The 69,283-nt window shown below is 46.9% G+C and overlaps 4 protein-coding genes and 2 non-coding genes across 16 annotated transcripts in view; 3 read left to right on the top strand and 3 right to left on the bottom strand.

The window, feature by feature from the left end:
• Positions 1-5,554, top strand: part of LOC117711952 (L-amino-acid oxidase-like) — an 8,134-nt gene extending 2,580 nt beyond the window's left edge. Inside the window, exons 4-6 of the mRNA XM_034507906.2 lie at positions 1,243-1,311; positions 3,068-3,204; positions 4,546-5,554. Of these exons, the coding sequence (XP_034363797.2) occupies positions 1,243-1,311; positions 3,068-3,204; positions 4,546-5,377 (1,038 nt within the window). The 3' untranslated portion in view covers positions 5,378-5,554. The remainder of the gene's footprint in view (positions 1-1,242; positions 1,312-3,067; positions 3,205-4,545) is intronic.
• A 4,931-nt stretch (positions 5,555-10,485) lies between these two features.
• On the bottom strand, positions 10,486-10,557 carry Trnae-cuc (transfer RNA glutamic acid (anticodon CUC)). Its single transcript has one exon. It is a non-coding gene; the product is annotated as a tRNA-Glu (tRNA).
• A 231-nt stretch (positions 10,558-10,788) lies between these two features.
• On the bottom strand, positions 10,789-10,895 carry Trnal-caa (transfer RNA leucine (anticodon CAA)). Its single transcript has 2 exons — positions 10,858-10,895; positions 10,789-10,834 (listed from the first exon to the last, which is right to left on the bottom strand). It is a non-coding gene; the product is annotated as a tRNA-Leu (tRNA).
• Positions 10,896-13,866: 2,971 nt separating this feature from the next.
• Znf692 (zinc finger protein 692) lies at positions 13,867-22,731 on the top strand. Of its 6 annotated transcripts, none has more exons than XM_076937676.1 (12): positions 14,485-14,684; positions 14,948-15,194; positions 15,418-15,449; positions 16,259-16,522; positions 16,911-16,959; positions 17,047-17,178; positions 17,476-17,691; positions 17,775-17,852; positions 17,937-18,015; positions 19,017-19,131; positions 21,550-21,649; positions 21,761-22,731. In XM_076937676.1, exons 2-12 carry the CDS (start codon positions 15,019-15,021, stop codon positions 22,098-22,100), a joined length of 1,581 nt encoding a protein of 526 aa, XP_076793791.1. In that variant the 5' UTR covers positions 14,485-14,684; positions 14,948-15,018; the 3' UTR covers positions 22,101-22,731. The 6 variants fall into 6 exon arrangements, 5 of the variants coding, with proteins under 5 accessions (XP_076793794.1, XP_076793792.1, XP_076793791.1 ...); XM_034505923.2 differs by having other exon boundaries at positions 14,487-14,684; positions 17,473-17,691; XM_076937678.1 differs by having other exon boundaries at positions 14,540-14,684; positions 15,007-15,194; positions 17,473-17,691.
• Positions 22,694-38,933, bottom strand: Znf672 (zinc finger protein 672). Of its 5 annotated transcripts, none has more exons than XM_076937691.1 (3): positions 38,469-38,933; positions 27,095-27,358; positions 22,694-25,342 (listed from the first exon to the last, which is right to left on the bottom strand). In XM_076937691.1, exon 3 carries the CDS (start codon positions 25,122-25,124, stop codon positions 23,718-23,720), a length of 1,407 nt encoding a protein of 468 aa, XP_076793806.1. In that variant the 5' UTR covers positions 25,125-25,342; positions 27,095-27,358; positions 38,469-38,933; the 3' UTR covers positions 22,694-23,717. The 5 variants fall into 5 exon arrangements, with proteins under 5 accessions (XP_076793806.1, XP_034361816.1, XP_076793808.1 ...); XM_034505925.2 differs by lacking the exon at positions 38,469-38,933 and adding an exon at positions 30,983-31,129; XM_076937693.1 differs by lacking the exon at positions 38,469-38,933 and adding an exon at positions 30,983-31,129 and having other exon boundaries at positions 22,694-25,165.
• Positions 38,934-39,225: 292 nt separating this feature from the next.
• Sh3bp5l (SH3 binding domain protein 5 like) lies at positions 39,226-53,418 on the top strand. Of its 2 annotated transcripts, none has more exons than XM_034506301.2 (7): positions 39,226-39,365; positions 39,838-40,447; positions 45,766-45,828; positions 45,970-46,098; positions 49,679-49,840; positions 50,968-51,141; positions 51,620-53,418. In XM_034506301.2, the coding sequence occupies exons 2-7, from the start codon at positions 40,265-40,267 to the stop codon at positions 52,085-52,087; spliced, it is 1,179 nt and encodes a 392-aa protein (XP_034362192.1). In that variant the 5' UTR covers positions 39,226-39,365; positions 39,838-40,264; the 3' UTR covers positions 52,088-53,418. The 2 variants fall into 2 exon arrangements, with proteins under 2 accessions (XP_034362192.1, XP_034362193.1); XM_034506302.2 differs by having other exon boundaries at positions 39,271-39,375.
• Positions 53,419-69,283: the final 15,865 nt, after the last annotated feature.

The raw sequence follows: 69,283 nt of genomic DNA, 5'->3' as shown, positions 1-69,283 counted from the left end.
GTGTCCTTTAGTGCTGGTTTGCTCACTCAGGATCAGTGTGCCGGCCTCTCTCTGCAGTTCTGTGGGGCCAGGCCCTCTGGCTCCTACATGCTTCACAGTTGCTTAGAAGTCCTTAGAAAGTCAATGCAGGACAAGGAGGTAGACTCCCCATATGTAGGTGAGGTGGGGAGCCTTAAGGCTGACAGATGAGCCTGGACACCTACCTTTGTATGCCTGGTGTCTATTCAAGGAGAGGTAAGAGTCCCACCATGCCAGTTTTAGGACATGGTTCTTATATTGATCCTAGGATTCATATAAAATGACACACACACACACACACACATCACACACCACACACAACCACACACACACACACACACACACACACCACAACACACACATATACACACTATACACACATACCACACACAAACCTCACATATACACCTCACACACTCACACACACACCACACACGCAACACCACACACACCACACACACCACACACAAACCTCACACACACACCACACACCACACACACACACACCACACACACCTCACACACACACACTTCACACATACACCACACACACCACACACACCATACACACATACCACACACACCACACACACCACACACACACACACAACACACACACCACACATCTCACACACACACACTTCACACATACACCACACACACCACACACACCATACACACATACCACACACACCACACACACCATACACACACACAACACACACACACCACACATCTCACACACACACACTTCACACATACACCACACACACCACACACAACATACACACATACCACACACACCACACACACCATACACACACACACAACACACACACACACCACACATCTCACACACACACACTTCACACATACACCACACACACCACACACACCATACACACATACCACACACACCACACACACCATACACACACACACACCACACATCTCACACACACACACTTCACACATACACCACACACACCATACACACATACCACACACACCACACATCTCACACACACCATACACACACACACACACCACACACACACCACACATCTCACACACACACACTTCACACATACACCACCACCACCACCCCTCCCCCCCCCCACACACTGTTGAACAAGCATGGTGCAGATGCATGGATGGGGCACGGTTAACAGTCTATGCAGGCTGACCCTTAGCACATGTCTGCCATGTCTTCTTCCCTCTTAGATTGTGGAAGAGCTGAAGAACAGCAGCTGCCAGGAAGTCCTGGAGAAGTATGACTCCTTCTCCACCAAGGTCAGTCCTGAGACTTTATGTTCCACTGTGCCCTGAAACGCTGCAGAGGGACTGTCACCTGGGGCTGATTGAGCTTCATGTTATTAGTCTTCCCTGTCCACCCTGAGAGAATGCAAGCTCCAGCAGGAAAGGAAGGGAGAAAAAGGGAGAGAGCGGGAAGGAAGGATGGATGGAAGGAACTCAACAGAAAGCACTCCGAGGAGGGCAGTCCAGGCTACTTTTCCAGAGCTTGTTGTATCAAAGGAATCCTCCACAACACCTGCGGAATCAAAGGCAGACAGATGTGGGAAGCCTTGTATAGATAGGTGTGAGTTGCTTAATGTTTCAAAATGTATCTTTAGATGTTTACATAGTTCTGCAAAAGTCACAATGCTTAGTTGCTTGTTGCGTATCACTTGGCTACATACTCCCTGGGAACCACTCTTGTAAGTGTGGAGGCCACCACTGATGAAAACATCTTTTGTAACACATGACCACAATGAAAAGCAGGAAAGGCTGGGGGCATGGGTTATAGCGCACTGGTAGAAGAGCTGATCCACCATGTGTGAGGCCCTGGGTTCAATCTCCTGCACTACAGATCCAAAAACACAAGGAGAGTTCCTGATGTAGCCCTGACTGGAGGCTGTTGGCTCATGGATCCTGGAGCCAGCTCACCCATGGGTCTGGCAAGGGGAGGATAATAAATATTCTCTGTCTGATGCTGAGATAGAAGCTGATAGTCACTCTCAGGTCCTGACCATTTGAAGTAGGCTGTGGTTTGCCTCTGTGGGCTGCTTGTTTAAGATGTTGGGTGGATCAAAGCCTATTGTCACATGTAGTCTGACCACTGCATACTCAGGGTTTGGTGTGAAGAAGAGAAAGAAGGAGGAGAGAGAATAAATACAATTCAGAGATGGACAAATCCACATCCACTGTAACATACACCCAGACTTGGGGCACAGAGAACCTTTCTGAGCCTTGATATTGATGGTCCTAAAAGGTCTGGCTTGTCTTCAGGCGCCCTGTTGTTGCTGCTCCTAGGATGTCATGGCCCTACAGTTTTACTCTGGTTTAAATGAAAGTATGCTGAATAGAGGCATTTCCCCCCAACCAGTGGTACCCAAACATTTTAGCAGGTTTTTTCAGTGCCTGGCCTTTAGCCCTGCCTATACTTGTGACAGGGACCAACTCAGCCCTGGGGCACACTGGATGGTCATCCACTCTAACTAGTGAAGCCATTCCAGCCAGGTTTGTCATGTTCACAATGGCTTTATCTGAGACAATGAACAGAGACAAAGCACAGGGCACAATCAGGGCAGCAGGTGCACCAGGAGCCAGCACTGAGGTCACTTGCTGATGGGATGACTGGTCAGCAGGTGATGGGGCAGGTGTGGGAGGTTAGGGCAGGATGGGATGTTTCTGCTACTTGGAGTCTTCTGAGAAGCCAGGCTGGTTCCACATGGATGGACATGGAGACTGTGTCAGCTTTTCCATCTAACAAAGCAGGACTCCTTGCCGTTATATGAGAGGATTGTAGAAGTTAAAGGCTGAGAGTCTGTAGGCTGAGAACTATACCTACTATAGCTAATTTCCCAGTAGACCAAGGGGATCATGTCTGAACACATATGCCAGGTAGCCTTGGGGCCCAGAGGGTGCATGCCTGTCCTACCCTGTCCAGGTCTGTTCCTTACTGTCCCTGGAGAGAAAGCAAGCGCTCACACGTCATCTCTGTGTACATCCTCACCTGCTTGCCTTATTTCCTCACGCATGAAAACAGGAGTACCTGATCAAGGTGGGGAACCTGAGCCGAGGGGCCGTGCAGATGATCGGTGACTTGCTGAACACAGACTCCGGTTACTATGAGGCCTTTACAGAGACCCTGCGTGGCATCATCTCCTTTTTCCAAGAGCCCCGGTGAGATGGGGTCACTAGTTACTGATGAGGATAGTAGTGATAAGTAGTGATAGTTGTGGGGCAGAACTAAGAAACCAGAAGAAAGTCCTCCCCACTCCCAGAATGGGAAGGCAGGTAATCTCATTCAGGAGGCAGAGGCAAGTGAATCTCTCCGAATTTAAGGCTAGGCTCCAAAAAAGGCAGAAGGAAGGAGTAATCAGAGACGCAGGCTCCAAGAAATCTGAGTCACTCACTGGAGTGGATGGGGGGCAGGGGGATGCGTTAAACACCTAGGGTAGAACTCAGAGCCAAGCCTTCTGATACGCTGCCTACCTTGGGACCCCAGTCTGAGAACCTCTGATTAAGGGTCTACCAAAAGTGTGTTACTGAAATCCTCATCTGTTCTGTGACAGGGACTGTGACCTCAGCCCTGCTTCAAAGGACACTAGTCATCTTCCAGCACGGGAAAACTGGGCTGCAGGGATGTAAACCCAAGTCTCCAGTCACCACTGGTCATGGACCATGTGATCTGTGGCTATAAAGATAAAAGGGTGCCAGGCAAGGTGGTACGCACCTGTAATGCCAGCACTCAAGGGGTGTGGGCAGGAGGACCTGAAGCTCCAGGGCCAGCTTATCTCAAAACAACAACAACACAAAGATAAAGATGAATTGGTTTTGTGGAAAAAGAAAAAAATTAAAAAACACAAACAAACAAACAAAACAAAAACAACAACAACAACAACAACAACAACAACAACAACAACAACAACAAAACCAGGCCACAGGGCAGCTGAACTGAAGCCTGCGGCATCGATTTATCTAGACATACTGGGGTTTTTTTGGCATAGACCCCTACCCTTCTTATCAACTTAAATCTGAGCTAAGAACTTCCTTTAGAAAGCATAGAAGGGGAGGGCGTTTCAAGACAGACTAAATAAAATAGCGTTGTAGTGTTTAGGCTCCTTGCCTTGAGTAGTCTCTGAGGACATTATGAAGGGGTTGTAAGAACCCTGGGCCAGGGCCGGGGATCTGGCTTAATTGCTAGACAGTTTATCAAGCATGCTTGAAGCCCTAGCTTCCATCCCTAGCACCACATGAAACTGGGAGGGGCAGCAAAAGCCTATATCTTGCGAGCTCAGAGCAAATGTACTCTTCTGATTGGTCACCGCAGAGCAGATGCACTCTTCCGATTGGTCACCTCCAAGCAGTGCCTTTCTTTTGTTCCCTGAGCTAACAGACACTCTGGCCTTATTTGGGACTTGTCTGAGAAGGGACTAAGTCGTTGTCCAGTTCCAGCAGCCTGTCCTCCAGAGAGCCTGTCCAACAACCCACTCATCTCCCCTTCTGCTGGTTCATTCTCAGGTTTGATGAAATCGTTGGAGGCTTTGACCAACTCCCCCAGGCCCTGCACAATTCTCTCCTCCCTGGGACTGTCTGGTTCTACTCACCAGCAGAGGAAGTGGAGATGTCTGGAGACTGTGTTCACGTCACCTACAGGACACCTGACCCTCTGCAGCCCAGGGTGCGGCTGACTGCGGATTTTGTGGTGGTGGCCACCACTGCTAAGGCTGCCCGCCTCCTTCGGTTCCGGCCACCGCTCTCTCTCAACAAGCAGGATGCTCTGCGCTCCGTCCACTACAATAGTGCCACCAAAGTGATCCTGGCCTGCAAACAGCGTTTCTGGGAAAGAGACGGCATTTTCAGCGGCAAATCTAGCACCGACCGGCCTTCCCGTTTCATCTACTATCCCAACCACATCTTCCCCAATGGTGCAGGGGTCGTCCTGGCATCTTACACCCTGGATGATGACTCTGTGTTCTTCACAGCTCTGGACCACACTCGGGTAGTAGATATTGTTCTGGATGACCTAGCTGCTATTCACAATTTCCCCAAAGAAGAACTCCGTGCTCTCTGTCCTTACTCTGCAATCAAGAACTGGAGTCAAGACCCTTATTCCATGGGTGGCTTTGCCTTCTTCACCCCTTACCAATATGTGGACTATGCCCAGGAACTCAGCCAGCCGGAAGGGCCGGTCTTCTTCGCAGGTGAGCACACAGATCTGCCCCATGGCTGGATTGACACTGCTATCAAAACAGGACTCAGGGTGGCAAAGAACATTCAGAAATCTGTGGACTTGGCTTTGACAAGGAACCCCAGAAATACAAAAGAATACTTCTCCAAAAGTGAACTGTAAACAACCATATGCCCCCAGGAACTTGGGAGATTCCAAACAAGTCTGTTCGTCAGGAGACAATGCAAAACTTACTCTCACCCATCTTTGCCTTCGCTCAGAGACTTGACCTGAGGCCTATGACTGGAGCCCCAAGGTAACAGACTGCCTGTGACCTTGGATTTATGATGGGAGCTCAGCAAGAACTTGTGGCATAAAGATTATAAACAATAAAGTTGAATTCAACTATCACTGTTTCATTTTACTTACAATTTTTTAAAAATTAAATTTTATTTATTCAGTGTGTGTGTGTACAAATATGCAAATGCCATGGTTTGAGGTATAGAGGTCATTCTTCCACTATGTGCAACCCAGGGACTGAGCTCAGACACCACTGGCTTGGCCTCAGGCATCTTTATCCTCTGAGCCATATGACCAGCCCAAGTGTTTCATGACAGTCTAGTGTCCTCTAAATAATTTTAGAGTAGAGCCCTGAGGGCAGGTGAGAACCTTGCCTTTCTTGGGCCTCTTCTTTTATTTCTTTATCTGAGTCTGGTCCTAGATCTCCGTCTTACATTTGTATTGCTACGAAGACACTATGACCAAGGAAGCTTACAGAAAAAAGAGTTTATTGTTGGCGTACAGTTTCAGAGGGTCTGCAGCTGGCAAAACCATACCTCTGCTAGAGCATGAGGCAAATCATAGTCTGCTGCTGTCCAAAGCAGCCCTATATCCCCATTTAATCCCCATGGGATTAAAATGAAAACAGATTCTTATAATATTTCTGTGTTGTTTAAAGAAACCAAAATTCCAGAATTCTCATTACACAGGCAGGCATGGCACTGGAGCCATAGCTGAGAGCTTACATCTTTATCTGAAAGTAGAAGGGAGAGGGAAGGCTAACTAAAAATAGCACGGGCTTTTGAAACCTCAGAGCCCACCCCAGTGACACCTCTTCTCCTACAATGCCACACCTCCTAGTCCTTCTCAAACAGTTCCATCAGCCAGGGATCAAGAGTTCAAACGTGTGAACCTATGGGGATTGCTCTCATTCAAACCACCACCCTCCTCCTTTTTCTCCACTTCTCTGCCTTCCATGACTGAATTTTAAGAGGAGTTGAGATGTAGGTTACTTGAGGCAACTGTGGCTAGCAACTTACTCCATGCTTTTCTGTGTTGTTCCAACAGTCTCAGTGGACAAATTCTAATAATACTATTTCTGGGATTTTTCAGGGCCAAAACTTGGGCCCTGGAAGCCTCAATAAGTTAAGCTTGTTCACCATCCTTAATATACCAATTAGAAAGCAAATAATACGGCCAGCAAGATGCTTCAAGAGGTAAAGGTGCTTACCATAAAGCATGATGACTTGAGTTCAATTACCAGGTCCCAAGTGGTTGGGAAAAACTGACTCACAAGTTGTCCTCTGACCTCTGCACATGACCCTGGAACATGCATCACACACACACACACACACACACACACACACACACACACACACACACCTCTCTAGGTTCAGAGGATCCAATCCACTCTTTTGATTTCCTCAGGCCTTACATGCATATATTGCTTGTGCATACATACATACAGGAAAATATTCAAATACATTAATAATATCTTTAAAAAGAGAGTAAGCCAGGTATGGTAGTGCATAGCTTTAATCCCATCACTCAGGAAGCAGAGACAGAGGAAGCTGTGAGTTTGGAGCCAGCCTGGTCTACATAGAGAGAGTTCCAGGCCTGTCAAGGCTACATAGTGAGACCTTGTCTGGGGAGTGGATAATACTAGTTTAAAGTAGAAAGAGGAGATGTATTCAGTGTGGTCACACTTTGGAGAATAGTCAGTTCATCTTCAGGATTCTGACAGACGCTTAAATAGAAGGCACCAGGTTTTGGTGGCTAAGCAATCTTGGTCAAGGTAAGGTCTTGCCCACATTGATCCATCAATGTCCCCATTCCAGTCCCTTCTGTAAGGTGCCTGAAAGTTGTGGGAACCAAGTGAAATCCCTTCTTGAGAGACAAACCACCTCTCCTCCTGGCACCAGGCTTTAGCTTTTCCTTCTCCCAGTCAGAGACTTCTGGAAGAATTCCAATTCCCTGGGGACCATTGTCTCAATTGTCTAATGACCAAAGGGAGGACCCAAGGGTCTCTCTGCAAAAATACTTTCATTCTTGTTAGGATTGTGTAGCTGTCACCCCCGATCCTTCCTTGTACTCACACAATATCTAGTGATTCACATTGGAGACCTGTCACAGTTGGTGGGTTCAGTGTTTGATGAAGATAATGTCTCAGAAGGCGCAGGGCTGTATCCTGATTTCTGTGCCTTACCCCTCCCTGTCCCTAGAACTAAGTGTCCTGGCAGACCCAAGAGGAGTACAGAGATGGCAGAGTTGATGCTGATGGTGTCTTTTAATCAAAGAGATAGGAAGATGAAGGGCGCAGAGATGGATGGGTCCTAGGGAAGCCCATCATTTGGCAGTGACTTGGCCTGAATTTTGTCCTGAAGGGAACTCTTAGGGTTGTGAGTCACTCTGAGGGTCACAGGAAGAGACTGAGTGGCTACACAGTGAGGTGACAGCTCAAAATCAAAGGCAACTAGGCACTGTCAAGAATCAGCTGAGATAAGGTTGGGTGTCTGTGGCCTACACCTTTATTCCCAGTGCTTGGGAAGCAAAGGCAAGTAGATCTCTTGAGATTGAGGCCAGGATTGTGAATTCCACAGTATAGTTTTCCTCAGAGATTAAGTCAGGGAGAGACAGACAGACAGACAGACAGACACACACACACACACACACCAGAGAGAGAGAGAGAGAGAGAGAGAGAGAGAGAGAGAGAGAGAGCCATAAACAAGCATGCTAGCTGTTCATGTGGGCAAGGTAGGCATTATTTTATCCCTTGGGGCTGTTCACCAAACCACAACCCTGACAAGCAGCCCCAGACAAAACAGTCAAGACCTCACCTCCACATACCCGGAAGGCCTTTGTGCAGACACTTGGGCCACAGATTGTTTCTCCCATGGCCGACTCATTCACCCACATATTCTCTCTCCCCACAGAGAGCAGAGAACTGTGTTCTCCCACCTCAGAAGTTGGGTCGAAAGCAGCTTAGGAAAGAAGGAGTGTACTTTAGCTCACAAGCCCATGTTACAGTCCATCTCGTCAGAGGAGTCTAGGCGGGAACTTCAGCAGCTGGTCACAGTCAAAAGCAGAGACGTGACCAGGAGAGATGGCTCAGTGGTTAAGAGCACTTACTGCTTAGTCATGAGAACCAGAGTTTGCTAGTCAGGAACCACAAACACCTGTAACTCTAGCTCCGAGGGTCAGTGCTCTTTTGGCTTCTTTGGGTACCTGCACATATATGTGTATACACACACACACACACACACACACACACACACACACAGGCTCTTGCAGAGGAACCATGTTCTGTTCTCAGCACACACATGGTGGCACACTCAGGGGTTCTTCACCGGCTTTTTACTGCTAACACCCAGGGGTCAGAGCTCAACCTTGCAAGCCCATACAACTGGATAACTTAAAGCAGTGCTGTTGGCGAGCAATCTGCAACCTTGAACACAGAGTGCTGTTCATTTCAGGACAAAGCTGACTTGGGAGACTTTTGGGCAAATGATATTTTTTCCATTTTTTTTTAAATGATGTTTCTGGGGCTGGAAAGATGGCTGAGAGGTTGTAGCATTAGTTTGTTAGCACGGTACCCATAATAGCTCCAGGGGCTCTTGCACTCACACATGCATACCTATATGTGAGCATGCATATACACATAGTTAAAGATTATTTTTAAAAATCTAATGTGTTTCCCTTGTCTTATTTAACCCTGGTAGAAAAGACAGCCCAGTTCTTTCATAGTTCCTACAGTCTTGGGCACACAGAGTAGACACAATGCAGACCTGGAGAGCTAGAAAAGGTGCCTAGGGAGAAATGAATACTTCAGCTGAAAGCAACGGAAGTTACTCAAACAGACTCACAATCCATTGACGAGGTTGGAGATGTTAAGGACCTAACTAACACAGGAAACCTGCAGATGTAGCAACTCGCTGAGAAGCACGTACCTACTACACAGGAGGCTTTTGGATTGAGCTTCAGCGCTAAGGGGAGAAAAGGGGCCTGTAATTTAGAACATATACACCATTTAAATACTTCCATTTGTTCTCCATTATTTTCCACAGGCGATGGAAATTCCTAGAATGAACAGCATGAGCCGCTGTGGAGGGCACTGTAGACACAGCCAGGAGGAGTTTTGATTGAAGTTTTGCACTAAAATGGCAACCGTGGAGGATATGCTGATGCCCCTGTTCTTAGATGTCAGTGTGAAGTGACAGTAGGCAACTTTCAAATGGTAGGACGGGGAGATAGACACCTGAGAATATCCATCTATCCATCTCTCATCTACCTATCACTTTGCCTTCTAATCTCCTGTTTATCATTTAGTAACTATCTATCAATCTGTTTGTTACCTGTCAATTGCCTGTCACTCATTTATCATTCGTATCCTAATCACCTATCCATGGATCTGTTCATCTATCCTCTGTTTGTCTATCAATATCTTTCATGTGTCCACCTATTATTATTTGTCTATCATCCGTTTGTCTACCTCTGATCAATTATCTATTTTCAGAGAGACAAAGAATGTGACAAAATAGTGACCAGGATTGACTCTAGGTAAAGAAACCATTAGCCTTCCCAGCGCTGTTTGAATTATTTCTACGTGTTTTCCAATTAGAAAGGCCGGCAGAGGGAGCAACTCCCTTCCTCAGGAGCTACTGTGAGGCCCCCAAGGGGGGGGGGGGGTAGCTTTGGGAACCGTTGGTTCTGAGGGCGAGCCAGGGCGCGGTGCGACTTTGAGTGCTTCTGAAGACACAGTATTTCAGCGTCAAAGCCTGGATGGCTACATGATGGTGTTCACTAGTGCAATATGACTCTGTTAAAACAGAAAGTTACCAAATTCGATCTCACTTGTATTTCTTAAAGATTTAGTCTGATCGTTCGTAAATAATGAAACTTGGAAAATCAGAAAACAAATCAAATTCGATCTCACTTGTATTTCTTAAAGATTTAGTTTGATCTTTTGTAAATAATAAAACTTGAAAAATAAGGAAACAAAGCAAAAGAGATACTTCCCTGACCGGGAATCGAACCCGGGCCGCGGCGGTGAGAGCGCCGAATCCTAACCACTAGACCACCAGGGAAGAGATAGTTACCGTGCTCTCCCGGCACTAGACTAAGTGATGACAATGGTGACGAGCCACTGCAGTTTCGCTTGTGAACCAGCGACTAGGCAACCAGGCAACCAGCCGCCGGGGAGAACGCGACAGCGCCGGCAGCAGCGAGAAATCTTGCAGGAGAGGGTGAGTTCCTGAGTGAAGGAAAATAAAAATCACACTTAAAAAAAGGTTTAAAAAAAGCAACAAAAAGGTATGTGTCAGAAGTGGGATTCGAACCCACGCCTCCATTCGGAGACCAGAATACCCGTAGGTAAGGCTTGCCACCTTGAGTCTGGCGCCTTAGACCACTCGGCCATCCTGACACCCGTACAAACCCCTCGCTTCAGTCCTCCTAGAGCCTGTGCTGCAGCCGGCACTGGTCCTGATCTCAGGCGTCGGAATTACAGGCTTCTTCCCCTTGCTGGGAGAAGATTCGAGGCCAGCGCTGGACAGTGAGCTCTATGCAGTCGCTGCCTGTGAACCCAGAATGCGTTTCTGGGAGAGACGATTGCGGCATCGAGGCCATGGAGAACAGCCGAGCACCGCACCGTAATTGTGGCTCCCCTGCAAACGCACCCAGCATTTGGGGGACTGCCGGAGGCCGGGCTGGGGGCTCCGTGTTTACCGCTCTGAGGGACCTGGGTTAGGTGATTGTCGCTCCAGCAGTGGCCATGCGACCCTGAAGGCTTTAGCTTGCAAAGGGAAAGCTACGCACTGCCCTGCAGAACAGTCCTGGACCGGCTTGCGAATGGCCGAGTGCTTTCTGAAACCACCCATTTTTCTCTCCCCCATAACTTCTTTCTTCATCTTTCTCTCCCTTCTTCCTTCACTTAACCCCAACCTTCCCTATGCCCTCGTGGGCCGATGGAGATAATAAATACAGCTATGCAAACAGCAACAAAACAAAACGAAAACAAAACAAAACGAAACAGAAAGCTATGAAAGGTAGAAGCTTCAGAACTGCTGAAGAGGGCAATTTTCTTTTGATAAAACATTTCCCCAAAACTAATATATACAGGCGCGAGGTGGAGACACTGGGATTGGTTCAATGTTATCCTTAGCTGCACAGTGAGTTCTGGAAACACGAGAACTCGTCTCAAAACCGAAATGAAGCAAAACAATAGCACGTGACCTATCCAATCATGACTTTTATATATCTTGAGATTTTATTCAGTTAATGAATGAAGCTAAGGAAAAATATCCTGTTCTTGTTCAAATGGTTCAGACTATTCTATTCAGACTACTGCGGAAGCAGAGAGAGACAGACTGTATAGATCTAGCAAAGACTGCGGGGGGGGGGGGGGGGGGGGGATTTGTAGCCAAGGAAACGGTGGCCAGAGTGGGTGGAAAGTTCTAAAGAGCAGATGTCAAGGGCGCTAAACAGACCCCACAGAATTCTTCCAAAACCAAGTCAAAGACATAAACATCAAAGGTGAGGGATGACGGACTTGATGTGCGACATAAGGCTATCTCTCAGTGCAGTTGAGGGAGTTCTCCATGGACTAATTCAGGAGGATGGCTAATCTAAGAGACAGGTAGGGGCCAAGGTTCAGGCCTAGTCAAAGAAAGGGCCCAGAGGAGCTTAACTAAAAGTTGGTTAACAATGGATTTGTAGGATGTTAAAACCACACAGAGGAGAGTTTGAAGACAGGCTATTTTTTTTAAAAATAGCCCATATAATCAAAAAAGAAGAATGGATAAATAAATATATGGTGTGCAGAGACTGCCAATAAATGCGGGTGAGTTCAGGTCCCCAGTGTAATAAACTGTGATGCTTGACATATGGCTTCTTATTTGAAGCTTTTTTTTTTTTTTTCTCGGACAGAGAATAAATTATTTTTTCTTTTCATTTCTCTTTTCTTTTCTTTCTGTCTGTCTTTTCTTTTCTGTGTGATGGATCTCTACATAGCCCTAGATGTCCTGGAACTCACGTTGTAGAGGAGGCTGGCCTTGAACTCACAGAGATCTTCCTGCCTACGCCTGAGTGCTGGGATTAAAGGTGTGCACCACCATATCTGGTGACCATGCCTACCTGCATTAAACAAAATTCTTAATTAAAAAAAATTATGTGGGGTGTGTCTGTGTGGGCGTTTGTGGACACAACTGCAGGTACCCTCAGAGTCCAGAAAAGGGTGTTGGGTCCCCTAAAGCTGGAGTCACAAGTGGCTGTGATCTGTCTGATGTGAGGTCTGGGGTTGTCCACAAGAGCAATAAGCACTCTTAACTATGAATCCATGAAGATAAGTCTTCTTAATTGTTTTGTCGTCGTTGTTTTGGAGTCAGGGTCTCACTCTATAGCCCTGGCCAGCTTAGAACTTGATATATAGATCAGGTTGGCTTAGAGCTCGCATAGACCCATTTACCTCTGCCTCTTAGATGCTGGAATTAAGGGGTATACCATATGTGGTGATCATCTTTAAAAATACAAATTATCTTGTGTGAGCATGTGTGCCATGCCTCATGTTTGTGGAGACCAGAGGACAACTTTGTGGAGGCCATTCTCCCCTCCCACCCTTATGGCGGGTTCTAGGGATTAAACTGAGACCCCAGACTTGCTCAGCAAGCACCTTTCTCTGATGAGATACCTCAACAGCCTATAATGATTGAATCATATGCTGAAACATAGTTTCCCTAGACATCCATATTCTAACTACCAGAATAAGTTGCTTTTTTGTAGCAAGCGTTTTGCAGATATAATTGTTTGAGCTGTTGAAATGGGATTACCCAAGTGGACTATGTGTTTGAAAGAGGAAGAGGAAGGCTTGCACCAGAACGAGGCCCATGTGACCATAGAGTCAGAAGCTGATGTGATGTGGCCAGAAGTCAGAATGCTAGTCACCACTGGAAGATAGAAAAGGCAAGGAGAAAATTCTCTTAAGAGCTCTCGCTTGATATGTAGCCCTGCACTTTGGTGCTGACCTTTTGACCTCCAAAACTGTAAAGGAGTAAATTTCTGCTGTTTTGAGTTTGTAGTGTTTTGCTACAGAAAACAATCAATAGAACAAGTGGCTTGGGGTGAGGTTTGAGCCTCCAGGCTGTTCATTGTCGACATCCTTGTGCCAGACACTGCATTCTTTATATGCATGGAGTATATTAACCGACTTAACAATGGAGAGTCAACTGGGCAGTCAAAGGCGTCTGGAATACAGAAAGGATAGCCAGAAACATCCATCAGTGAGTGATCTAATTACATCACCCCCAAAGAACATATCTAAAAGAGAGGCTTGCTAGGGACCTGAGCCTAGTACATTCCATCTTTTTTGGTAATATAGAAGGGTCTAAGAGAGAAGAGGAGACAGCCAAGAGGGAGGAAACCAGGAGTAGACAAAGTCTGAGACTGAAGCTGAGAAGAAAGTGAGATGAATGTGTGGTAGTGGAGGAGAGAGAACTCTTCTTCATTCTAGGGCAGGGAGGCAGCAGAATTGGTCACTTCATTTATCAACACAGAGAGGTGCAGGCCTGTAATCCCAGTACTTCAAATGTGGAGGCAGGAGTTCAAGGTTATCTTGGTTACATAGTGAGTTGGAGACCAGCCTTGAATTACGAGAGACCTTGTCTCAGGCAAAACAAAAACCAAAAAGGTGCCGTAGACAAGCGCCTTGATGGAAATAACTTTCCCTCGCTTGATGGAAATAACTCCATCAGAGCCATTTGTAGATGATATGAAATCAGAGTCTGCACAAAGTCTAGGCATCTTCTCGTGTGAATGGTAGCAGGTTATGGGCTGCAGCTGGAGGGTGGTCTAGCGGTTCAGAAAGGGCTCTCATTGGCTTCAGCTGGCGGATGCTGCAGCTTGCGTTTGTTTGATGGGAATTGAGAGGCAGAGATGCTAATTGTGATGACCATAATCCCAGACAGTCATTCAGGACCAGGGCTAACTACAATTCCCGGCAGGCTTTGCACGGGGCTCCCGGCGCGCAGGCGCAGGCAGCTGTCTTCCCTCTGCAAGTTCAGGTCGCAGCCTCCCGACGCCAAGGGGAACGGTTTCTTCTTAAAGGAGAAACAGCGGCGGCGCGCGCGGTGGGCCCCAGCCCTTCTGTGGCTTTCGGAGCGAGCACGCGGGTCCGGGAGGCGCAGGCGCAGTCTGGGCAAAGGCGGGTTGGGGCGTGCAGGTAAGACCCCACGAGGGTTGGCCCGGTGCCCCGGCAGTGCTGGGTGGGCTTCCCCTGCATGAGAGGCAATGAGAAGGCCGAGGCGCGGCTGCACGCAGACCTGGCTGCCTCCAGAAAAGAAGAGCAAGTTTCCAGTCGAGGTCTTTCCCCTGCCTGCGACCCTCCGTGCTCCAAGTGTCCACCCTGGCTCTAAGAAGGGGTGGCTGGATCCGAGAGCCGCCAACGCCGCGGAGGCACTATGGTCTGGTCCCCATTCATTGCAGACGGAGCGGGAGCTGTGTCTGTCCGGATCGCCCCGACGACAGCACGTTCCCCCCCGCAGGCCCGGGCGCCTATGGCCTCTCCAGTGGCAGACGCATCCCGCCGGCGGCGGGAGAAGCGCAGGCAGCTGGACGCGCGCCGCAGCAAGTGCCGCATCCGCCTGGGCGGCCACATGGAACAGTGGTGTCTCCTCAAGGAGCGGCTGGGGTTCTCCCTGCACTCACAGCTCGCCAAGTTCCTGTTGGACAGGTTAGGGGCCGGGAGGGACTGGGGCGGGCACCCAGGCACAGCCCCAAGCCGGTTCCTACAGAAGGCCTTGGGTTTCTTGTTTGGACAGGGTGGGACTGTTCCTCCCCTCGCAGCCCCAGCGAATGGGAGGTCTGTTGGGTTGGCCCCTTAAGTGTATGAGTGTGGGCACTGAGGGTGGTTGGTTTCCTAGGCTCTGAGCTGACACCAAGCTCTTCTCTGGCAGGTACACTTCGTCAGGCTGTGTCCTCTGTGCAGGTAGGTAGTGGCGGCTCCCAGAAACTTATGCCCCAGGAGAACTGGATCAGAAGCTCTTACTAGGTTTGGGAAGAGGACAAGCCCGAAATAAGCCTGCAGTAGTGCAGTAGCCTGAGCTTTGTCTCGGGACCTTGGGGTGTGTTTGTCTGGCTCTAAACAAAAACAAAACAACAAACAATTGTGCATCTAGGCTGAAATCAAAAACAAAACTCCAAACTCCTCAGGGAGGGGCTGAAGCAGTGGCTGGGTGGTGTGCTGCTCTTGCAGAGGACCCACATTCCTTTCCTTCCGAGCACTCGTGGCAGGGGGCTTGACTGTGTGCAACTCCAGCTGCGGGAGATCCAACAGCCCTGGCCTCCAGGAGCACCCGCACTCATGTGCACACACCCACCTACAGTTACATAAAACTAATAAAATACTTTTAAAAGAATGCTTAACAAAAAATAAAAAAACAAAACAAAACAAAAAAAACCCAAAAAACCCTGATGCCGGGGCTAGAAAGATAGCTCAGTGGTTAAGAGCGCTGACTGTTCTTCCAGAGGTCCTGAGTTCAGTTCTCAGCAACCACATGATGGCTCACAACCATTTGTAATGGGATCTGATGCCCTCTTCTGGTGAGTCTGAAGACAGCTACAGTGTATACACATAAATAAATAAATCTTTAAAAAAAATTGATTAGAAAAAACAAAACAAAACAAAACAAACTAATGTCATATGTGGCCTGAGGTTGCCCATGGGTTTAGATGGCCTGAGTGGTTTTCTGGATGAAGGGTTTCCATCCTTGCATGACTGCCTCATCTTACCTCCAGGTCCGGAGCCCGTGCCTCAGAAAGGTCTGCAGTACCTGGTGCTCCTGTCTCATACACACAGCCGGGAATGCAGCCTAGTGCCTGGGCTCCGGGGGCCTGCAGGTGGAGACAGGGGGCTTGTGTGGGAGTGCTCAGCAGGCCACACGTTCTCCTGGGAACCTTCTTTGGTTCCTACACCTTCTGATATACCTAAGCAGGCCCCTCCCACATACACTACGGAGAGAACCTGGTGCTCAGAGGCCAGGAGGAAGCAGGAAGCCGAAGGTGAGTGAGGAAAGAAGTGCTGTAGAGAAAGAAACACTTGCCAATCTTCTCTGGCTCAGACTGGTTCATCCAAATGATCTTTTAATCTGTTAAGTTTTGGGCTGAGATAGGGTTCTCATGTAGCCAGGTCCTGCCTCCACCTCCCAAGAGCTGGAGTAAGGATCTCTTTATGATAGCAAGGAAATATATCCTCACATGCATTGCTAGGTATGGGAATCAAAAGTGTAGAGTGATGGTGTGCTACCTTTGACAGGAACTGGAAATAAGTTTTAAAAGAGAATTCTCTTGTAAAAAGCACTACCAAGCAAACCAGGATGCCTTTGGGAAGAAACTGTCCTCAGTGTTTGAGAATAGGCCTCCTTCTCTTATGACCTGCTTGTGCCAACAGGCTTGGAATGTGAGCAGCAAGAGAGGACTCAAGAAACCAGGCTGTCCAGGTGAGGGAAGTGAGGGACAAGACAGACCTGCACAGGGAGTAGGGGTGAGGTGACAATTTCTCAGGCTTGTCTTTCTTGAGTTTGCAGGAAAGTAGACTCTCCATTGGAGACCGACCCACCCCTGGGAGAGGATCAGGATGTGGACGAGGAGGAGGAGGAGGAGGAAGAAGAGCTGCTCAGTGATGCCAGCCCATGGACCTACAGCTCCTCCCCAGATGAGCCAGTTGGGATTGAGGGAGGATGCGGAACAGATTGGGAGAGGGGGCGGCAGCTGGCTATATAATTGAGAGATGTGCCAGCTGGAGAGATGGTCTTATTGCAGGGTGGGCAGGGCAGATGCTGGAGAAAGTGAACTTTAGCCTTTGAATTGGGGATGTGGGAAGGGATGAAGTAAGGCTCTGAGGGAGGCTGAGAGCAGGAGAGTGGGCGGTGGGAGTTGGGATTTTTCTCCTTAGGGGTTAGAGGTGACTGATGCCCAGAGGGATAATGCCCTCCTCTTGCTTCTCTTTCCAGCAGTGAACCAGATGTCCCTAGGCCACCCCCACCCCCTGTTACCCACACACCTAAGGAGGGAGAGAGCCCGCCAGACCCTGCAACTCTGCCCACTCCCTGTCCTGCTCTTGCCTCTCTGGGTTCTCCAGCTGCTCTGACGTCAGATACTGAGGTGCGGTTGGAATTCAGCAGGACCCCTCAGGTGTCTGCAGAGCTGCAAATGACTGAGTCTCTGGACAGGTAACCTGATTGCTGAAACAGGGCAGGGGTGTCCTGGGATGTGTCACCCTTGAGGCCCTTGGCTCCTTCTTTGCTACCCATAGCCCTGGGAGTCGGGCCCAGTCTGCTCCGAATCCGACTTGGGATGAGGATACTGCCCAGATTGGGCTCAGGAGAACTAGGTAGGACTGGGGAGATGGGACTCTGGGGAGGGTCAGGAGTGAGGCAGAGGAGGCAGGAATCCTGCTCCCATTCTCCTCCCCCAGGAAAGCTGCCAAAAGAGAGCTGATGCCCTGCGACTTCCCTGGCTGTGGAAGGATCTTCTCCAACCGGCAGTATTTGAATGTGAGGGACACAGGTTGAGGCCTGTGTGGCCACTGGGGTTGGGGTGGAAGCTGAGGGAAAGAAACCTTGGGCTGAGGTGTAAATACAGCTCAGTTATAGTGCAATTGAACAGCAGGTACAAGGCAACACATCAGCCTTTGTAGAGGGATAGGCCCATGTTTCACAGTTATTAAAGGCTTCTGACTTCAAGTGTAAGGAGGGCCAGAGGGATGGTAAAGTGTAGGTGGTCAGGGGAGACCTAAGAAGAGCATCACAGGTCAGATTTGAGCCTTGTATATAGAGACTGCAGCAGCTGTGGAAACAGGATTAGATCTTGTACCACCCATAATCCATGATGTGACCAGATCACATAAAAAGGACTTAGTCATTGGGAAGTTCAGGTAGAAGCACTAGCTGCCAGGTAGTGTAGCTCAGTGGTCGAGCACTTGTCTGTCCTATGCTGGGTCCTGGATGAGAACCCTAAACTGAAAAAAGAAAATAGAAAAACAAACAAGAAATCCCAAAAGAACCCCTTTCCCTCAACAGTGCTCTGCTTTGAGAGCCTATGAGGCCTGTGTATGTCCAAAGCAGATTTAGGAGAAAACCTCACATTGGTATGTATTAATAGCAGTAGCAAGGACTGTAGCACATATTAATGTGGTTATCATGCTCACATACACTATATTCTGTCCCCGACAGACAAGTTTGGATAACTGACGAGTGTTACACTTGAAGTGGCATTTTGTACAGGGAACTCTGCAGACATTGCAGTGATGGTGTGCAAGGAAGTGAGTGGGTGGGCATCCAGAGGGGACAGGTGAGGGCAGTTATGGTCAGGGTAGTAGGATAGCTGTGCTTCTCAGGGCTTAGGAGAGGATGAGGCCAGAATGGTGGCCCAGACGATGATAGAACTGTGGTGGGGAAACACAGGTGGATGAGGAACTCGCCTGCTCACCCAGCTCCCATTTGTCTTCCTGGGAAGGCAGCCATCCTTTTGCCTCTTCTTTCTTGTCACTCCCTAGCACCACAAGAAGTACCAGCATATCCACCAGAAGTCGTTCTGCTGCCCTGAGCCAGCCTGTGGGAAGTCCTTCAACTTCAAAAAGCACCTGAAGGAGCATGTGAAACTACACAGTGGTGAGTGGTGGGACCCCCCCCACCCCCTTCAGCTGTCCTGGGGAGGACTCAAATCCCTTGTTCCCTGTGCTCCTTATAAGCCCTTGCCTGCTTGAGATTGTTACTAGGTTGTTGGTAGCCTGACCCTAGTGAAATGTCTACTCTAGTCATGCAGGGCCATGAAGAGATGGGAAAGCAGGGGAGGGTGGAGGGTAGGAAGCACAAGTTGCTTATGTGCAAGCAAGACCTGAGTGAAATGAGGAATAGAGGGCTGCACATGTGAGAGGCATCTCCATGATCCACAAATGGGGAGGAAGCCTCCAAGTAAGGATGATGTGGTTTCTACTTTGAGATGAGCCCATTGTGAGGTCTTCTAAGGTGGATAGATAGCTGCCTTTCAGAGATGGCTGTAGCAGCTATATGGAGAGTCAGGGACTGTAGATGTGTAGAGATGGGTATGTATGTATACTGATGTGAGGACTTGGGCTTGCTGGTCACAGTTGGTGAGCAGTGGTTGAGGCTCTTGGCGACTTAAAAGGGCTGTGTGAAAAGGATGGATGAGCCACAGGTGAGGCTGCCAGAGAGAGAGAGAGAGAGAGAGAGAGAGAGAGAGAGAGAGAGAGAGAGAGACTGAGAGAGACTGACTCAGAAGATTCCAGCCTGGGCAGCTGGGTAAAAGGTGATGAGTCCCTGAAAGCAAGGAAGGGGTCACTGGGTAGGAGTTTGGGTTAATACATGTTAGTTAGATGTCAAGAGTCAAGTATGGGATTTATAGAGTGAACAGAAATCTGTCATTAGCATGTGGGTTGTGTTTGGAGCCACGGGGCTGGAGAATGCTTGCATAGGGAGGGAGGTTTGATGTCGTACATTTGCTCTTAGAGAGCAGGCCTATGGGAAAGAGAGGAAGGCAAACAAAGTGGCACTTGAGGAGGCAAGTGTAGAAAATGCACCAGGAAGGAGGAAGGACAGGTTGACAACTGCTGCAGGTCAAGGAAAGGAATGGGGTCTAGATAACATGACTGTGTGACGACCTCTGCAGTGGAGATGGCAGCCACAGCAGTGTGGGTTCAAGGCAAGCCGAGCTGAGGAAGTGGGAGATGCTGTAGTTTTGCTCTGCTGATGAGGAGTAAGGTCTTACATGAAAGGCTAAAAGCTTAAGGTGCAGAGTAGGAAAGGAAGGCTTGCTGACACCAGGGTGGGTGGAGTTTAATGAGAAAGAGATGAAGTCTGAGAGAAACAGTGGAGACATCCACATATTAATATATAAGGGCAGGGGTACTAGTTAACTGGTGGATTTGGGCAAAGAAAGCTGTACTGGGAATGTTGGAAACAGCAGATAATCTTCAGGATTCTGGACAGTGGGCACTGCAGAGCCTGTCAGTGAAAGGGAAGACCTTGGGGAGGGTTGAATACCATGCCTATCTTCCAGCAGGCCAGGGGATAGGTTTGGCCTGAGATTATACTTTTTCCAACCTAGTACTTACTGCTAAGGGGCATGGCAGATTGGTAGTGTGAAGGAAGTCCATAAAGGCAGTTATGAAAATGGAGCCAAAAGGGAAGGGGTCTCTGAGAAGATAGTAAGGATGATGAATGGAGGCCCAGGGTCATCAGATTGTCACACCAGAACAAGGCAGGAAGTCCTGGTTGGAGCCTGGTAACACAGCACTTGGTAGTGATACCCAAGCAGAGTTCGGGGAGAAAGTGATGAGGAAACAGGGTACAGTGATGCTGAGTGACAGCATAGTGGCTGGCAGGTGTAGAGGACTTGATGTCAGAGCTTGTGGTGTGAAGGGGAGTGATGGAGATGAACAGTCTGCAGATGTGTTATGTGATGAGTAGGTTTTCAGAGAGCTGATGAGACAATCAGAAGGGTACCAGGAGAAGCAAGAATGTTTCTGCTGTAGGCCCTTAGGTTAAGTGGCACTGGAGAGAAACCACAGCAGCCTGAGAGCTGTGGATGGATGATAGCAAGTACTGTTAGATCTAGCAGGTTCAGTAAAAGGAGAGAACACTGGCTACTTGCAGACGTGGCACTCGTGCTGGCAGGTGGAACATGCACCGAGATGGGGGATTCTTGTTTTGGGGGTGGGGGCGTATCATTGGGGCTTGTTACTGCAACTCTAATTTTTGACTCTAGGCTTATGTGTGGCTGCTACTTGGTATTTCCTATCCACACAAGGCTCTAGGTCTCCATTCATTACTCCTTTGACAGAGACCCAGCCCAAGGCCTCCCCTAGGAGCTAGGGACAAAGGGTGACAAGAATGCAGTTTTGGATGCCCTATTGTCTATCTCACTCAATTTTAGGATCAATCAGGTACAGGAGGTCCATATGCCTATTAGGACCAAAGACTCCTGAACCCCAGTACTGACACCACCTGTTGGGAGTGGTGGGCTAAAGCCTGAAGACAGATAACTGAGTATCCCTTGTGTGCCTACAGATACCAGGGACTACATCTGTGAATTCTGTGCTCGATCTTTCCGCACTAGCAGCAACCTTGTCATCCACAGACGAATCCACACAGGAGAGAAGCCCCTGCAGTGAGTGCCAGGGGCCATGGAGGAAGCTATTATCTGGCAGCCAGGGAGTGGGCAACAGAACCCCCAGGGAGGTGAAGGTGAACCAAGGCTCCTTCCTATGTCTGGCTTCAGGTGTGAGATATGTGGATTTACTTGCCGCCAGAAGGCCTCCCTAAACTGGCACCGACGCAAGCACGCAGAGACTGCAGCTGCCCTGCGATTCCCCTGTGAATTCTGTGGCAAACGCTTTGAGAAGCCAGACAGTGTGGTAGCTCACTGTAGTAAAAGCCACCCAGCCCTAGCACAAGAGTCACCTGACTCTTTGGGGTCTAGTCCCAGCATTTCTGCCCCTGAACCCCTGCAATCTCTTGAGGGGGCTAGCTTCTCTACCTCTTCTGACTCAAATACTGCCCCCTCAACATCCATCTCTTCACCTGGGGTGCCAGATCCTAGGAACACAGAGAAAAGTTAGGTGGTAGTTCCCAGGAAGTAGGATATTTGAGTGCAGTTGAGGGTAGGGCATCATTGGCTCCAGATGCCAGGCTTTAGCCTTCAAGGAAATAATAAATGTTATTTTACACAAGTGTATACTTTGGTTCTACAGTTATAAGAATCTGGGAGTCTTTTGAAAACAGGCTGTTAGTATATGTCAGAATGCATCAGAAGCTGACCCCACTCACATGCCCAACCTCTTTCTAGACTCTTTACAGACCTTCCCTGTAGAGTGTTAACATCTGCCTTGGCCTAGGGGCACACTAGACCAGGGGGAAGATGACCCTGTCCTGTCTAGCATAACTGAGCCCCACAGCAAAATAGCTAGTTAGCCTACAATGGATGGATTTTTGATCGGTAACTGATTGTGGATCATGACTTGTCAACGGGTTAGTCCTTTGATAGGTTCATAGCTGAAGGCTATTAGGCAGTCTCTGGGGAAGTACTTTTGAAGAGTAATTTTCCCTGTATCCTTCCCATATGTCCTTTCCCCAGTGTAGGTAGCTTATGTCTTTCTGACTTGGTTCAGGCTCAAAGTGGAGCCAGTTGACAACGGAGTGACAATACTGAAACCATGAGCCAAAATAAACCTTTAAGTTGTTTTTCTTAGGCATTTTGTCACAGCAATGAAGAAACCACCACCAAAAGGGAAAAGAACTTGGAACTCATTTTGACAAAGGGGCTCTTGGTGTCACAAACCCAAGCAAGTAACAATATCACCAGCTATAAACAGTAGCAGTCATTGACCAATTCCAGGCTTTACATCCTGCTCTGGCCCAGGACTTCAGGTAACTTGTTTTCTTGGGCCTTGAAGCTTCATCTGGAAATACTCTTTTGTTTCATACAGTATCACTGCACTTTATGGACCCAAACAGTCTTTTATATACCAAGACAAACATTTCCTACCTGGTTAGAAAAAGCTGTCCTAAGAGCCATTTATTGAAAAAAAAAAAAAAAAAAAAAAGTACGCTTCTTTGTGTGTGCACATGTACCATAGTACATATGTGGAGTCAAAGGATCAAATTCAGGTTGTCTTCAGGTACCTTTACCTGCCTAACCATCTTGTTGTGCCCTGAGAGGTATCTTGTCAAAGGACATATGGATGGCCAGGCTGAAGATTCGGCCTACCAACATGTATGCTGGTTACCTCTGCAAGGGAGAAACTTGCCACAGATCTTGGTCCTTTAATGAAGGAAGCCATTCCACTCTCCCATACTGCTCCTATGTTACCTCCCCAACTATGTCTCAAGCAAGAGAAAGCAGTAGAGATTACCAGGAAGAAAAGAAGAGACCTGACTGACCAAATATGTTACCCGAAGAGGCAGCAAAGATAGAGCTCAGGCTCACATACGGAGCAGAGTGACAACAACAGAACACAAGCACCTGCTCTGTCTTGCATAGGGCTGTGACATCGGTTCCCTGACTCCTAGTACTCTGAGTTGGGAAATACAAGGATGGATGTTAGAAGAACTGGTGGGGATTTCCATTTAGAGACAAGGCTAGCAACAATGTTACAATAGCAGGTTGGCTTCCCAAACCATCTGAGATTTTCCTTGGGACTGAATGTGTGTTCACCCAGCCACCCCCTGGAGCCCTCTTAGCAAGTTTCCTGAAATGGGGATACTAAGAGCCCTGATGTCTCCTGTTCTGTTGGCCCTGTGAGAGTGAGAGTAGGACCTATTGTCACCTCAGTGACTACAGTGGTGGTGGTAGTGGCTGCCATTGCAGCTGCTCGAGCCCTTCTGTGGGACCGCTGGTGCTGTGAGAGTGACCGGCCATGGCTAAAGAATTTGCCACACTCTGTGCACTCCGCTGTCCGCTCACCTAGGTGTGTCTTTCTGTGCAGTGCAAGCTTGGAGGCAACACTGAAGGACTTGCCGCACTCTGGGCACTTGTGTGGTTTATGGCCTGCATGGTTGCGCAAATGTACATTGAGGTTGGAAATGCAGGTGAATCGCTTGCCACACAGCTCACAGTGGTAGGGCTTTTCCCCTGTGTGTGTGCGCAGGTGTTTGGTGAGGTCCGAGCGGTCTGTGAAGCCCCGGCCACACTCCGGGCACGGGAAGGGCCTTTCCCCTGTGTGGCTGCGCTGGTGCACTACAAGATCATACCGCTGTCCAAAGCCCTTGCCACAAGTGGCACACACGTGCGGCCTTTCACCCTGGTGGCTGCGCTGGTGACGCAGCAGTGTGGAGCTCTCGCTGAAACAGCGTCCGCAGTCACCACACGCATATGGCTTCTCCCCAGTGTGTGTTCGCTGGTGCCGCACGAGTGTAGCACTTTCCAAGAAGCCCTTGCCACATTCAGGGCACTTGAAAGGCTTTTCCCCAGAGTGCCTCTGGAGGTGTCTTGTGAGTGTGGAACTCTTGCTGAAGCTCTTACCACATACGCCACATCGATGGGCCTCAGCGCCAGGGTCACTGAGGCTGGGGACCACATGGATGCGGGAATGGTTCCGCAGCCCAGCACTGCTATGGAAGACCCGTGGGCACTGTGTACAGTGATAGAGCGTGCTGGGGGAAGGGGCGGTGACAGTGGTAGTCTCAGGGGGGTGTGCCCGTGCCAGGTGGAAAGGAAGAGCACTCTGCCGAAAAGAGCGGGCACACAGAGGGCAGCGGTGGGGCTTCTCAGGTGGGTGCTGGCGAACCCGATGCAGCAGCAGCGCAGGGACATGAGGGAAGCGACGGCCACAGAGGCGGCAAGGGCAGGTGTGGCTGCGCCTTCGATGCGTTCCCAGGTGCAGATCCAGCAGGCCGCTGCGACTGAAGCTCTGACCACACTCGCTGCAGATATAGAGGGTCTGGCCAGCATGGGTCCACCTGTGCACACGTAGGTCTGCTGCTCGAGCACAGCGTTCACCACAATCTAGACAGCGGAAACGCTTGTCGCCACCATGGGCACGTTCGTGCCGCAGCAGCACTGCACTATACTGAAAGCTCTTGCTACACACACTGCAGGAATAAGGTCTTTCCCGGGACGCAGCCATGCCAGGTGCTGTGAACATGATGTCTGCCTTTCCCAGTCAATAATTTGTAGTTTTAAAGCCTGGAAAGTAGCAAAGGGGAAAGGCTGTGGCCTTGAAAACTACTCTTCAGATTCCTGGGTTTCTTCTTTCAAGAGCATATGTCCTGGCTGTTCAAAAGGCAGGCTACAGCTGGGCTCATTATTGTGATCCCTGCAGGGAGGTCACCCCGAGTTCAGCACTGGCTGCAACAACTTTGTCTGGGGACACAGAAAAGGCACCTTGAACTCTCTAGATTTGTAACATATTAGCCAGTCTAGCTCTTAAGAGAGGAAACCCACATGAATCCCAGAAATTCAGAAGGGTGTCTCTGAAGTTCTTGGAAAGGCAAGAGGGACAGATCATACCTGTCCATGAAGTAGACAGGTATGGATTCCAAGGTGACTATTTGTTTCTTTGTTAGAACTAGGAACCCTCAACATTGCTAGAGAGGTCAAGAGAGAAGTGCCTGAAAGTGCCTGATCTCGGTTTTTGGGTTTTTTTGTTGTTTTTGTTTTGTTTTGTTTTGGTGTCATTTAGGTTCCTGGCAAATTCTTAACTTGCCATCCCTCCTTGGCCATCTCCTAATGTATCACAGGTGGGAATCCCTTACCTACCAGAAAATAGGTCTGACACACATGCCGATCCGATGGGTGACACAGCTACACTGATCTAAGGACCATACCTCATACTGGGTATCCTGGGCTTGTGATAGATCCCAGGCCCTGAGGGAGTCGTCACTAATAAAGTTAACCAGGTAAGAGATCAGTCAGCCTTTCTTTTGATAGGCATGGCACATCACACACCTTCTAGTGAAGTGTGCTCTCAGAGCAGCATAAAAAAAAGAAAACAAAATGGCAATAGTCACTTTCTTGTGGGAAATGAAAATGTACCATGCCCATCACGCTGGCTTGACTGAAGAACCTTCTGTCTGGGCCTCTACCTCTGTATGTAACTGGAAGCAAGTGGATGAAACTTGTGGCTAACAGAAAACTTAAGGTGTGAGCTTAGGTTCTGTTTCTCCATGCAGGGTGGAAGAACCACCAGGGATATGCTCCTCTAGTACCTTTTTTTTTCTGGAAGAAGGACAGACTTTGTTTTTTTTTTTTTTTCTGGTTTTTAAAATTTTGAGGCAGGGTCTATTTATGTAGTCCTGGCTATCCTGGAAATCACTCTATAGATCTGGCGGGCCTTAAACTCAAGAGATGTACCTGCTTTTGTGTCCAGACTGCTGGAATTCTAGGCATGCACTACCATGTCCAGAGACCTACCTGTCTCTGAGTGCTAGGATTAAAAGGGTGCCACCACACTCAGCCAGAGTAAGGTATTTCTGAAATGGTTATTTTTTAAATATTAAAACCAAAGGGAGAATAGAGCTACGAGTTATCACTTGCTACTCATCTTACCTGTGGTACTACTCAACTTTTTATGTGTGTTTCCCTAACCTCACTTTGGACAATTTTAAATCCCAGACAAAGTTGATTTTCAAACCCTGCAAAGCAGGGGCACCTCTGCAGCCAAAGAGCTGACTTTAGAGTGGTCAGCTCTGAATCCTCAGGGGGAGCGTTCTATTTTTAATTTAATTTTAATATTTTACTTTTATGTATATGCATGTGTTTCTCTGTAAGGATATATGCACAATAGTGCAGGTACCCACAGAGACTAGAAGAGGGCATCAGATCCTCTGGAACTGGAGTTATAGGCAGTTCTGAGCCACCTGAAGTGGGTGTTGGGAACTGAACTTGGATCCTATGGAAGAGCAGTATGTACTGTTATCTGCTGAGCCACCTCTCCAGCCCCTTCATTTTATTTTTGATCAGGGTCTCATTATGTTGTCTTGGCTAGCCTTTAACTCACAGAGAACTTCCTGCCTCTACCTTCCAAACTTGCTGATTGTTTAAGGAATATTTGCCTTCATGAAACTAAAATCCAGTGACTGATTTCAAATGTACAAGAGAAACGCTCTGACTCACCTGAGGTCTTGGGAGGCTGGCATCTCTCAGCCCATGCTTCTGGGTGCTCACCCTCTCCTAGGCCAGTGCTTCCCAAGGAATTTGCCCAAGAAAAGTAACCCAAACGCACAAGTATGTACATATAAAAGGCAAATAAAATAAAATTCCATCTCTTCCTATAACAGTCATGAGTGTTGGGTGCAATCTTGCTGCTTGTTTTTTTCACACCTCTTCCTTACCTCACCCCATTACATGAGCAAATAGGTCCATGCCTGGGGTAGAAACCTGGAAAAAAAATTATAAAATGCTTAGAACACTTAGAAATCATTCTAAATATCATCACTCTGAGAGTGAGTCTTGAAGTGTTATATAACCACTATGTTTTAGTTTGGAAAAGGTTAAAGGGTAATTACATGGGATAAGCAACAGGTCCTGACTGTTAAACACTTTACTATTTTAGCATCTTTCAAGCATACTTTATTACAACTACAAGTCAGTATCAAAACTAATCACAGTTTAGTACATTTATTAACAGTCAGCTTCTCTCTGGGTGTCTGTTCTGACATACCAATATTTCTTGGATAGGATGAGAAGCTCAAGTCAGGAGTCATAGAGGATATCCATCTTGGAGCTAGAGTTAAGTAAACATGGTTTACGAAGCAGGAATGAAACTGATTGTAACTGCTTAGAGCTGTGCTTTCTAAAAGCTACACGTAGCAACTAAGCATTCAGAAGTGTTGTGATGCTCAAATGTTTTCTAGTATGCACAAGGCCCTGGGTGCAATCCCTAGCATTACCCTTACACACACACACACACACACACACACACACACACACACACACACACACACACACACACACTATTATAAATATGGTTAACATTTTATTTTTACTGGAGCAATCACACAAATACCTTACAAGTTCTGAAACAACTTAGAGGTATTTTAGTCTACCTCAGGGTCCCCAAGACCCTGTTGGAACAAAGTTGCTAAATTCACCTGACCATTAGAACTTCACTAAGCTTGGAGGGTCATTCCCCCAATTTACCAAGGCTCAGTTTCCTGACCATCCCTTCTAAAGGATGACTCACTTTTCTAGAAAACAGGTCCCTGTAATGGCCATCTAGGAGACTTTGTTGGAACTTGGGCTGCAACTGCAACACCCCCTCTCAATGCTAATGAGTAAAACCATCACTGCTGTCATGAGCATTAATACATGACTCTACATATTTGGGTGTACCTTTTCATCCATCGTATTTTGAGGTGGTGGCTATCCTTTACCTTCCCCATCTCCTGTGTAACCTGAGGGTCTCTTAAGGACTTGTCTAGTTATATTGAAAGCATGCAGGTGTGTCTAGTGACAAGAAATGTGGCTGGACTCGTACGTTCCTCAGATCCTGAAGATTCAGCTTGTGTGTGCTACATTAATCTTAGGTCCCTTGCCTAGGAAATGGAACTTAAATGAGGGGACAGGAACTTGAGGTAGGAATGTGGAGTATGGCTCTCCAGGGAAAGTGACTTTTCTGTTGGGATTCTTCCTAACTCTAGGAAGCTAAGAAATGCTGTTGTCCCTTGAGGTTCTATAACCCCTGAAATCAGGTAGAGTTCAATTACCCATTCCTTTCTCAATAGTATGTGAGTAGAAAGATTTATGACAAGTGTGACATATTGAAGAAGCTGTAAGGAGTAGGAGTGATAACTGCCTCCACCTCAAGAACCAAGTCTGATCATGATCCAAATACAAATCAAAAGTTTTCATTTTGCAAAGATTGTGAAATCTGTGAAGGTTAGAAATTAGTGTGTAGGTACAAGAAAATACAGACAGCAAGAGCTTATCCTCTATCCTTCTGGGCAAGACTGGAGTACAAAATGGCTAGAAATCTTGGAGCAGAAAGAACATGGGAGAATAGACTACAATCTCTCTGGGCTTTCCAATAAGTTGGACACAACATATCTACACTGCAGGGAATGATGTATAATCATGTATCAATTAACAATAGGATGAATCCTGAAAATGTGGACTTGTCATTGTGACTATCATAGAAATTACTTACATAAACTTAGTTTTGGCATTACCAGGTAATCAAATCTTAAGGGATCACCAACATATAAACAGACTGAAATGCTGCTCTGTGGCAAGTGGCTGTGTTAGCTCTTTCAAATCTGTTCTCTATGGTTCCATCCACCATATACATTATATATACTTTGCTCTGGATGTTGGGATCACAACCTGTGAAAAGCCACACATATGCTGAAGATTCCTGCAGTGTGATTAAAACTTGCTTGGTTATGAAGACTTGGAGTACTGCAGATGGAGAGCCTAAATAATCCTGTGTCATCTCTAGTCTGTGTAATAGCCATTTACCACCCACCTCTGCACTTGTCCTAAGATCCTTAAGAATATATTAATTTAGGAGACTATTATCTTCTACTCTCTCAGCAGCTAAGTATGTCACTAGATAGCATCTAAAACCTATAGCATGGGCTGGTAAAATGGCTCTGTGATTTTAAGAGAGCTTGAAACTTTGGTCAATCCTCAGCACCAATGTAGGGTGGCTCACAAGTGCCTGCAACTGCATTTCCAGGGGACCTGTTGCTTTCTTCTGACCGCCATGGTTGAGTGCACTCATACACATGCCCAAACACATACACATCAATAAATCTTAAACCAAAACCAGGCCTCCCACCTCTTTTATTGGCAGGGTTTTCTCATCTGCTAACTGTACTTTAGGTCATACTTTCTTTGGAGACAAGGTCTCATGTAGCTTCAAGCTGTCCTCAGTCTTGCTACCTGAATTATGGTGACTAATAACATGATACAGGAATTTGTTCTTTAAGATTTTGTTTATAAAAACAAAACAACACCCAAAAAGCTCTCCCAAAGATTATCTTCCTGTCTACCCAGACTCATCTCCCAGCACCCCAACACAATACTGCAAACATCTGAGGCAGAAGGGTGAAGTCTGGTAGGGGTGATAAATTTATCTTGGATATCTTTATCTTCAATCACCTTAACAGTCATGTATATCTCATATCTGTTCTAACAGTCTTTTGTACCATCAGACAAAGCTTTTGGAAGACATTAGCTTAAACCACTAACCTCCACTAACCTGAAAGGTAAGACTATAATTACATAGCATCTAAAACTTATAGCAGGTATCTCCCCAATTCTGCTGTAGCCTGCATACATCTCACATTACCTTTGGGGAGCTTTGTTTTATGTTGACAAACCTGCTTAAAGGAACCAGAAAGGCAAGCATCCAAATTCTAGTTCTTCCATGACTAATTATGTGACCTTGAGGACTTAGGCTGCCTGTACCTGCTGCCTGAAATAACTCAATACAGGAAACCATAACAGTTTTCTACGAAAAGAGAAAGGTCAAAGCAGTCATAAACCTGAGAGAGAACTGAAGCTGTGCGGTACTTGAGATTTACTCTGCAGGACCGCCCTTCTTTAGGCAGACCCTGACTGAGTCAGGGGCATAACGTACTGGCGACTTCTATCACACTACAGCCAGCCAGGTCTTTCTGGCTTTCTCGCTCCGCCCTAAGAATCCTTTCCCACCGCGAAGGCACGCACACGCGGGCCTGCCTTAACCACACGCGGGCGCCAGCGCCCGAGTGACGCGAGACTGCAGGGCGCTGAGGCAAGACGGCGCGCAGCACACGCTTCCCCGGGTCTCCTGAAGCTGTCACTACAGGCCGGAGGCTGTCATCGCCCCTTGACTCGCTCCGTCAGGCGGGCGACTTTCAAGGTGCGCGGCCGGACAGCACCGCCGGCCTGGAGCAACTTACGCAGTCGCACTGGCCTGCTGCCCTCCCGTCCGGGCCCCTCGACCCCGGGTAGAGGGGAGACGGCGGCCGCCGAGGGCCGCGGCCCCGCCCGCCCTGCCTTGAGAAGCCCCCTCACCAGTCGTCGGAGGGCCGCTCCGAGCCGCATTCACCTCAATGCGTTGCGGACAGCGCCGGGCTCAGCGCGCGGGGGAAGGGGCGGGTGTAGTGCAGGGCGGGCCCAGAAGGCAGCACGCTGATTGGCCCAGTCTGTCCGCAGGGTCACCAGCAGCGGTCGTTGGTTGCTGGGGCGTGGAGCCTGCGCAAGCGCACTATAGATTGCCTTGGCGGAGGGCGGAGTTAACGTGGTGAGCCCGCAGTGTCACCGGCCAGGCTTAGCTAACCTGCTTCCCCTTTCGGTTGTCCACGCGTGGGCCCCTTTCTGTCACTTAGAGCAAAGGGCTGCGAGCCCAGTGCCATCTTGAGCCGAGTCAGGTTACTCGAGGGAGACCAGTGGCACTCATCTGTCACCAAATTAGTGTCTTTCTATACAGTAAGGTCAGACCAGATGCTCCCTGTCTTGATTAATTTTCCCCATAGATTAATGACCTGTCCAGGTGCATTGCCAGGGTGGGCAGTAGTCCTGGTCTGCTGACCAGCTGTCTTCCGGTGTGAATGGAGACAGCTCCCAACCTTTCGGAGCAAGGGTTTCCAACCAGCGCTTGCAGCTTAGAACGCCCAACTCATAACTAAACCTGCTGGGGATGTAGCTCAGTTGACACTGTTGGACTAGCAGGGACCCGTTTATTCACTAGAGACACATGAAACAGATTGGTGGTATGCAGACTCGAAAATCCAGTCACTCCAGAGGTAGACGCAGCAGGAGCAGAAATTTAGACAGCATAGACCCTGAGACGCTGTGTTGGTTAGTTTTGTCAATTTGATAGGATATCAAAACACCTGAGAATACAGTCTCAACGAGAATTATATGAGTAGTGTAGATCCGTGGTTAACCTGGGAGACATTTTCATAACTGGGTTAAGTGAGGTGGAAGGCCCACTCCGACTGTGGGAGGTACCATTTCATGGATTAGGTTCTGCACTGTTTAAGTGCTGGGAGGCGATAGAAAGCAAGCATCAAGCATCCATTTGCTCTTTGTTCATTGACTATGGATGTGACTCAGGACAGGAGCAACCACCTGTCCGAAGTTCCTGCTGCTGAGACCCCTCCGCAGTAATGGACTATAACTTAGAGTTGTAAGCTAAAATAGTCTTGCTCTGTCAAGGTCTTTTTAGTTGCTCTGTCAGGGTCTTTTTACTACAGCAACAGACAATGAAACTACCTGTTAAGACCATTGTTGAAATAACAAAAGCATAAACTTAAAAAGTTTGTGACTTATTTTTGTAAGATATATATATACATACATATATTTAATTATTTGACTTATAATACACGTTGAGAACTGATAGAATCTTCAAGTTACTTTTTAAAAATATATTCACTTTATATCACATCGGTCCCCTCCTCCCAGTACCCCTTCACTCAGATCCTCTCCCATTCTCCCCCCAGTTCTCCTCTAAGTGACTTATTTTGTAACAACTTCACAGTTGTTTACTTTCTAGATGACAACAGGTTGAAATGTCACACAAATATATTTGTGTATACACGTGGGTTCGGCTTTATGGTGGTTTCCAGGGTGTTATTTTCTAGGTGCAGACAGTGAAACTGGCCCCACCAGATGTTACATGATTGTGGTGATGAGTAAAAGACAGAGACTACTGAGCTGCTAACCTGTCATTTGCAGAACAGGTAGGCTTTGTTTGTTTTGAGACAGGGTCTCACTATGTAGCCCTGGCTGGCTTGGAATTTGCTATGTATACTAGGGTGGCTTCAAACTCAGAGATCCACTTGCCTCTGCCTCTCCGTGTTGGGACTAAAGGCGTGATCACCATGTCCTGCAATTAAGATAGGCATTATTTGATGACTAAAGGCATTTCCACACCCCAGTCCAAATCCAAATTGGCTGCTGGGTTTTAGGCCTTCCACATTGCACAGGCAGCTGAGATATGGAAGGACCCAAACCTTGCTATTTTTCTATCAATTAATTTTCATAATAAAAGTATAGCTCCTTGTCTATTATTTTTATCCTATCATGGCTTCTAGCTACAGCCAGGGGACTGTAAAGATGTCTTAGTGGGTAGAGGCTCTTGCATACAGACTTCATGGCCTGAGATTCCCAGATCTCACAAGGTATCAGCAGAGAATCATCCTCTAACATGCTAAGAAGGTGCATGTACACACGTACACGTACACACACACACACACAGCAAAATAAATGAAAATTACATGTAAAGGGCAGTTATTTAGTAAAAAGTGAACAGCTGACTACATTTTTGTTAAGACACTCTGCTTAATTTGCAAGGAATTCACGCAAGGTTTCTTAAAACTATAACTTGAAAGGCACTAAACGCAAAGACATACTGCCAAATTAGGTGTTTCTCAAGGATTGTGTTATAAGGAAAAATACAATTAGAAAGCTTCATTTTATACACCTTCCTTGTCTCTTTTCAGTTACTACATCTCCTACCAATTTCCAAATAAAATGCACAGAGCTACAATCTGACATTCAAGTTAAAGAAAAATTTGATTGTGTCCAACTCACAGGTCCTATCTTCCTAGACTTATTCTTTAACTTCTGACCATACCTTATTCATGCCAGCAGCTACATCTGAGCAACTATTTTTTTTTTGTTTTTTGTTTTTTTTTTTTCTGAGCAACTATTTTCAAGAATGAAACATAGTTAAGAGTAAAATTAGAACCAAAATCTTATGAATACCTAAGAACTGAAATTACTTCACTGAACCAGATATTTATGTATTGGGTCTATCTTACTAGTTTTGTTACCTTCTTTAATTTTTAAATAATTTTTATTAGTGACCATAAACCTGGGACCTGCCCAATAATTTTAAATGACACTCTGAACAGGGTGCTGCATAATTAGAATTATGCAAAACTTTTTTGCTTATATATGCTAACAGATATCATCAAAATGATACATGAAGACCTCCCTTTTTGGCTAGTGTTTTGTATTTACTGGGTAGCCCAAAATGATAGTTCTTCATCTAATGTGGACCAGAGACTATAAAAGGTTAGATTCTGGCTGTAGAGCATGCTGAGTGGAGCAGAGCAAGAGTTCCAGAAAGTGGAGTGGGTAAAGATTTTGGGAGAGTTAACAAATCATGGAATCTCTCTCAACAGGATGAGAAGTGAATGCAGACCCTTGTAAATGCTTCACACTAATAATAAATGATAGAGTCTTTATCACAGAACTACGAGCTCAACTTTCTACAAGCTCTTATTGGTGCCACGGTGTCTGCACATGGCTAGGTAATAGAATATAAATAGAACATCACATGCCCATCTCATACCCAGGAGTGTGAGCATCCCTCAGTGGGAATGATAGAACCAGAGGTGTGATGTGAGTCCTGTGAATGTAGGTTTGCTGTTACTACTGTGTAGGGAAAGAATCCAGTTTTACTCATCATGTTACTATATCACTGTTTTCCATTATGTTTCAGTTTTGGTTGCACATACAAAGCATGTCTACCTCCTGCTTCTAGTTCTCTTCCAAATAACTTCACAGTGGTCCACTGACAGTTCTCCAATGGTGGAAAGAACCAAGTACAGCAAAGTGAAATATAATTTAGAACTAGAACAGAAAGACGGGGTTAACTAAGTCCTGAATTGCAGACCTCAGTTTTTTACAAATGAAGGTTTTAATTAAGCTCAAGTTATTAATGGAAAGGCACATCAAAATAGATTTCAGAAAATTAAAGAAAATATGCAAGTTAACATTACAAATAACATCAACAACACAAGTGTTTATAATGGCTCTACAATTATCTTTTAAATTATGCTAGTCATCTTCTTTAAAAGATTTTTAACTCTGTCTATGTGTATGAGTATGTGTTTATGCACTGAGTCCCCTAAAGCTGTGGTTACAGGAAATTGTGAGCTTCTTCACATGGATTGTTAGGAACTCAATTCATGTTTTCTGGAAGCACAGCATGCTACTCTTAATTGCTGAGCCATCTCTCCAGATCTTAGATAGTAATCTTTATAAAAAAAAATGATTGGAGTTCCTGCTTACAGGGTGTGGTCAACTTCAAGGTGTCAAACACCACTTTGGTCAAACCATCAGAAAGACTATTTCTTTTTACCCTTCTGTAGGTAAACTAACCATGAAGAGCTATCAGTAAATTAAACATAGGCAAGCTAAATGAATTTGGTATAGTACAAAAATATAACATACTGATAAGGTATTTAAAGATCAACGTTTTGAAAACAAACTTTACTAGTTCAAGGTGTCTTAGTCTTTAAGAATGCAATTATGAAAATAGTAATAATCAGGAAAAAAAAATTATGTCCCAAACTAAGGTAATTGGCAATGCTTAGAAAGGGTAAGCAGGGAGTCACAGCAGTTCTAGGCCTGGAATACAGTGGAACCATCTAAAATGTGCCCAACCTGCTACTGCCACTCTGATCCTCCACAGTCCGTTTTTCTGCCTCTGGGCCAACACAGCTATGCTGGCTTTAATGCTTTTAAAAGTTTTTTTTTTTTTTTAAATTAAAAAAAGTATGCATATATATCCGTGTATCACATGCAGGCAGTGCCCAAGGAGACCAGGAAAAGGAGACAGATCCCTTACAACAGGAGTTACAGACGGCTGTGTGCTGGAAATCGAAGCTGGGTCCTCTCAAATAACAAACCAGCTTGTCAGGCTTGCGCTGCGACTCTTCTGTCCACGGGGCCTCTCATCAGAGCTTTGCTTTCATCTTTTACTTTCCTCACAACATACCTAAACTATCTTCATTAAAACTAGTTCGTTTTTTGTTGTTGTTGTTGTTGTTGTTTTGTTTTTTGCTCAGGCCTTTAATCCCAACACTCGAGGGCTAGAGAGAGGTGGATCTCAAGTTCCAGGACAATCAGATTATACACTGGGAGCCTGTCTCAAAAAACAACCAAAACAAACAAACAAACAAAAAACCCAAATAAAATAAATTAATAATAAGTAGGTTTTGGGGAGCTGGAGAACTGGCTCAATGGAAAGAGTACTTGCTCTTGCAGAGAACCTGGATTTGGTACCCAGCACCCACATGATGGCTTACAACATCCGTAACTCCAGGTCTAGAAAACCCTATGTCTCCTTGTAACTTCTGAGGGCACCGGGCATGCATGTGGTACATACAAGCAAGGAAAACACTCATACACATAAACAAATCTAAAACTAAGAATTATAAAAACTAAAACTTCCAATTTTTCGCAGTGCTATAACTGAACTCAGAACCTAGAGCCTTGCACATATAGACAAGTTCTGAGCTGTATTCCCACCCTCCATCCTAATTTTTTACTTCTGATTTGGAGACAGTATCACACAGTTGCCCAGTGTGACACTCTTCCTGCCTTAGTCTCGGTATGTGATGGGGTGACAGGTGTGTATGTGCATGTGTGCTGACTCAGAGCAGCAAGCCCTCTCCTTCCACTACTTGGGTTCCAGGGATCCAACTCAAGCTGTCTGATTTGGCAAAGGTGCCTTTTAATTGTTGAGTCATCTTCCCAGTCTATACCTTTCATTGTATTTCTGAAGGTGTGTGTGTATGGAGGGAAGGAGTTGAATCAAGGGCCTCAGGCGTGCTAAGCAAACCTCATCAGTGGACTAAATCCCCAACCCTTAAGTAGTTACTCAGAGGGTTGGAATGGAAGGGGAGAACTAAGAGCTGCAGAACTCTTGGTACCTAATGTTTCCATCCAAAACCTTGTACTAAGAGATAACCAAATCCTAGCAGGGTTTCTAGCACCAGTGGTCCTGTTCCTAGGATGACCCAGCCCCCTCTTGCACTTCACTCAAACAACTGTTTGAGAAAGCTCAACACTGACAGGGGAAACTACTATGTATTTTGAGCAACTCTGTTATAAAATATCAGAGTTCCAGCTTCCATTTCTTAGAGCACTTACTAAAAAGGGCCTACAAATTTGATTCCTTCCTTTATCCCTTTAAGGTAGTATATGTATTTCTTACTCTTTAGGAGTGCCCTTCTCAAGAAGCCAAGGGGCATACATCTTTGAAATGCAGTCATTAGAAAAGGTAGGGTCTTCATGTCCTAGTCTTGGGAAACATGAAAAAGATCCTTTGGTCTCACTTTAGTCAGGCTTCTGAACATTTGTCTAGGCCTGTTGGAACACTATCTTATAAAACCTAGTTTTAATGAAGAACTTTGTGAAGTGAGTTTACCAAGACCACTCTACCAACCTTGCATGTCAGGCTCCCAATTCTAGACACAAGCCTTCCAGGATTGTCTTCAGCAAGAATCCAGTTAGGTTGGCTTAGCCAGTCCCCTCTACCCTACTTTTCCCTCGTATCAAATTCTCACCCACTGACCCCCAACAACGATCTTTGGTTATAAATTTTCCCCTTGTTCATCTCTAGTTGGAGTCCACACTGTACTGGCTCCTATATCTAGCTGTCCAGTCCTTTATACCAGTAGTTCTTAACCTGTAGGTTGTGACCCCCTTTGCGGGGGGAGGGGGGGAGTTTACATATCATACCTGAATATCAGATACTTACATTATAATTCATAACAGTAGCAAAATTACAGTTATGAAGTAGCAACAAAATAATTTTACAGTTGGGGGACAGCACAAAATGAGGAACTGTATTATAAAAGGTCACAGAATAAGGAAGGTTGAGAACCACTGTTTATACAGTCTTCCTTATTGTTCTTTGACAATCCACAGGACACTTTTTAATATAACTGCTAACTAGAAGCATGCTGGCCTTATAGGATCGATAGTTGAAGCCTGTTTCCCTGGTATTGCCTCCCTGGCATAAGTGTAGCTATTCTGCCTCATGCCTGCCAGCCATCTCATATTGCTGACACTGAAATTAGCCTGACTGCTGACACAGAGAATGGTTTGGCTTAGACAGAGGTCAAGTTGACCATATATCCTGTTATGTTCAGAGGTTTGTTATGTTTTGAGGACTGTTCTTGCAATTTCCCCAATCGTAGACTTCACTCAGAGTCAAGCAGGATAGAGGTCGACTTGAACTGTTATGTCTAAACTACAAAAATAAATAAATAAATAAAAACCCAACTTGGAAAAAAGGTAATCACTTTATAATAAACCACCTTATAGCTCTCCCTGTGCATGCTTAATAAACCACCTTATAGCTCTCCCTGTGCATGCTTGTGAGTTTATTATGGTTTTCTGCCTTTATAAACTCATGCTAAACAACGTTTAGGACCGTAGCGTTCAGATCCCTAAGCTATGTCTATCGGCCTTAGGGGGTGCATTCCATAAACTATCCCTCCCTGTCTGACAGAGATTGATGTTCCTGTGCTTTGTGGGGCGACTCCTGGACCCTAAAAGCGACTAGCTCTGTAATTCCTTTCACTTCAGACTATGGAACCCCGTCCTTCTTCATTATCATTCCCTGTAAAACTCCTAAAGACTCCAACACAAATAGGAATGCAGCTCTTAACAGAATCCTTTCTTCACCGCTTTACTAAATACGGGTTATGTTCCACAGAATCCAATGGGAAGAGAATTTGGCCCAGATACGTACTTCATCCCCAGGGAAAAGCCTGAGGCACCGAGGCCGTCAGACATTTGTACCAAGTAAACACTCCATTCTGCAGCTCTTTCCATGGCCTTGATCCGTCTTGCATAGCCATACATAATGCTGATATCCAGATCACTTATTAATGGAGTAGGGAGTGATACACCGGGCGAAGTTTGAGCCTCTTCCTCCTCTAGGAAAGATCCGCAGCATTCACAGCGTAGCCGATGCCCCGTGAGGCCTGCTACTTAGCGGGAGAGATGCCCCCCCCACCGCAGGTCTCCGGAGAGGCTCACCCACCTGTCTTGATCTAGAGTCCGCCGGCTTCATTGAACCAAAAAAATAAAGAAAGAAAGAAAAGAAAGAAAAGGAAGAAGAGAAAAAAAAAGAAAAATCACCTTTAAAAAACGACTTTCATTTCTGTTAGCAATACCCAGATCTGAAACGACCGAAACCGGAAGTCTCATCACTTCCGGTCGCGCCAGGCAGTGACTGCCCATAGCCCCGCCCCTGTTCCTTAAGCAACGATGGCCGCTCTCTCGTACGACACTATTGCTAACATTTCTCGAATTGGGAGAGACTATCGATCTTCAGCACCTGCCGTAGTTTTCCTCAGAAACTCATACTCATGCATTCATTTCACTTAGGCTCGGTTGGCAGGTGAACTGGGAGCTAGGAAAGGCGACGTTGGACATAGAGTGGTGCCATCTTGTACGGACGCTGAAAGTTAGCACGCCGAGTGTTGCGCTTACATCGGGCAATACTTGTCAGAGAGGAAAATAGCGTTGTTACGTGATGGCGTATTTCCGTTTCCTCTCCGCCAGGGCGTTTTTTGGTTGGACCGTCTTGTTGCGGAGGGAGGGGGAAGATTGTTTGCTCCGTAGATGCTCCCGGTGTAGCAAGGTAAATTGAGGTAAAGCCGAGAAGGGGAGTATTTTTTTCTCCTGGCTAAATGGGATGGCTGGGACTAAGACGTTGGGTCCGCGGAAAAGTATGCGATTGGAGCCTGGAGGCTCAGATAGGCCCCAGGGCTGGAGAGGCAAGGTTGGGGGATAGAAGGTGAATTGCAAAGCCGGACCGGGTAGAGGTGGACGGGCCTGATAGAAAAAGGGTATGGAGGAGAGGGTGGGGCCCAGAGCGAAGTTTGGAAGGGGAGGGACTGTAGAGGGGCTGTGAAGGGAACAGGGACGGGAGCAGAGTCGGACCTAAAGTCCTTGAGGCCTGAGGAAAGAAGTTGAGGTGGGGACTGGTCGGATCACGGGAGTGTGTGTTGGGATACAGTGGTATCTTTGGGAGACACAGGACTTGGAGGAGGCTGCTGGCGAAGGTTCTAATGCTGACATCATATGTAACTTGGCCTTTGTTTCTTCTGCAGCTCCCCAGAGGCACATCTCCTATCTTCTGCTTGGACTTAGCCTTCTCTCCATCTGCCACCACAGCCTGGAGGCGCTTGCCTCCACCCTCCCGAATGGTGCTCCTCTTCACAGGCGTCGGCCCAGGATCCAGGCCCCCTTTGCTCCCTGATTTGGAGCTGTTGTTGCTGGGGTCTCTTGGTGGACTCCTTGTGGTGGGGTGTGAAGAACTTTTGCACAGACGAGGCTTTAGTTATAGGGACCTCATCAGCAGTTTGAATCTCAGCCTTTAACTGAACTCGGGGCTCTTCTGTGCACCTTCTTTTCAGCCTCTGAGAAGAGAAAACCCTTCTCTATTACATCCAAAGCCCAGGAAGCCTCAAGCTGGGGCCCTGGTCCCAGCATGTCAGCCCTCTCTTGTGCATAGGGCTCTGCCCTCTTCCAGCCAGCATGGCTGATCCCAGAAAGGTTCCAGGGGGCCGGGAGACTCCACAGGGGGAACTGCGGCCAGAGGTGGTAGAGGATGAAGTCCCTAGGAGTCCTGTTGCAGAGGAGCCTGGAGGAGGCGGAAGCCACAGCGGTGAGACCAAATTGTCCCCTAGAGAGGAGGAAGAGCTGGATCCTAGGATACAGGTGAGAAGGCTGATGGAGGTAGGAAGGCCAGGTACCAGACTTGCTGAAGAGCTGTCGGATGAATGAGTCCTTAGAATTATCTCTCACAGTGGGCTGGGGTGGGGAAGGAAAACAAGCATGTACACAAAACATGGCAGTTCAGTGTAACAAGTGCTGATGGAGAGCAGGGACCCTGCCTGAGTGCTTGGGACATAGAACCTTTCATTGTTCCTCTTTCTGAATAAGCAAAAGGATTGCTAGCTCAGGTATCTTACATATACTGGAGGCAAGAGGAGGTGACTGAGACTGGGAGGCAGTTTTGAGGCTGAGGAAATTCTAACCACCCTCCCCCCCCCCCCATTTTTTTAAATCTTCCCAGTGATGTCTCTCAGAATCATTTGAGTTGAGGCCTTTCAGGTATTTGAAAGGTTTGGGCCTGTAAGGACATCAAACCCCATCTCCCTGTCTTTAAAATAGGATTCTCTGTGTAGCCCTGGCTGTCCTGGAACTTGATTTGTAGAGTAGGGTGACCTCGAACTCAGAGATCTGCCTGCTTCTGCCTCCCAAGTTCTGGAGTTCAAGGTGTGTGCTACCATGCCCAGCAGGAAATCTCTTACATTGTAAGGATTTATATCAGTTGTGATCAGTCCTTAATATATATTCCTGGTCTTGGAATTGTGGGTTTACCAGAAGAATGTCAGAACACTTGACTGTCATGGAATGTGCACAATCTAGTTGGTAAACCAGAAAGATGGTTGTGTAAGAGACAGCAGGGAACTGGGTATGAGGAAGACTGGTCGTTGTGGAGGAGATGGCCGGCTAGGACAAGCTTAGTTATCTATAGTGTTTCAGGGTACTGTCTAAATGGATTGTGTGGGAAAGTTTCTTGGGCTGATAATGGCCAATATGTGCTGTGTGTTTGGGGCCCAGGTCTGCCATTAGGTAGGTTGTAGCTTTGGGATTCTGTTATTGAGAAAGTGATTTAGCTCCTTCTAGGTAGCTAGAACATCCTAGAGCTTGACTTCTTGGGCTTCTTCAATAAACCTTACTGGGTAATGCCAGTGAATTGCAAAGAAAGTCAGTCTGGTCCTGGCGTGTGTGCTGTGCACGTGCTGAGGCTGCTTGGGTTGTATGTGAGCTTATAATGGATCTCCTTTCTGGCATGAGTCGGTAGTTTACTTCTGCTGTGCTATAGGATGCTGCATTGAAAACAACTCAGTTTCTCTCATTCATTTTGAGGATTTGTCCTCCACTAAGAGAATGCATTGAAAAAAAAAAAGTCTTGGGATAGATATTCAAGCCACTTCAGTTCCATGATTTGTGATTTTTTTTTGAAAAAGTTAACTTCTTTGAGCTTCTGTTTGTCTGTCAAACAGACATTTGTAAATACAGTCATTTAAGATAAAAAATGCAGTTGTGTACCGCAGGGATGGTTTAGACGGGACATTTCTGCCATCATAGTTCTGTCAGTGAGCTCTGGGAGTGTTAGCATGTCTTGGGAATGCATGAGGTCCTCTTTGCTTCCAGTGAGCTTGCAGCTAGGAGGGCAATGAGACCCTCGTTTCTCTCGACAAGTTGTATAGCATTTAGTGTAGTGTTGTAGGTGACACAGGGAGGAAGGCCTTACATTCTCTTCTTTTGATGACACAGGCAGGAGTAGGTCAGTTCTCCAGCCTCTCCAGGGATTTAGAGTTTGCTGTTTGTACAAATTGTCCTGATGTGAGGAGTAGCTCAGTGTTTAGGTGAAGCTCACAGCGCCTGCCCTTCTGTATTAGTATTCTTTTGGGTGCTGAGGAGGTGAGTTAGTATGCGTTAGAAGTTCATTTTAGTATTGACAGTGATTCATATCACATGCCTTGAAAATGTGCTTCAGCTCTTTCAGGGAGTGTCTGCTTTTCTAGATCAACACATTTAATGTGTCTCCATTAACAGATCCATCAATATCCACTAAAGACTATTAAAAACCATTTTCACTTGCTTTGCGGAACAGGATAAGATTGCAATGAAAGCCTAGGCAGGGGTAACACAGAGGTCAGGCTCTGACTATTCTAGAGTTTTTTGAATTTCTCAGAAATGATTATCTTCAGGGTGAGGCTCTTTGATGTGGGCCTGGGTTTCCGTGGCTGACAGGCAGGTAGCTCGTGCTTGTCATCTGGTGAGATCTCTCTGGAAGTAGAAGGGAGACTAGGCCATACTCGCCTGCTATATGTGTTTGTTTACCCCTTCAGAAAAGGCCGTGTCTCCATCAGGGTCTCATTGGATCATTGGAATTCCTCATGTCCTCCAGCTTTTGGAAAGAGGGTCTTAGTGGATAGAAGTGAGAGGTGTTGGTCAAAGGGTTTGGTAGTGCCAGGATGGGCCTGGCCTCTCTGGTTTTCTCTGCCCTCCCCCCTTTTTTTGGTGAGGCAGTGTTTCGTGTGTTCCAGGGTGGTTTTGAACTCACTGTATGGAGCTTATGCTGTATTTGAACTCCTGATCCTTTTGTCTCTGCATCCTGGGTCTGAGATTGTAGGTCTGTTCCGCCATGATCTGTGGACACTCGCTTAACTCCCAGTTCTTCAGGAGGACTTTGCATCCTCAGAGTTTTCATCTTCAAATGTTGGCATAACTGAAACAACAGTCATCACCCTGGCCCCATTGACTCATCATCTGCTTGGGCCTTTCGATGCTTTGTCAGAGAGGACCAGGAGCATCCAGGAGTGGAACAGAAACATTTGTAGTCAAGCACCCATGCTTCGACTCAGTGGCCTGGCATTCTGGGAATGTATCCAGAGTGCCCCAAGAAGGTCATCTTCCTGCTGGCTGCTGGCTTTCTGACAGATGATGCATGCTGACTCAGACTCTGTCCTCCCCGAATTCCATTTTCGCTGAGTGCCAGGAGTTCCTGGTGGAACAGGCCAAATGGAATGTGTTGCTGCCTGTCCACACCAGCTCTTTGGGTGTTCAGTGGCCCCCACTGTGCCGGCCTTGATGCTTCAGCTTGGCTGCCCCTCCCTGCTTACCATGATCTTCAGTCCCTGGGGGCTTCTCTTTGTCCTGTTAGGGCTTTGTGAGCACTAGGCTGATGTATCAGTAGGCTTTTTGGTTTTTTGTTCAGGCTGACCTTGAATTTATTATCTCTCTACTTCAGTTTTCCAAATGTTGGGGTTACAGGTGGGTGCCACTATAATTGGCAGCAGGGATTTTTTTTTCTTTTTAATTGTAAGGGTGATAGTTCCTATATTTAACTTAAAAATAAAAAGCAAACAAACAACACAGGGTTTTACTGTGTTGCCTTGGTTGGCTTGGAACTTACTGTATAGATCAGCATGGTCTTGAGCTCATAGAGACCTGTCTGCCTCTGCCTTCTAAGAGGTGGGATTAAAAGTGTGAGCTACCATGCCCACTCCTGTTTTTACTGTTTAAATGTTAGATTGATAGCTGAGTATGGTGGTGCACAGGTTCACAGGTTTGGTTTGGTTTTTTTGTTTTTTGGGTTTTTTTTTTTTTTTTTTTTTTTTTTGCTTTTGTTTGTTCTGAGACAGGATTTCTCTGTGTATCCCTGGCTGTCCTGGAATTCACTCTGTAGAGCAGGCTGGCTTTGAACTCACAGAGATCTGCCTACTTTTGCCTCTCAAGTGCTGGGATTAAAGGCGTACATGCACCAGACAGTGCTGGTGGACATTTTAAATCTCAGCACTAGGGACACTAAGCCAGGAGTCTTAAAGAGTTTTAAAAAATGGCCTTTGGAAAATGAACCATTCTATTTGAGTTCACAGCATTATTCTATAAATGGCTCTATCATGGAGAATCAGCCAGGTTCATGGCTCTTCTGAGATGTAGGCTGTGCCCAGGTTCATGTCCTTGTTCCTAGTTCTACTGGAAGGGCCATGCAAAGTGAATGGGAGCCAACATCACATCTATGCAGATGGAATAAGATGATGGTGTTGCTATCTAATAATGCCTGTCATGGATGAGCTGCAGACTGACGGCTCCTGAAGGCAGAGCCTGGAGTTGAGCACCTGCTTTGTGGAACCTGTAATGAAGTACCTGGAATTTCTAGATATAGAGCCCTTGGCACAGCTTGGACTCTTAAGGAGTATCCTCAGATAGATCATCAGGATCTGGGATTGGATGTGTTTTCTTAAGCAAGTGAGAATGATTCGTGACCAGCTCCCTTTCCAGCCCCGTGCCACATCACTGAAAGATGTAGGGTGATTCTCTCAGGACCAGACACCAGGGAGTCATTAAACTAGCATGTCCAATGATTTTCCCTGAGATCCCTCCTTGCCATGGCAGCATTGCACTGGGGGCTTCTGAGATGACTTGGTGGTTCAGAGCATGTACTGCTCTTATTGGGACCTGAGTTAAGTTCCCAGCACCCATATTGGGCCGCCCATAATCATTTGTAACTCCAGGGTCAGGGGGATTTTGATGTGTCTGGCCTGTGTTGCGTACTCCCTCTCACATGTTCATAGTTTCAAACATGGATAAGAAAAGTTGTACTGTATTGGATGGGATCTGGGCTTCTGTTGGCCAAGAGGTCAAAATAACTCATGTACCTGTACCCTTACCTGGTTCTTATCTTGATCATCAGCCAAGCCCTGGTGTTTCTGTGTCCTGCATTTCCTTGAAGTCTTTCTTTTCTTTCTCACCTAGAACACAATAAATAGCTTTTACTTTGTCTTACTTATCTCTGCTGGAATACTTGCCCTTCTCTGCCTTCTTACTAGGAAGATGTGCTTCAGGCATCTTGCTCTGGCCTTCTGTCTAGGTAGGTGGCCCTAGTGCCTATGGGGCACCTGTGCCCATCTTCACACAGGCTGCCAAGAGCCTATAGCCCACAGAAGTGAGTCACCACCTCTGTGGGTGCTGTGTTCTACATTCCTTTTTAAGATTTAAAAAAAAAAATTGTATATGTGTTTTGTGCATATATATATATGAACCATCTGTGTTGTGCAGCCCTTGGAGGCTGGAAGAGGACATTGAATCCCCTGGAAATGGAATTACAGATGGCTGTGAACAATCATGGGGGTGCAGGGAACTAAACCTGGGTCCTCTGCAAGAGCAACAAATAGTCTTAACCTCTAAGCCATCTCTCCAGCCCCTGTGTTCCGCATTGTTCTTAAAGTACTGACCAGGAAGTATGTAGTAAGCATGTGCTGAGTGAGTGGTCCTCCTGGCTCAGGGAGGGAGTCCTTCATCTCTTCCTTCATTGAGAGGAAGTGATGTGTTCTATTGAAGAGTAAGACTCACTGCTACCCTGTTCTTTGTGCTGCTGTATTCCCGGAGCTGGAGTTTCCTCACCCCTGCAATGGAGGTTGCTTCCTTCAGTTCTAACTCACATGCTTCTTTGGCAGGAGGAGCTGGAGCATCTGAACCAGGCTAGTGAGGAAATCAACCAGGTGGAGCTACAGCTAGACGTGAGTGTCTCTTTGCTCACATCGTGGGTTGGTCTCTGGAGATCTCTGTGTTTTCCTATATTGAGACAGTGGTAGAGGAAGGGGTGTGTGAAGAAATGAGGTTCTGTGACCTATATGCTTGCTTTACACTTTCCTTGTCAGGAAGCCAGGACCACCTATCGGAGGATCCTGCAGGAGTCAGCAAGGAAGCTTAACACCCAGGGCTCTCACTTGGGAAGCTGTATTGAGAAGGCCCGGCCCTACTATGAGGCTCGACGACTGGCTAAGGAGGTATGCCTGTGTTGTAGTTTAATTTCTGTTGCTGTGACAAATACCAAGACCAAAAGTACCTTAGGAGAGGAAAAGGTTTATGTGATTTACACTTCCAGGTCAGTCCATCATTGATAGAAGTCACCACAGGAACTCAAGCAAGAACTTGGGCAGAACCATGGAGGAACCCTGCTTGTTTACTCACTTGCAGGCATATTCTCAGTTAGCTTTCCTGTATAGACCAGAACCACCTGCTCAGGGAATGGTGCTGCCCTTAGTGGGCTGGGCTCCTTTATGTCAGTTAAACAATGAAGACAGTCCCCCATAATCATCCCCACAGGCCAGTCAGAATGGACAATCTCTCAGCTGAGATTCCCTTTTCAGGTGTCTCTAGGCTGTGTCAAGTTGACAGAACTAAGAAGGGCAGTTTGACCTATAATTAGGAAGGGCTTCATGTCTGTCTTCAGTCTCTGTATAGAATGAGGAATAAAACACCATACTTAGGGGCATGGCCATGTACTGAACAGCCTGTGAAGTTGAGGAGGTTCTTTTTTTTTTTTTTTTTTTTTTTGGTTTTTGTTTTTTTCGAGACAGGGTCTCTCTGTGTAGTCCTGGCTGTCCTGGAACTCACTCTGTAGACCAGGCTAGCCTTGAACTCAGAAATCCGCCTGCCTCTGCCTCCCGAGTGCTGGGATTAAAGGCCTGCACCACTATCGCCCGGCGAGGAGGTTCTTAAAGTTGTAAGGGAATGTGTTCATTGGGCCAGTGAGGTGGCTCAGTGGATAAAGGCACCTCCTGCCTGACGACCCTAGTTCATTCCCTGGGATCCACATGGTGAAAGGAGAGAATGACCCCTCCTGTGTAGTGTCCTCTGACCTGCACATGCTTGGTGCGGCATTTGTGCTTAGGTGCACACATACATACACACAATAAATACATAAATGCAAGAAAGTGGTCTCTTGGCCAAAAAATGACTGGGTGAGGGCATTGGGTCCTGTTTAGAAATTTTGTTTAGTCCCACTGATAGCTTTGTTCTTTCTTCTCTTTTTCCCCTCTTCCCATCTTTCCTTGGACTAGGGTCAAACCCAGGGTCTTGGGAACATCAGACAAGAACTGTGGTGCCGAGTGCCACCCACGGGCCTCACCTGCTGATGTGTTTAAGTAGTTAGGGTTCAGGCTGCACCTAGTGTACTCGTGCGTGCGCGCTCGCTCTCTCTCTCTCTCTCTCTCTCTCTCCCTCCCTCCTTCCCGCCCTCTCTCCCTCCCTTCTTCCCTCTCTCCCTCCCTCCTTCCCTCTCTCCCTCCCTCCCTTCTTCCCTCTCTCCCTCCCTCCCCCTCTCTCTCTCCTCCCCCCCCCCCCTCTCCCTCTCTGAGACATGGTCTTTCTGTGTAGCTCTAGCTGTAGTAGAGCTCTCTCTGTAGATCAGGCTGGCCTCAAACTCGGAGATCTGACTACCTCTGCCTCCTGTGTGCTGAGACTAAAGGCCTGTGTCACCATGCACTGGCTCAGTAATCTTCTGTTTTGATTATTTTTTGACATTTATTGCGTTAATACTTACTGTTATTACTTGGATTAGGTCTTTATGACAGAATATGTGACCCATACGGTTTCTACATTGTATTACCAATGTAGGTATTGTCACCATATTACTTACAATGCAGATCTCACTCAGCGTAGCCGTTTTACACTCAGAGTTTGCATATGAGAGATACTTCTTAGTAATGTGCATTTTTTCAGTTTTACATTTTGAACCAATTAAATTTGATGACAAGCTTATAACTATATATAAATTAAACAATATATAGAATTTGTAATAAGGAGGGGAGAGTAAATATTCTCCCACCTCCTCAGCAGCCCATCCCTTAGCTTCCAGATATTTCTTAAGTTTGCATATATGAGAGATTTAGCTCTAAGTAATACAGTTGTTAATCAGTATCCATTTGAAAGAACACTCATTGCTCAGGAATTTTAAAATTCTTCTTGAATTTGTATATTTTATTAATACTGCCAAATTTGGTTGAGTTTTCTTTTTGTCGTTGTTTGTTTTCAATAATACTGTTTATAAATCTCTTATCCATCAACCTATAACAAAAACTTTGATTTGGCAATTTATATGTAATTTGTCAAATGTGCAAACTATTTCTGTTTTTAGAGAAGTGCAGAAGATCGATGAGGTTACATGAGAAATCTAATTTTTTAAAAGACATGCACACCTGCAGAGCTCAAAGAGCTAGAGTCCTTGAATGATTCCTGATTCATGTGACTGTTCAATGCCATGCATGCCCAGCGTATGTTCATACCAGCTCTAGAAACCAGTGTGCTGGTTGCCGTGACTGTTTCTTTGGATGCCATCAGCAGCTAAACATGCATTCTTCCCCTTACTACTGCCTCTGTATTTTGCTTTTTTGTTTTACTTTGTTATGAATTCTATAAAAATGGGGTCATGTAATATGTGCTGTCTTTGTTCCTTCATCTTATCTGTGTAACTGTGTATCTTATCTGTGTAACTGTGTATCTTATCTGTGTAACTGTGTTCTGTATTATGACAGAACACCGAAGCTCTAGACAGCCACCTTCTGGTCATGGACTGCCTTGTGAGTCTGGAGAGATGGCTCAGTCGTTAAGTCCTTTGCCACTGAACCACACTACCTAGCCCTGTGACATACGTTAAAAGCCCAAGGACTATTTTCTTTTCTCTTACTTTCTTTCTTTTTTCTCTTCTTTTTTTTTTCTACTTTCGTTTTCCCTTGGCTGTCCTGGATCTTGTTGTGTAGAATAGGCTGGTTTCAACCTTGAACTCATGGAGATCTGCCTGCCTCTGCCTCCCAAATGGTGGGAATAAAGGTGTAAGGCACTAGGTCTGGCTAAGCTTTTTCCGTTTGTAAGACATAACTCTCTTAGTCAGTTCCTGTAACTGGAAGTTGGGGATCACCCCCAGGTTTTTGCTTGGCTAGCACTGGTTGACTATCTCTTATGTTAATTTTGGGTAGAGCATAGCATGTATCATATGTTGAACTGATAACAGATACTATACTTGATCTTGGCCAGTGAGCTGAAAAGCGGTCTTTATTGGAATTTTGGGCTAAGAAGTGTTTTAGAATATTTTTTTTTTTTTTTTTTTTTAGATTTTGGAACATGTGCCTACACATAATGACATACCTTGGAGATAGCAATCAAACAAGGAATTCATGTGTTTGATAAGCATCTTCTATATAGCCTGATATGTGCAAATATTGTTTTTATTTAAAAATACTCTTTAACAAAAAGTATAAATTAAGTGTATTTAACTTTTATATAAAAATATTCAAATCTGTAAATATTTTTAGAAAAAAAATCCTCATTTTTATTTATGTGTTGTATCTATGTGAGTCTGCTAGATTTTATGTGGCCATCATATACCAGCATTATGTTTCTTAATAGTCATTTCTGTGTTTCTGATCTGTAGAATATTGCTTTGATGGCATCTATTCTTAGTGTGGTTTGGGAAATGAAGCTGAAATTATAAGTGGGCCTTCCTCTTTTTCTTGTCCTTACCTTGTGGGATCGCATGGGTGACTGGGGTCCCTCGGGCTTCCCATCCTGATGGCCCTCTCTCCACAGGCCCAGCAGGAGACACAGAAGGCAGCACTGCGGTATGAGCGAGCTGTGAGCATGCACAATGCTGCCCGGGAAATGGTCTTTGTGGCTGAGCAGGGGGTCATGGCTGACAAAAATCGACTGGACCCTACATGGCAGGAGATGCTCAACCATGCTACCTGTAAGGTGAGGGGTGCTGCCAGCAGGTCCCCTTCACTGCCCCCTTGGCTAGTCCTTTACCTCCGCACTCCTTCCTGTTCCTCTCCCACTCCAGCCTTCCCTTAGCTTTGGTTTCTCTTAAGGTGGAACCTGTCCTGAGTCTGCCCGGCTTGGCCTCCAGTGCTTCTGTTATTTCCTTTCTCTCTTAGAAAGCTTCTCCACTCCTGTTTCCTCTGGGTTGGGCTGGCCCTGAGCTCCTCCCAGGTCGTGGCTCTGGGTTCAGTACTCACACGTTAGGCTCAGCTTTGTGATTCTCTGTTCCTGTTTGCAGAAAGTTTTCCCTTCACAGGTCCTGCACTCTGCCAGTGTATGTTGGAGGTATAATTTGTGTTCCATTTCCAAGCTCCTAAAACTAGACTGGGCATAGGGGCACCCTGGCATGGGCTCGTTCTGCCCCCTTCAGCGTGTACAGGGCTGTATTAACTCCTGGATAGTGACTGTGTCTTTCAGTTCTTTGAATGCACAGAGAAGACACTGTCCTGTGGTGGGCCTTGTGAAGGTGAGTGTAGTGAGAGAAGGAAAAGTCACTGAGGCTGTGGTGTGTAGCCACGGGGATGGGAGTACCATGAGCTTGCCTGGTTCTGGGAGACAAGGTGCCTGGAGCCCATGCCTGTCCCCTGGTCACATGATTCTCTGGGCTACACGTAGATAGAAAGGCTGTGGAAGCTATGAGAACCCAACCTGCCTCTGTGCCTCCTGTGCCTGACATGAAGCCATTGTCAGGGAGGGCTCCCTTAGGACTGTGGCGTCTGCACAGTTGAATGTGCTCGAGGGTGTTTAGCCATGTTTAGGAGGGACTGAGCTGGCTGTGGCACCTTTCCATGGTATCAGCAGAGCTGAGGGGCAGGTCATACAAGTGAAGAGGTGCAGGACACTGGGGAAGAGTGCTTTCAGAGGCACGTGCTTGAGGTGGTGAGAAGCTCTCCTTGCCTCTGAATCCGTATCTGTCTTATTCTGCAGACCTCAGGGGCGGGAGGGGCTTTGCAGACATTCCAGTTGAGGTTTCCTCAGGGCAGTGCGCATATTGGCAGCCTAGGGTCGATCCCATTGAATGCCAGCTCACTGATGTGTGTCTCCCTCCCAACCTGGGCCAGGTGAATGAGGCAGAGGAAGAGCGTCTTCGAGGTGAGCGGGAGCATCAGCGTGTGACGAGGCTGTGCCAGCAGGCTGAGGCTCGGGTCCAGGCCCTGCAGAAGACCCTCCGGCGGGCCATTGGCAAGAGCCGTCCCTACTTTGAGCTCAAGGCCCAGTTCAGCCAAATCCTGGAGGTAGCTAATGGGGGAGGATGGGCAGGTAGAGCGAGTGCTGGTGTGCTTCTCTGGTCAGTGCCTAGAACTGACAAGGGTCAGACCTTGCTAGACCAGCCAGTACTCTAGCCTGTGCTCAGAATGACCCCGTAGGAGTGGAAGGCAGGAATGAGAGGCTTGTGCTGGGGAGAGCACTGGTCAAGAAGCAAAGGTAAATGAGGAAAGTGGGAAGTGATGGGAGGTGGAAATGGGGGAAAACCAGCCAGGCGGGAAGGAAGAATGGAGAGAAAGGGAGGAGGAGCCAGTGGGGTGAAGACCTCGGGGGAGGAGGGCTAGTTAGGTCAGGAGGGACATTCAGTGGACAGTAGGGCTGGAGAGAGTATTGCAGTTCAGAGGTGCTGAAGGCATCCAGGGGCTCTGGGGTAGGAGGTCTGACCTCAGGGACAAGTGCTGAGTGGGGTCAGAAGACATCCCATGGGCTACCTGTTTTTTTCTGCAGGAGCACAAGGCCAAAGTGACAGAACTGGAGCAACAGGTGGCACAGGCCAAGACCCGCTACTCAGTAGCCCTGCGTAATCTGGAGCAGATCAGCGAGCAGATTCATGCCAGGCGCCGGGGCCTGCCCCCTCACCCCCTGGGCCCACGGCGGTCCTCCCCTGTTGGGGCTGAAGCTGGACCTGAGAGCATCGAGGATGGGGACAGTGGGATTGAAGGGGCAGAGGGCGGGGGCCTGGAGGAGGGCAGCAGCCTTGGGCCTGGCCCAGGCCCAGATACGGACACGCTGAGCCTATTGAGTCTGCGCACTGTGGCCTCTGACCTGCAGAAGTGTGACTCAGTGGAGCACCTGCGTGGCCTCTCGGACCATGCCAGTCTAGATGGCCAAGAGCTGGGAGCCCAGAGCCGGGGACGCCGGGGAAGTGATGGCGGAGTCCGAGGGGGCCGGCACCAGCGCAGTGTCAGCCTGTAGCTCTGTGGCCAGAGCTAGCTTGATTTCTACCATGGGCAATCAGGGCCCCCCAGGCCTTTTCTCCTCAAGTCCTGTCTGCCCCAGTTCCTGGTCTGCAGCCTTCCTTGGGCAGGATGAGCTATCTCAGCCCTGTGTCCCTAGCTTCCTCACCATTTTTCTCTCAGGAGGCAGCTCTCTTTTTGCCTTACCCACCTAGAAGGCTTGCTCTCTGGCCCTGTCTCCTCTTCCCCTGCTGGCACTCGCGTCTCTCTGATGCTCTCTTGATTTCCTCTTCTGACCTGACTTCTGTCTGTCTGGCTTTCCCCTCAGGGAACTTGGTCTAGAAGACACAGGAGGTCATGTGAGAACATGAGCATCCTAGCCCAAGTGATTGGACAGGCCCTCACCTGCTGGTTGTTCCTGGCCCTGTCTTCCCAGAAGGCGTGCCCTAGATATGCTGCTGAGTCCCTGGCAGCCTGTGCTCTTGTCCTGTCCCAGCTTGCCTGTGAGCAATGTGTAAAATGTCCATGTGCCTCTGGAAGACACCACCTTCTGTCAGTGCACCTCTTGTGACCTTAGCCACTGTGCTGTGTGTCCTTCATTCAGTGTCAGGTGGGGGAATCGAACCCTATTATCAACACAGGCATTTGGGCCAACTCCAAATGGCCCCCATCTGTGTGGTATGTCTCCAGTTGGGCTGAGCCCTTACAATTGCCAAGGTGCTAGTGGGTCCCTGGTGGGGCCTATGCTGGAGGGGAGAGATGGGAGATTCTCAAGGCTGAGACCTTGCCATCCCCGCCTTCCCCGTGTGTGGCGCTGGGCTTGCTTTTTCTTGGTAGAGGTTGAACTGGAGCTTGGCACCCTCCTACAGGGTGGCATTAGGGAATTTGGTGCTCAACTGCTCTTTATTGCTCTTCCTCACCGCAGATGGTAGCTACACCAGGAACCGTTGGAGAGCGCTTGAGCATGATTTTAAAGCCTCCTTTCTTATATGAGAGGAGTTGATCTGAAGGTCAGGGTTTCCAGCCTCAAAAGGCAGCTCTGGGTGCTGGTGTTCCTGGGTTATGTGAAGGGAAACCACACCAGATCTGGGTGCCTTGGAAGAGCCAACCTCCTGTCCCACCAGGAGGATGAGGACAGTGCTTGCCCAGGGCTGGGAGAAGAGTGCCCGTGTCTCGCATGGGATCTCCCAATTTTCAGGTTTCAGGATGGTCACAATGAGAACCTGTGGGGTTTGAGGTGGCTGTTCAGGAAGAACAGAGGAGGAGGACATGATTGTGCGAGTGCATGTGCTGGTGCGTGTGAGAAAGGGTCAGTCCTGGTTTTATTTAAATAAAATAGTTTATGTAACAGTGATGTTTACTGTCTGTTAAAAAGAGACATGGGGTTTAGACAGGGGGCTCTTCAGACCATGCAGTCAAGGAGTCAAGATGGTATACACCAACTGAGAAGAGAGGAAAGAGGTGCCAGCTTTTGGGTGGTCACACATAAGCTAAGTGGACAAGGCTGGGGAGCCAGTGTTCTGAAGCTGTGTTGGACGGTAATGAGTGCCAGGGGTGGCCCTGCTGCAGAGGGCCTGCAGGGTGGAGTGGTCACAGTATCCTGGGTGTGTCTGCACATAAACAAGAAAGGAGAGGGACCAAAGTAGGGACACTTGGTTATTTAAAATGGTGTGATGCTGAATCTTGAATTTCCAGTAGACAGTGGTTTCTGTCCACTGCAGTATCAGGATGCATTCACAGAGAGTGACTCCTGAGTTGGAGCACATCTGGTTGTAGGTGGGAGAGGTCTGAGTATATTTAGACACAGATGGGAGACACCTGGGAAACAGCAAGTAAATCAGGTCCACAGGAGCCGTAGAGGTGATGATTGGGCTGGAGCTGAGGCCATCAGTGCAGTGTAAACAGATGTGGCCCACATCTGTAATCCCAGCATCCACGAAGTGAAGGACAGGATCCGAAGTTCAGTCACCTTCAGCTACATAGTGGGTTTGAGGTCAGTCTTGGCTACCTGAGACCATGATCAGAAGGCTCTGGGCCATGCTAGGGCTGGGCCGTGAGGCCCACTGAGACAGTGCACCAGTCCGGGAGAGAGATTTAGCAGTGTGGTAAGACTTAGGTGTCAGGAAGGGCAGGGTGGAGGTCAAAGATGGAGAAGTACAAGCAGAGCTCTGATCCTGGGGACACTGGACACAGGGCCACCGGGAGCCAGGACAATTGAACATTCACTGTACCTTTTGACAGGTACTGTCCAGATCTCCCTTTGAGGGCACCTTCCTGATCTATCAGGAGACTGGGTGAATAGACTTAAAAATTGCCTTCATTCATGGTGCAAAGTGGAGTGTTCTGCATGTAATGAGACAGTTACTATAGTTAAAGCTTAGTGGGGTTTTGTTTTGTTTTGGTGTGTGTCTGTGTGGTTATTTTATATTAAAAAAATACCTAAATTCAGTCTTAATGAACTTAGTATAACATAATCATAGTTCTTAAGAGTGAGCTTTTGAGATGTCCCTAGCCAGCCCCTGGCAGGCAGGGTCCTTAAGGCTTCTGGTGCAGTAGAACATCAGAAAAGGCTTGACCTGTTTCCATGCAGTTTGTCTTTGGCTTAGTCACCTGCCAGGTAAGTGAGCAGAGACTAGGAAGGTCAGAAAACGGTGTTTCCTACAAGTAAAAAGACCATCTTCATCTGAGGTGCTCCCCCACAGCAAGCCCCATGAAGGTTCTGTTCCACTTTGCTAACAGCAATGGGTTTTACTTAGCCAGTGTATCTCTGACAATTTGTGAGGCCTCATCCCCATTCCCACACAGTCCTACCCCGTGTCACCTAGGCTGAGTTCTGCATGGTGCCTTCTTTGTTAAAGGGCTGGGGCTCCTCTATGCTCAGCACACACCTTGTACTTGGAAATCTTTAAAGGTGGTTTTGTGTTTTGCCCCTCTTGACCCCCAAACCTACAGCAGTCAACTTGATTATCACAGTATTAGGAGGTCAGTATTGAGTGGCACAGAGCCCCAGAGTCAAGTCTTCAGTGTCTTGGGGAAATCTCAGAATTTTATCACAGTGTAGCCATGTATAGTGTGATGATACAGTGACTATTACTCATAATGATTTTTGTTGACTCTGCAGCTTCAGATGTTTAAACCCAAGGCTCTGGCCCTTGTGCATGACAGGAAAATGTCAAACAGAGGTTGCATTTTCTCTCTTGAGAAAATGTGTATTTCACAACTCCAATGTGTGGGAGGAGGAAGGGGCTTCTCCAGCTGTCAATCATACTCTGTATGGAGCAAGCAGAAGCTACATGAAACCAGAAATTCCCTTGAGTCATAGTGTGATAGATACTGCCCTGATGCTCTGTGTGCACGTGGAGGAGTCACTTGGTTCCCCATCCCTGCCCCTGTGTGCAGGGAGAGGGCTGGACTGGGTAGTCTAAGGCACCTACCTAAGTGGCGTAACCCCTAGGCCTTGTTGGGTGTTTGGTGGGTGAGGTAAGGTGGTGGCTATGTTCACACAGAAGATGGGATGTGGGTGGCAAACTGGGAAGACATAAATCTAGCTTGGGGGAGTCGAGGCTGCTGAACATATAGCTTTTTGATAACTGTTGATATTGAGTTTCCTCTTCCCTGGGGAAGGCAGCTGATGATCACTGCACAGTATGAAAAATAAAATAAGCCCCAAACACCACAGTTGATATATTCAAGTGAACTTTGGAGGAAGGGGTTTTCAAGATGAGTTTCTGTCCTGAATAGGAAAGAAGAACATTCTAGATCTGGAATGCACTGAAGGAGCAGGACCCTGGAGCTAAAAGAAGACAGGTTCACCTGCTGCCTCATTGTGAACGCTCTGTCTAGGCCACTGGTCTATCCTTTTTAGACTTTTGAAAATGGATAAATTTATTTTGAAACAACAAGGTATTATCTACTATTGTGAAAAAATGACAGAAATTTTTTTTATCCATAATGCATGACAAACAAAAATCATTCAAATTGCATATTTCTACTAAAAGGGCTAGCTTTCTGACCACCTTAGATTAAAAATATAGCTGATCTGGGCAGTGGTGGCACACACCTTTAATTCCAGCACTTGGGAGGCAGAGGCAGGTGGATTTCTGAGTTAGAGGCCAGCCTGGTCTACAGAGTGAGTTCCAGGACAGCCAGGGCTACACAGAGAAACCCTGTCTTGAAAAACCAGTGTGTGTGTGTGTGTGTGTGTGTGTATCTGAAAGAAACAGAGTTTTGCAGGCTTGAACTTTTTTTTTATAGTACAGGGGACCAAAACTATTGAACTCCTGATCAACAACTGACCTATACCCCACCCTGCACCATTGAGCTATATCCTCATTCTACCTAAGCTTTACATTAGTAAAATACTTAGAATTGAGATTACAAAAGTAACAACTGCTTATTAAAAAAAAAAAAAACCTTCAAACAGGACAAAATGAAATAAAGAGTTTCAGAGCCGTGAGTCTCCTCTGCAGCCCATCTCTCACTCCTCACAGAAAGGCACATCTTCCTGTGGTTTGTTTGGGTCCTGTCTTCCAAATCTTCTATACAGATTCAAACTCACCTTGATTTGGCTCATACCATAGTGTTTTATAATCTGCAATTACACTTCGTGTGTCTTTGCTGTCTTTACATGTTAGCTGGACAGTAGTCCATCATTCAACATCCCTTTAAGGCTGAGTGTGGGATCTCAGCACTGAAGCTGAGGCCAGAGGATGGCAGTTCAAGATCAGCCTGGGTTACATAGTGAATTGTCTATCTGAGCTACAGCAGAACTTGTTTTAAAAAGCTAAAACCAGGGGCTGGAGAGATGGCTCAGCAATTAAGAGCACTGTGCTGTGTGTGTGTGTGTGTGTGTGTGTGTGTGTGTGTGTGTGTGTGTGAAGGAGAGAGAGGGGTGATGGGGAGGGAGAGAGGGGGCAGCCTTTGGGGGGTGGTCAGAAGGCAACCTGTGGGGATGGACCATCTCTGCCTACATGAGGATCCAGAATATTGACCACAGTTCTTCAGGGTTGAAGGCAAGTCTCTTGATCTGCAGAGCCAACTCACTGGCCCTTCTAATAGGATATTTATTTGAATTTTTTTGAGAAAGGGTTTGTCTGTGGAGCCCTGGCTGTCCTCGTATTCACTCTGTAGACCAGGCTAGCCTCAAACTTAGAGCTCCGCCTGTCTCTACCTCCTTGAGTGCTGGGATTAAAGTCGTGCACCACCATCACCCAGCTATGATAGTTAATATACCTAAATACATCTACAGTTTCAATCGTACTGATAAATGTATAGGGTGGCACCTGTTTTGTTTCCATAAATAAGTCATTTATCAGCCTGTGTCATGTGAGTGGAGCCGGAAAGATGGTGTCTTTCCTTATCCTCCCAGGTGCATAGTCCATCCTAAAGTGGAGCCAAGGCTACTTATTCAAATGGAGTCTCCCAGGGCAAGCCTGAAGAAAGTTTTATGCCATTTTTTTTTTTTTTTTTTAACGCTGTGCAGAGTGACAAAACAGCGGGACACAGCCTGAGCTTAACATACGATATTTTTGTGCGATTGTCAGAAAATGTCTGGGTGTGATAAGACCTGCCTGACCTGAGGTCATACATATTCTGACCTGAAGCCTAGGTTATTGCTACTTTAGTATGCACACCAGAAAGTAGTTCCAAAGACCTATTGACTCTGTGTACTACATGGTGCAAGTTAACTGTGCTGCAGTCTTGGGAGGGCTTCAACCTGATTCTAGAGTGAAGGGCTCCTTTGTTCCCCTATATCCCTATAAATTTCCCCATCTTTCTATGCTGTCTTAGTGTCTTAGGTAGGGTTAGTATTGCTGTGATGAAGCACCATGACCAAAGCAAGTCGAGAGGAAAAGGCCTGTTTGGCTTCCGTATCACAGTTCAACATCCAAGGAAGTCAGGGCAGGAATTCAAGCAGGAGAGGGACCTGGAGGGAGGAGCTGATGCAGAAACTATGGAAGAAGGCTGCTTGATGGCTTGGTCCTTATGGCTTGCTCAGTCTACTTTCTTATAGAACCCAGGATCACTAACTAGTCCAGGAATGGCCCCAGTCACAGTGGACTGGGCTCTCCCCCATCAATCACTAATAAAGAAAATGCCCTCCAGCCCCATCTTAGGGAGACATTTTCTTTTCTTTTTGTTTTTGTTGTTTTGTTTTGAGATAGGGTTTTTCTGTGTAGCCCTGGCTGTCCTGTAGGCAAGACTGGCCTTGAGCTCCTAGAGTGCTAGAAATAAAGGCATGTGCCACCATCACCTGGGAAAGATTTACTTTTGTATGCATTAGTGTTTTGCTTACTTGTATGTCTGTGTGAGGTTGCCAGATGCCCTGAAACTGGAGTTACAGACAGTTGAGCTGCCATGTAGGTGCTGGGAACTGAACCCAGGTCTTCTGGGAGAGCAGCCAGGGCTCTTAACTGTTGAACCATCTCTAGCTCTAGAGGCATTTTCTGAATTGAGGTTCCCTTCCTCCTCTCAGATGGCTTTCTGCCTGTGCCAAATTGACATAAAACTATCCAGTACACTTAGTTTTTCTAACTTTTGCTTTTATTTATGTGTATGTGTATGTGTATGTTTCTGTGTGTGCCTGAGGAGGCCAGAAGAGCGCACCAGATCCTCTGGAAGTGAAGTTACAGGCCGTTGGTGAGCTGCTGTGGGTGGGTGCTGGGGACTGAACTCAGGTCCTCTGGAAGAGCAACACACATTCTTAAGTGCTGAGCTGTCTCTTTAGCACCATAAATGACTTTTTGGTTGAAATCTTGAGCCTGGGTAGCAGAGCCTGGCTTGTTGAGGCTGTCCGGCTCAGGCTTGATTGAACTCTACAAGCAAAAAACTCTGGGGGATAACTTAAGAAAGTGCAAAGTACCTCTGTGTAGCAGCAGAGAGGGAGTGAGCCCCAAGATGTGTGTGGTTAGCTGGAAGAGGGTTCCTTAGGAAGAGAAGAGGTAGACACCTAGTGACTAGTAGCATAAAGGGTGCCCAGAAGTGCTGGTGCCAGGCACAGTCGTGCCAGCTTTATCACCCTCCCTTATCTTACCCTTGCTTATCTTGACCTGCCTTAGGTTTCTAGGTGTGGGGCTGTTATGGGGCTCATTGAATTCTTCAGCTGTTGACAGACAGGAGGTTTATGGGTTTGGTGTCAAGGAAATCACTGATAAATGGAGTTTTAGACAGGCCCCACCCTCTGTTGGCTCCAGCGGTCTTTGGTATCTAATCCTGTAACAGGAAACCAGACTCCATGAGGACGACAGAGTATGCAGCGCTACAGAAGACATGTTCACATTCCTAGAATGTTCTTAAAAGTCTTCTCTGGAAAGAATGCTCTTTAAGAGGAGGACCAGGGGAACGTGCCTGAGGATTTGCCTTCGAATCCCACATGCCTGGAACCCAGCCAGCTCAGAGAAAGCCATTCTCTGGTTAAAATGCAGCTGCCTAGTGTGGAACTTGCATGTCTTGTGGGATTTTTATTTGCTATTTTATTATTTTATTTGATGTGCATGGATATTTTGTCTGCATGGATATCTGTGCACCATATGTGAGTAGTGCCCATGAGGCCAGAAGAAGGTGTTGGATGCCCTGGAACTGGATTACAGATGGTTGTTCCCCTGCAGGTGATGGGAGCTGAACCCAGGTCCTCTGCAAAAGCAGCCAGTGCTCTTAACTGATCAATTATCTTTTCAGCCCCTTCACTTATTATTAGTTAAGAAAAATGTGTGTGTGTGTGTGTGTGTGTGTGTGTGTGTGTGTGTGTGTCTGTCTGTCTGTCTGTCTGTCTGTCTGTGTTGGGTAATATGAATACAAGTGTGTTCTTTTAGAGGCCAGAAGAGGGCATTGCATGTCCTGCAGTTGAAGTTAGAGGCATTTGTGATGTGCCTGATGTGGGTTCTGAGGACATAAGTAGGGTAATCTGCAAGAGCAGGGAATACTCTTACCAACTGAGCCATTTCTTCAGCCCCTTACTGTTTTTTTTTTTTTTTGGAATGTGTTGGATGTCTCCACACATTCAGGTGACTGCAGACCCTGGAAACTGCTGCTGTCATTGAAGCAGAACATATTAATGTTCTTGGTATTTTAACATAAACAGATACACTGTGTGTGTGTGTGTGTGTGTGCATGCGCACACATGTATATAATTTGAAGTTTCAGAAATTTAGTTGTCAAATTTGGTAAAAAAAAAAAAAAGTGTCTCTCATCTTACTGTGTTGAGTGCATTATAGCGAAATTAACAGCTGTAATGGTCTAGACACCCTCCCCCATTGTACAGGGCTAATACAAGGCACTAAATATTTAAGCTCTTGTCTATGTGAGTTTGACTCCAGAAGCTAATATTCCATCCTCTAAATAATGGAAAAACAACCAACCAACCAACCCCCCCCCCCAAAAAAAAAAACAACAAAAAAACCAAACCCAAAACACCCCTGCTGCTCTCTGGAAGACTCCTGGGCTGTGCAAAGTCTGTGTTGTGTAGGATGCGCTTTTTCAGGTTTGAGCCTCAAACTCCCACGATGCGGTGAAAACAGAAGATGGCCTATTTGCCACCCAATTCTTAAACACGATTCAGAGATTGCAGCCTAGTGAAGGAATTGAAATTTCTGCAGGAGAAGGAGAAAGAAAAACCTGGTGCCAGCCAGAGTGGGAGCTTGTCTCCTAGTAAGATCCCACACAGTTCAGTCAACTTGTCAGGCCACTTTGCAAGAAACTGGAGCTGAGGCAATGACAGTCAGGACCACACCATGATCAGGGCTGCTTAGCAATGCAGGCTCCTGGCCCTCTAAACCTAAACCTCATGTTAGGACCCCAAAGATTGACGTGAGGGACCCTGGATTTTCTTATTTGTTCCTCTTCCTGATGTGAGCACATTAAGTGTCTTTTCTCTGTTCTGCACTGTGAGGATTGGTAGCACCCTGCCTTGTTCAAACTGCCAGGCTCTGTCCTAACACTTATGGCTACAGCACAGCCCTTTCAGTTGGGAGCAGACACGAACAGAGGCCCCATAAGCTTGCCTGCATCCATCTGGTGTCTCTTTTCATTTCTCCTGGGCTTTGGATAAAACAAATGGGTTTTACCTGAAGGGCTGTAGGTGCTTTCTGTCCTTGCAATGTTCTAGGAGGTTTTCTTGAATAAATACCTCTTCATTTGCACAGTGTGCAAGTTCAGAGATGGCTGTTTGGTTGTTGGTCAAAGTAGTTTTCCTGACTCTGCTTAGCTCCCTGAGGTATATGTGCACAGACCCCTGACTCCGACACTGCACACATAGAGCCCACCTTTGCAAACAGGGCTTTGTTGGCCATGGAGTAATGTTCCAGGTGCTTCAATTCCTTTTATCTTATGAGTATTTTTTGAAGACATTTAAACCCCAAGATAATTATGGAAAAGCTTTATGTGACAGTCCACTCATGCTCTACACAGACCAGATGGCCGTATTTGAAATAAGAAAAAAAACCTTGAACTTGGTTGGGTGGTTCCAGACTGAACTCAGGACATCTTAGTGGATTTACTGGACAGGCTATAAGAATCAGATGTGAAGGGCTGGAGAGATGGCTCAGCGATTAAGACCACTCACTGACTCACTGACTGCTCTTCCTAAAGGTTCTGAGTTCAATTCCCAGCAACCACATGATGGCTCACAACCATCTGTAACGAGATCTGATGCCCTCTTCTGGTGTGTCTGAAGACAGCTATAGTGTACTCATATAAATAACATAAATCTTAAAAAAAAATCAGATATGAATACCCTCTACTTCCCATGCCTCTGACATCATACATTGATAATTCACATATAGTTCCTAAACTAGCAGATAGTCCGGAAGAATCTTATTTCAGTGCTCCAGAAGGTTCTGGAAGCCTGAGATCAGATGTGGGAGATTCTCTTTGTGTTTTCTGCACTCATTTGTTCTCCTGGTTTTGTTTTGTTCTTCTTTCCTTTAGACCTAGTATCTCTCCACAGTTCTCCACTCTGCCTGCTAATGACAAACCAAATAACACAACAAAATGCATGTCTGTGGCTCCCTCAAATAAAAGTGTTCAACTGCTGTACAGTTTCTGAATGTATTCTCTTCCCTCCTCCCCCTTCCTTTCCTTTTCTCGGTTTTCTTTCTTCAAAAAGTATTCTCTCTCTCTCTCTCTCTCTCCTCTCTCTCTCTCTCTCTCTCTCTCTCTCTCTCTCTCTCTCTCTCTCTGTGTGTGTGCTGGCTTACAAGACCTTCAGGCTCTTTTTCTTGTTTTTCAGGCTGCTTCAAATTTACTATATACTATATCCACCTTCTAGTGCTAAGATCCTTAGCATTCCAGCTCCCTTCCTCTCCCCTCCTCCTCCTCCTCCTCCTCTTCTTCCTCTTCTTCCTCCTCTTTCTCTTCCTCCTCTTTCTCCTCCTCCTCTTTCTCCTCCTCCTCTTCTTCCTCCTCCTCTTCTTCCTCCTCCTCTTTCTCCTCCTCCTCCTCTTCTTCCTCCTCCTCTTTCTCTTCCTCCTCTTTCTCCTCCTCCTCTTCTTCATCCTCCTCTTCTTTCTCTTCCTCCTCTTTTCTCCTCTTCCTCTTCTTCTTCCTCCTCTTCTTCCTCCTCCTCTTCCTCCTCTACCCTCTCTTCCACCTCTTCTTGCAGAATTTCTATGTAGCTCAGGGCTAGACTCAATTTTCAGCCCTTGTAACTCTGTCACTGAATGATGGAATTACAGGCTTGGGCCACCACACTTAGACCCAAATTTCTTGTTTCCTCAATATAAATTGTTTGTTTTATTTATTGTGTATATATTTGTGTGGATGTGTGAGTGCTACAGTACATGTGTGGTAGTTAAAGGAGAGTCTATTCTCCTGCTATGCGGGAGCTAGGGACTGAACTCAGGACATCAGGGTTGGCAGCGGGCACCTGCTGAGCCATCTTGAAGGCCAATTCTAAAACAGCAATGCCCCAGTCACAACCACTGGGGCAGTAGTGTGTTGCTTAGAGACAGACCAGGCTCATTCACCTGCCTTTGATGTGGTGCCTGTGTGGCTCCTACCCAGTGTGGCTCAGAGATGACAGGAAGAGAGCTCAGAGACACCCTTCCCCCTTCTCACCCTCTGTCTCTCCTTGCCCCTCCCTAGCTCCAAATCTGCCACTCATGTCCCTCTGTAAGTCTTCCTTCTTTCTACCACCCTAGGAAACTCTGTGGGACCCAGAGCCTTACCCTCCACTTCCCTTTGGAGTTTCTGATGCCTTGACCCTGGCCATCTGGTCAGGTGCAAAAGCAGGGTGTTACCTGTCACTGCCTTCTGGGTTTGGAGGATCAGTCCAGGTCAGGCTCCTTAGCAGCACAGCACACTTCCTGGAATGCAGAGGTGAGTGTTCTATACTCTTCTCAGCATGCTGTTCAGCTTTCCTGTGAGAAAACCAAGTGCTTCCTGCCCCTGGACTGCTCCACTGGGAATATCACCCTTAACAGAACCATGGGAGAGTATGGGACTTCTTCCTGGGCTTGGCTCACATGTCTCGTTTGTTAGGTCAGCCAGTGGTTTCCTGGACTATTCCATAAACAAGCAGGGTGAGGCACATATCTTTTTTCCCGGGGAAGTATAACTGATATTAAAACTCATCTTTTTTTTTTTTTTTCAGATTATGAAGGTGTGACTCAGAGAAATGGTCACACAGCTTATAAACTTCCACACTGGGTTCCAAACAAGCCCAGGGCTCTTTAAACACCCACCTTAACTGCTTGTGAAAAGAAGCAACACAAAGTATTAAACAGGGCTCAGATGGTATGACTATTGACCCTGTGACATCACAGCAAGCTGTTGATCCCTTGTCACTTCCCTGAGCAGGAGCCCTCTTCACCAGGGGGACTTTTAAAAATCATTAATTAGTTAATGATTATTATTTTACTTATTTATGGTACATCCTGCTCACTGCCCCCTCTTGGTCATCCTTTCACAGCCTTTTCCCCCCTACTCCTTTTCTCTTCTGAGTGGGTGGGGCCCCTCCTAGGTATCCCCCCCCCTTCCCCTGGACTTCAAGTCTCTGCAAAGCTAGGTGCATCCTCTTCCACTGAGGCCAGACAAGGCAGTCCAACTAGGAGAACATATCCCACAGACAGTCAACAGATTTTGGGATAGCCCCCACTCCAGTTGTTTGGGACCCAGGTGAAGACCAAGCTGTACACCTGCTATATATGTGAGGGTGTTGGGGAGGGCTAGGTCCAAAGCTGTATGTCCTTTGGTTTGGTGGTTCAGTCTCTGAGAACTCCAAGGGTCCAGGTTAGTTGATTCTGTTGGTCTTCCTATGGAGTTGCAATCCCCTTAGGGCCTGCAGTCCTTTCTCCTATTCTTCCATTAGAGTCCCCAAGCTCCAGCCACTGTTTGGTTGTGGCTGTATGCCCCTGTCTGAGTCAGTTGGTGGGTGGAGCCTCTCAGAGGACAGCCATGCTAAACTCCTGTCTGCAAGCATAATAGATTATCATTAATAGTGTAAGGGATTGGTGTTGGTGCTTGAACATGAGATGGATCTCAAGTTGGGCCAGTTTTTGTTGGTCATTCCCCAGTCTCTGCTGCATCCCCAAATTCCTGCATTTCTTACAGACAGGATAAATTTTGGGTGGGAAGTTTTGTGGGTAGGTTGATGTCCCTATTGCTCCACTGGGGTTCCTGCCTGGCCACAGGAGGCCACCTCTCCAGGCTCCATGTCAATGCTGTGAGTCACAGATAAGAACACCCCCTTTTGATTTTTGGATGTCTTTCCTATCTCAGGTCTCTGTCTCTTTCTGGAGATGTCCCCTACATCCCTGAACTCTGCAGGCTGCAGATTTCCATTTATTTTCATGGCCACCTGCCCATCTCCCCTGCCCCTCTTCACACTCGACTCTCCCACTCACCTCTCTATCCCCCCCACACCCCTCCTTATCCCCTCTCCCACCCAGTTTCCTCCCTCCATCTGCCTTCCACATCCATTCCATTCTCCCTTCCAAGTGAGGCACCAGCATCCTCGCTTTCTGTCCAGCCTCCTTGGGTCTGTGGAGTGTAGCAGGAGCATCCTGAATTTTAGGTCTAATCTGCACTTAAGAGTGAATACATACCACATGTGACTCTTTGGGACTGGGTTAGCTCATTCAGGATGATATTCTCAAGATCCACCCATTTGCCTGTGAAATTCGTGATGTCTTTGTTTTTCATAGCTGAATAGTACTCCATTGTATAGATGAGTATAGCTGTTTTCTGTGATCCCATAAACCTCTCTGGAAACGCCCTCAGAGCCACAGCCAAGCGGGAAATCTCTCCTAGGTGGTTCTAAATCCTGTCAACTTGCCAATGAAGATTAACCATAACATCAGAGTGACAAACAACTGAAGTTTTGTTTCTCACAGCCTTGGAGACTGGAATGCCAAGGCCCAGCCTTGGCTTAGAGAAGTTCTGAGAGAAGGGGTGTCTGGGAGCAGGGAAAACTCAAAGTCAAATTGGTGAGTCCAAGCTGGTGGCCTATGTTCTACTCATGACAGCTTTCCAGATTACCTTTTCTATGTTCTGCTCTCTCTGGAGATCTCCAGACAACTCTATGTTCGGCTTGAAACAGTTCTCCAAGCAGTTCTCCTGCTATTTAAAAAAAATTCTCTGGACAACTCATCTCTTTCAGATCATAAGCCCAGTCTTTTATTTTACAAATTAATCCAGTCATTTGTTCCAGGTTTCCTTTTGATTGTCCTATGAATCCAGCCATTTGATTCTTTAGGAGACAGCAAGTACACATTTTCTTTTAACATTACAAAAGAATTCTGAGATCTCCCTGCCTCTGTAAAGCACAGATAAGCGAGCTGAGTCGGACCCCATCCTGAAATTATTGTTTCTAATATGACTGAGCCTGGACCTAAATTTCCTGTTCCAAGCTGACCTTGAATTCAGGAATCTGTTTGCCTTTCTAACAAGTTGGCTCACAGCACAGCCGCCTCTGTTTCTTCAGATCTGTGAAGCTCCTTGCACGATTCACATTGCATCTTTATATTTTGCATAGTTGAGAAATTCAATATTTTCAAACTCATGTTTTCAGAGTTCTTTTCCACAGTCTTAAGGGCTGTCCTGAAGGTTCCAGCATTTACCATTTGGCTAAGACATTAGCCACACCTTTGCCTCCTGTACTCATGCTGTCTTTGATTATCATGGAGTCATTAATGTTAATAGGGAGGACATGCCTCAAAGGAAGAACACAAAAATATGTACATTATTATACAAACAAGCCTTATGCCCATAGCAGCCATCAACACTGTGGAGGCTTACACCTGTTAGCACTGTCCCAGGGGTGGGGACCCTGGGACATTCTACAACTACCAAGGCCATACCAGACCTGGCAATGGAAACCTGAGAACAGCATGGACAGTCTCTGGTGAGGGCTCTTCCAGGTTGTGAACTACCCACTTCCTGTTGCCAATCTACCCGGGGGAAGTGTACTCTTCTGGGGTGGCTTTCATAATGGTTCCACCCTCATGACCTAATTACCTTGCAAGGACCCTACTTCCAAATACTCTCACCCTGGGGTTTAGGGTCTGAATATGTAAATTTGAGGCAATCATTAGTTTGCTTCCCAATGACTTTTCTCTACAACCTGCCCTGCTCTCCACACCTACCTTAAGCATCCTGAAGCTCAACCATCTCTCCACTCTGTACGTCAGGGAACTCTGTGTTTTAGAGGAACTCCCACGTTAAATTCTAAGAGGGTCTGACTCAGTTCCTGATGGCTGGAGTCTTTCTCACACTGTCTCCTTTCTCTAGGACACATGACTGGAATTCCAGAGTTTGGTAGAGAGGCTGAGGGGTCAGGAAGGCCTCTTCTACCATGAGTTCTCCTTCTCATTCATTCATTCTTTGTGATTAGATGTGTGGGCACTTGAATGTTACAGTATGTATGTGTGCATCAAGTGTGCTGCTTCCCTTTAGAGTACACAGAAAGGATTGGATCCCTTGGGGCTGGAGTTACAGGTGGTTGGAAGCTGCCCCATGGGTAGTCAGGTCCTCCTCAAGTCCTCCTTTTCCTCTTCTTCTTCTTCCTCCCCCCTCCTCCCCTCCCCCTCCTCCTTCTTGCTTACAAAAGGCCATTTCCATGCAAGAACATATTCTCCATACACCTCAGTGTCCTTCCCCTTCTTCCTCCCCCCCTGACCCCCAAGACAGGGTTTCTCTGTGTAGCCCTGGCTGTCCTGGAACTCACTCTGTAGACCAGGCTAGCCTCGAACTCAGAAATCTGCCTGCCTCTGCCTCCCAAGTGCTGGGATTAAAGGCATGTGCCACCACTGTCCGGTGTCCTCCCCCTTCTTATTCCACCTTACTTTTTCTTCAAGGTACAATTTAGTTCCCCACCCCACCACACCCTGGCCCTTCTGTGCTTTTGCAAGAGCTGGAAAGCTCTTTCTGGAAATGTGAGCCAGTGAGTGGAAAATGCAACTTTGAGGCAAGAAGTGAGGCAGCTGGGATAACCTCTCCTTCAGGCCTTCCTGTCAGGTCTCCATGGTACCTGCATCTTCTCTCCAGAGTTTCCTTGATGGGTCACCTTAAGGAAGTAGCCCAGTGTTTCTATCCTGTCATGTCTTGGAACCATGGTCTGTCCAAGTCACCTTTAGTAAGGTCATGCATGGTGCATCCGGCCTTGCAGCTGTAAATGCCTGAGCTGCCTGCTACTCACTACCTCAGGATCTGACTCCCCATTTTTTGGAAAACAACTGCAGGCCTTCAGATGAACTTTGAAGTTACGAACCTTCATGCTGTCACACTCTCTGAGGTTCAGGTCATGACTCCCCAGGCTTTGGTGACTCCCTTCACCCAAAAACCATATCTTCATTTTTCAGGCTCTTGAAAATAGGAACCCAGAGTGGTTTGTAAGCCTGACTGAGACTCATGCATCTTCCCAGCCTCAGGCTTAGACCAGCCCTGACAAGTGAGTTAGAAGCTCCATAGAAGCACTGATAGGGTCAGTGTTGGGGCAGAAGCAGCTAGGATATATCCAGAATGAATCACACCAGGAACTGGGCCCCATGCATAGGCATTCTGGAGCTAGAGGTCATGGGAGAAAATTGTAAGCTTTTGTCTTCACCTCTGTCTGGGCTCTTATAAGTAGTTTCATGGATCTGCCAAGCCATCAGGGCTCCTGAAGCCAGGAGGAAGCCACACAGCTTATTGTCTGGCAGGCATTGTCTCATGTTCAGCTTACCTCTCCCACCTGTAGCCCCTCATACCGGCTCATTTTTTTTTCCAGCCATGGCATATGCCCAGGAAGAACAGATTCAGATGACTTGACTGGCTGCCAGGCATATGACTGACTGGCTGTCATAAAGAGGGACTGTATGTTTTCAGTCTTACTTTCTTTTCCACCTTTGTATGGCACAGGTCTGTCCTTGAGAGATGCAAATGCCACTTATCTTGATCCTTGTGAGACCTTGGCACCTCAAATAGTCTTGTTCTGTTGGGTGTCAGGTGGCTGAGAGCTGTAAAAGTGATGGGTGATTCCAGGCCACAGTGACATCAGCATAGCTCTGCATTTCATCGGCCCACGTCTATCTGCACAGTATAAAGAATGGGCGCAAATAAAGCTGCTGTCTCAGGAGGATGATAGTTAAGACTTCCAAACAATCTCTGTTCTCCTCTCCACTTCTCTTGAGAACAAGAAAATTGGCTGTGCCTCCCTTTGCTAGATTAACCTATGTCAAATGCTCTCTCCTGTGAAGGAAAGCCTCCCTTTATAACCCAGGGGATGAGGCCCTTGGCTTCTGCCCCGCACTGGTGAGTGCAGCTATGTAGTTGTTTTCTGCCTTTGCTTCTCAGCTCCTTTCACTGCAGGTCTGCATCCTGCATCTTAAGCTTCTAGAATATAGAAACATATCGCTTCCTTTCTCGAAAGGCAGAGGAAGTATTATGGAATCTTTAAGTTATTGCCAACAGTGTGGCTAGCAAGAGAGAGACAATAGCTATGTTATCCTGTGTATCAGTCAGCATAGGTTATGTGAAGCTGCTGTAATAAGTCATCCCAAGGTGCCAGAAGCTACAACATCAAAGACTTATTTCTTGCATATGTTATCTGAGCTAGTTGCATTTCTGTGCCATGCCATTACAACATAGACTGAGGGAAAAGATTCTAGACTGGGGACCTTGGTGTATGCCTCTAATCCTGGCACAAGGAGATCTAGTGAGCTCCCAAGTCTGTCTTCCTAGGTCCTGAAGTAAATAATACTCTAATGAGAGTCAGAGGCAGGAGGATGGCTGTAAGGCTAGC

Source organism: Arvicanthis niloticus, chromosome 6 (genome assembly GCF_011762505.2).
Source record: "Arvicanthis niloticus isolate mArvNil1 chromosome 6, mArvNil1.pat.X, whole genome shotgun sequence".
Classification (NCBI taxonomy): domain Eukaryota; kingdom Metazoa; phylum Chordata; class Mammalia; order Rodentia; family Muridae; genus Arvicanthis; species Arvicanthis niloticus.
This window is presented reverse-complemented; position numbering and strand designations above follow the sequence as displayed.

Coding starts and splice junctions, on each gene's coding strand:
- Znf692 (XM_076937677.1), top strand. CDS start 14,399: ATGCTAATTGTGATGACCATAATCCCAGACAGTCATTCAGGACCAGGG. Junction 17,692..17,774: donor ATGACTGAGTCTCTGGACAG/GTAACCTGATTG, acceptor TGCTACCCATAG/CCCTGGGAGTCGGGCCCAGT. Junction 17,853..17,936: donor ATTGGGCTCAGGAGAACTAG/GTAGGACTGGGG, acceptor CTCCTCCCCCAG/GAAAGCTGCCAAAAGAGAGC.
- Sh3bp5l (XM_034506301.2), top strand. CDS start 40,265: ATGGCTGATCCCAGAAAGGTTCCAGGGGGCCGGGAGACTCCACAGGGG. Junction 49,841..50,967: donor TCAACCATGCTACCTGTAAG/GTGAGGGGTGCT, acceptor AACCTGGGCCAG/GTGAATGAGGCAGAGGAAGA. Junction 51,142..51,619: donor AGTTCAGCCAAATCCTGGAG/GTAGCTAATGGG, acceptor TTTTTTCTGCAG/GAGCACAAGGCCAAAGTGAC.
- Znf672 (XM_076937691.1), bottom strand. CDS start 25,124: ATGTTCACAGCACCTGGCATGGCTGCGTCCCGGGAAAGACCTTATTCC.